The 72,089-nt window shown below is 41.0% G+C and overlaps 1 gene segment (V, D, J or C); it reads right to left on the bottom strand.

The window, feature by feature from the left end:
* Positions 1-16,549: 16,549 nt before the first annotated feature.
* Positions 16,550-48,776, bottom strand: LOC140492686 (Ig heavy chain C region, membrane-bound form-like). The segment is given in 9 exon segments: positions 16,550-16,720; positions 16,860-16,987; positions 20,698-21,027; positions 21,483-21,791; positions 27,521-27,859; positions 30,934-31,239; positions 41,440-41,483; positions 42,338-42,638; positions 48,728-48,776. Coding segments are annotated over 9 exon segments (1,815 nt in total).
* Positions 48,777-72,089: the final 23,313 nt, after the last annotated feature.

Here is a 72,089-nt window from a genome sequence, read left to right on the forward strand (position 1 = left end):
ATTAACAAGATTACAAGACTGGGATTCAAGGTATACTGCTTTGTCAGTACCCCCTCATTAGCTTCACCATTACAAGGCTAAAATCGGGAGCATTGGAATTTTCACTGCTCACCTGGTGATTGGTTTATTTGCAATAATAGTCAAGAAGCTCAATATGATCAAAGAGAGAGCATTTTGATTGACTGGCAAAAGAACTAATGAACCAAATTTCCACTCCCTTCACCATCACTGAGCTATGATGTTGGGCTACCTAGCACTTACACTCTACGGAATGAACTGCAGCAACTTATTAGCCTCACACCGAAAGGACCTTTCCTGTCTATAATCTCTATTTCTGAACAGAACAACGATCAGCAAAAAGTCTGTTACACCAGACTCTGACTTTGTATGGATATCTCTGTTCTGTTATTATCGCTATGGCAAAATAATGTGATTTATTAAATTTGCAGTCATTAACTAACTTAAGAAAACTAATCGATCAGGCTTGGAATATTGAATCGCAAGTCTGCGATTTTTTTTTGGTTAAATTGCTTTGGACTTAATTCTGAATAAGTTTACTGATAGCAAATTACTTAATTTGTGCTCTTCGATGAATTGCAGTTCTGGAAACATTGTCAGTGCAAACAGTGAGGAAAATGGGAATGTAGGTTCTCCTGGATCAAGTGAAGTAATTGCAAAGTAAGTTTAGTTTCATGCATGACTGACCAAGTCATTATTTCAGAATATGACAAACCATTAGGAAATAACTGGTGAGCTGGTAGTCTGTGCAATGTTACACAATGATCAGTGGTAACAACTCGTATGCAATGATTTGATGAGCTCTCAAAGAGGAACTTGCCTGTGTTCACTCCCGAGTCCTTTTACTATGTGATACTACAAAACATCTCCGTATGAAAATCGTAGATTCCTTTTGACGACCTCAGTTGAAGCTGCCTCCACCACTACACTATTAGGCAGAACAGTCCAGTTTCCGAACTATGCTGTTTTTTTTTAAAAAAAGATTCCTTGTAACCGTTGTTTTATTTTGCTGATCATCTTAAATCGGTGTCCTTTTCTTCTCAAGCCTTTTTAAAATAGAATCCGTACAGTATGGAAACAGGTCACTTGGCCCAACAAGTCCACACCAACCCTCCACAGAGTAACCAATCCAAATGTATTCTCCTCCCCTTTTACTCTACTCTAACCAAATCCCTCATAATTTTAAACACTTTTAAAATGTCTTCTTCATCTTCTGTTCTCCATAAAGAGCAGCCCGAGCTTCTTCAAACTATCCACATAGTTCTCCAGTTGCTCATCTCTGCTACCATTTTTGTGTATCTTTTGTGCACCTTCTCTGATCCCTTCCTGAAGCGTGCTGCATAAATACTAAACATGTGGGAAAAGCAGGACTGTTTATAACTATTTGTCATAATTTCCTTATTTTGCATTTGACGGTCCTATTTCTAATATTCAGAATCCTAATTATATCTTCAATCTGCACTGCCAACTTCATAATTTGTGTGCATGCACACAATATGCATAAAATGCATTAAATATTAGACCAGGATCATTTAAGAAAGCATTGATCATTGTATCAAAAGATTTTAGCTTGTGTTTAAAATGAACAAGGAACAATCCAGAATACTTTTGAGTTGGAGGAGGGCTGAGTTCAATGTGGCAAGAGAGCATTTGTGCAAGGACATTTGAGCACAAATCTAGGCAATGTTCAGCTTCAGCTGTACAGTACAGCTTAACATTTCCACAAGCAGGAAATGGTGGCAAAAACAGTCCTCTAATTCACTGCATGATATTGCAATGGATATGGATTATTGTTAACCCCAGTGAGGACAATGCTAAATATAGACTGTTCAGAGGGGAAAGAAAGAGTAAGGGAGACTGGCAGCTAACTTTAAAAGGGAATCCAAAAGTCATGATTAGTCACAAACAGTGAAAGGGTAGCAAAGGAATGAGTGGGGCCAATTATCATTAATCTTCTGTTTAAACGTCATAGGGGCAGGGGCCTGGCTGAGATATTATGAAGACAATGTTGATGTCCAGTTCATGGTGAAACAAAATGTAGTTGAGACTTGGATGAGATGAAGTTTGACAGAATTTTAGAAAGGCTAAAATAAAACAAAATTTTAGATGCTGGAAATCTGAAACAAAAAAGAAACTACTGGAGAATCAAAGCAGGTCCGAGTCCTGTGACCTATTGAGCATATCCAGCTCTTTCTTTTTCAATGAGAAAGGCTGATCATCATTGAGTGTTGTAACTGATAACAGCTAAATTGGAGACACCTGAGGATACAGAGGAAAGTAACATTGAAGCTGCAGTGGGAATATCCACAACAACCGAATCCTGTTCAAATAGAGGCATGGAATCAGAGACAGGAGAATCACAACATTTAAAATACTTTTGTTCAAAATTGTCTGTATACATCCAGCAACCAGATTCATCTTAGTGGTGGGAAAGTTTCTAATGAAGTGTAATCACAGCTCAAGCAACAATACTGGGAGATCATATGGACTAAATTTATATGCTGACTAAATATCTAATATGTAACCTGTTTACCTAAATCAACTGATGAAGGCTCATAATTCTGAATCTTCAGTTTCCTTGGATATTTAATCCAGTTTAGAAATGTAGAAAATAGGGCAGGAGCAGGCCACGCAATCCTTCGAGCCTGCTCTGTCATTCATCACGATCATGCTGATTGGAGTATGACCTTGTTTCATTAAATTAGTTGATCAAGGCTTGAAATGCAGCATTGTGAGACTTCTGCTTTTTTAATGTCTGGCAATAAATTATAGACCCAGACACAATTTTAGTTTGCTTTTAATTTTGTGGTTATTGATCAATTGCAATTTAACAGACAGAGCATTCAAAAAAAATTATAGACTCAATTCTACAGAAAAAAAAGTGACAAAAAAGTAAGTTTGATTTGTCATATGGCTAAGTTGTATTTTTAATGTGGAATCTAACACCATGAGAGAAATTGCTGGAGAGTCAGAATATCCTGCAAAATAATATAGAGACTTTCTCATGAAGACATGCCCCGAAAACCAGTCTACATTGTTTGTCCTTGAATTTTTCAAAAAAACTTTCAAGGATTATGATCAATATGTATGGTTGTCTCAGATACATTACTGGCAAATGTTGTAACGCCAATACCAAACTCAAGGTCTCTTTCTCAACTTTAAATGTTCCTAGTAGAAATTGAGGACGGCAGAGTCTGGAGATTAGAGATGAAAAATGTGTTGCTGCAAAAGCACAGCAGGTCAGGCAGCATCCAAGGAGCAGGGGAATCGACGTTTCAGGCATAAGCAATAGTCAGTAATTTCTATCAGTGTCCACCGTTACAGCTACAAAAATCCTCTAATATCTCTCCTCAATGGGTCAGTCTTCCCCTTTGAATGTGGGCAGTGAGCACTCAGCTCTATCTTTTGTTTGGCAGCAAATGGCTACCTTGCTTCCAGCCTGCTCTCAACAAGAGGTTAACTTGCACTGTCAAAGTGTGGCAATACAGAGAACAATCCTCCCCATACATGACCCATGCTATGATCACAAGAGAGGGGCTTATGCCCGAAACATTGACTCTCCTGCTCCTTGGATGTTGCCTAACCTGTCAAATATTCCTGTTGATGAATGTTTAGCTTCCTAAGAAATAACTGATAAGTCTTTTTATCTTCTTGATGCTTTCTGTAAGAGTATAGCACCAACACTTCTATCACTTGCATCGATAACTTCATTGAATAGCTTTGGGTTATTAGTGGTCGCTAATATTGGGGCAGTAGTTAACACAAACTTTCAGGCTGACAAATGCCTTCTGACAGTTTTCCATCCATTGAAACTTCCTGTATTTCTACGCAATTCAGTGAGTGAAGCAGCCATACTGCTAAGACTCCCTACAACTTTTTGATAAAACCCACTTGTAGTACTACCAAATGCAGAACAACCTCTGATATACGAACGTCAATTATCCAAATTTCAGATTATCCGAACAAGATCTCAAGGTCCTTTGTTTGCAATCTGATCAGTTATCCGAGCAATGTGTTATCTGAACAATTAGTTATCGGAACAATTAGTTATCCCCACCTGTCTAATGTGGATAATCAAGATTGTTTTGTCGTCGTACTGCTCTTTTGGTCGATGAGGACACCTGTCCATGTTCAATAACATGGTCCAGGAGAGTGATTTGTGTTTTCTTGAGTTCGCTGTCAGCCAGGTTTATCACCAAGCCTGCCTCTCAAAGTGAAGTGAATAATTTTGAGAAATTCTGCAAGTTTTCCATCCATGTGTGACTGAAAACCAGGTCATCAATGTGTACCACGCAATTGGGAAACGAAGAAATTGCGTCATTGGTTAGTCTTTAAAATGTAGCTGGCATATTCTTCATACCACATGACATGGCTGTAAACTGTAGAGTGCATTTTGGTGTCACGAAAGCCGAAATTGTCTTCACCTTTTTGAATAGAAGTAGCTGAAGGGATCCTTTGAGTAAGTCGTACAGAGAAATATAAATTGCTAGTCCCATCTTCTCAATATGGTCTTCCAAACTTGATTTAGGACATGTATCAGATTTAGTTACTGCATGGATTATGCATAGGTCCTCACATAATCATTGGATATTATCTGGCTTTGGTACCACTGATGTCGGTGAGCTCTATTCACGACGACAGATTTTGATTATATTGTTTTTCAGCAAGTGTTCAGTCTCTTTCTGAACCTGTGCCAACCTTCAAAGGTTAAATCTGTAGGATGTTATTTGATTGGAACAGCATTTCCTCAATCAATATTATGTGTAGTGAGATTAGTAATTCCCAGCTTATTCCCACATATCTCCCCATGTGATTAAACTATTTATTTTGGGTCATTTCGATTTTCATCTGGAAGGGAACTCAGCAGTTTATCCCAGTTTCCCAGAACTTCCTCATTGTTCAATTTAATTTGAGGAGACCAATTAACAATCATCTGAAAATATTTCGTCACTCTGTGTTGTAACCAGTACCACATTCTCTTTTGTTTTCCTATCAAAATAGCTTTTGAACAAAACACATCACTTCAAGCCACAGAATGGTCACAGAATAGGTGGAGCAGTAAGACATTCAGCCCCTTAAGCATGCACTGCTGTTCAAAATGACGATGGCTGATTATTCAACTCAGTACCCTGTTCCATCATTCTTTCTGTAAGCTTTGATCCCTTTAACCAGAAAAAAAACACTATTACGTTTTGGACTCACTCAATTTCTATGACAGTGAATTCCAAAGAGTCACCACTGTCAGGGTGAAGAAAGGTTTCCTCATCTCAGTCCAAAATGCCCGAGCCAGTATCCTTAGAGCGTGAGCCCTGGTTCTGGACTCCCCAGCCGTGGAGAACATCCTTCCTGATTATCTAATTCTGGACATAAACACTGACTTGTGCTACATCTTGTGATCTTAGTCTGGGTCAATATGGGGAGGGTTGTTCTCTGTATTGCCACAATTTGACAGTGCAAGTTAACCTCTTGCTGATAGCAGGCTGGAAGCAAGGTAGCCATTTGTTGCTAAGGAAGAGATAGGACTGAGTGCTCACTGCCCATAATCAAAAGGGAAGAATGACCTATTGAGGAGAGATATTAGAGGACTTTTTGTAGCTGTAACGGTGGACAGAGATAGAAATTACTGACTCCCGTAGAACACACAGGGAATCAGCAAAGTGCTGATTCCTAATTACACATGATGCACTTTCCAAATGACTTGAAGAAGTTCTCCTTTATTTAAAATTAAAATGCCCATCGATGTATGATGCACTTCTGGAGTAGGTGGGACAGGAAGATAAGCCGACTCAGTCTAACCTGGGAACTTAAGCTACTGATCGAGGGTAGGGAGACTACCATTCGACGATAAGAGGCCTGTTTGGCATCTCATACAGAATCGATGCAATTGCCCTGAATTGCTTCATTAATCCCTGGGGATGTAAGTAATAAGCCACTTGTCAGAGTGTTGTGTTTTGCTCAGGTGTCACTGAGTAGTGTGCTGATCTTTAAGTCGGAACGTTCAGGGTTCAAGATCTACCCTCGGGGTTAGAATAGACTAATTGATACTGCCACAGCAGTGCTGTCCTGAGATAATCCGACACATCAGACGTATATGAGGATTAAACCAAAGCCACTCTGCCCGCTAAAGGGACCCTTATTATTTTGATCTAACGTGAGGAGATTATACTTGGTGTCCCGGCCAATATTTATTGCTCAATCCCGATGAGCAGATGATCCAGTCATCATCTCCTTCCTGGTTTTCTCATGGCACACAAATTAAATATCACTTTTCTGACATGTGACTACATGATCAAAAGTACTTCGGTTGTTGTATAGAATATCTCTGATTGAAAATTGATTTGTCAGAATCTGGATGTATTGTTACTCAACTTTGCTGTTCATTTTTTGTTCTCTTCACTCTATGCTGTAAGAAAAAACTCCTTTCCAACTTCGACCAAAGGAGAATGAGACAAAGCTCAGTGCTATAATATTTCACTTTGTACTAACATCTGGATGAAACTAATATACCATTCAATGCAAATATAAAACGAATTGAACCAGTTTTAAACATTTAAAACAAATTATATATTTCACCAAAGGAGTGTATTGAAATATTTCAATAGTTCTCATTGTGTCAAGTACCAGCAAACAGTGGAGTCTATTCCAATCTATTTTATCTTGTCTGAAGAATAGGCTGAGGAAAACAGCAGTGCATTATGGGCTCCTTCAATTTGAGAATGAGGAAAGGAGTACAGCGTGGATCAGTGATTAACAGCAGGAAAAATACTCTCCAGGTTAGAATAGATGTGCAGTGGAATATACTAAAATGATAGAATGAGAGAAGCTGAAGTGGGATATTGTCAGCTGAATGTTTTATAAGCGTGTTCAAATCGGGTCAGTCAGGATCTTATTGAATGGTGGAGCAGGCTCGAAGGGCCAAGTGACCTATCCTCGTTCATTGTTCATACCTCGAAACAATTTGTTAGTTACTCAAGTGGAAGTATTAAACACACATTTTAAACTGTTACATGGGTATAATGCTGATATTTCTATCTATGACTCCCTGGGTTTGATAACATGTAGTTGACAGTGGCCCCAGGGGTTCTGCACTTGTTTCAGAGGTCTGGAAGTAGATGTATAGGATACTCTGAGATTGAATTAAGATGTTATATAAATGCACAACTTTTCTACTGTCTTCCTGCGCGGGTAGAGAGCGTTTTGCTCTTCATCAAACCTGTGCATCATTTGACTTCAATCTGCTTTTCTTTTTTGCATTATTGTGTGGAGTTTATTCTCTTAAGTCAATAGCCTGGGTTTTTCCCAAAATTTAAGAGGTTTTTACTCACATTGGTGAGTTTCTGTATCCCATGAGGTAGATTCATTGCAATCAGTAATGGAAAATATAGCAGATCAAATATAATGTTGTGAACTGTTATTAGGTCATTTAACAGGGATAACTATGTGCTGTTCTATGTACCTCAGGATTTAAAAGCCTTTTCAGTGGGGCCCCTGCAGATTTACCCAAGGCGCTATACTGGTGAACTCACTGAGACTGAAACCTTTATAATCTGGGACAATGATGAAATGCACACTGTCTGGAACTGCAACTTATCAGAAAAACTAGGAAACAGGGAGAGATTGGGACGGAAGCTCAGAACACAGAGGCACTGTAAACCCAAGCACCCATTGACACAGCTTCTCAAGATGAGTTATGATGTCGTTCTGCACTATTCGGTTCTGATCTCTGATCAGAATCAATGCTTCTCTGTCAAACCTATGTGGTTTGTGGAAACAAATAATGTCTGCTAGGAGGCAACTACAAAGCTCTCCTGCAATAATGTGACACAGAATCAAGTGAAATTTGGAGTATCCCCTTTTGGGGCTTCTTGCATCCTTTCAAGTGGCAGCTGAATTTGTTGATCAGGTATCAGTTACTATTGAATTGGATGAAATCTTGTTAGTGGTTCAATTATTTACATTTCCCTATCTCTGAGGTTTGCCCCATTTCTTTATTAAAGAGCAAATGGGTGTGAGATCTCTTTAGTGCTGTCCATAGGAGAGCCGTGCTCCTGCCACTGTGCAACTGCATATTGATATCTGCCTTTAAAAACAATCTGAATCTATGGTCACATACTGGTGTCGGAACTGAGTAGGGCTCATAATAGAATGACCAACTCGACAACTGCTACAAACCAATGTGGGCTAGATTTTCCAACTGTCATTATCACAAGGGTGCTTTTGGTGCCACATTCACTATTCAGAATAACAATTGGTTTTTCTGCTCGTGCAGAATTTCTCTCTATTTCATTAAATAATAGTGTACTGTGTGTGGTTTGTTTCTATTTATTTCTGTTCCTCAATGACTTTGAAATTCTTACTGTAAAAGGATCAAAGGCAAAGTAATGCCATTCTTCTCTCTCCAGAAGTACATTGTTGCTGGTTTTCCTCTGAGGCCAGTGCAGAACTCTACCAGTTCATTGTAGGCCTGATACATTAGAGTTAAGTTTCACCTCTGCCAGCTGGTACAACGTGGAAATTTGAGTATTGATGAAAACAAAGATTTTTTTTTAAATTTAAGTCTTTAGTATTGTACTTATCAGGACACGGTCAAGAATACCAATGGGAAGGGAGAAGACATTTAATCTGTCTGGGTAATGAGTGCTGATTGGTAAAGGCATGGAGAATGGACCAGGTGATGATTGGCAGTTAACTGCCAATGCTGGTTGTGATTCGACTAAATTGGTGATGGCCATTCTCTGATTCATTTGGCAAGGCAATACCTTGACCACTCAGGCAACCTGCCAATTGAAAACTTAATAAATTTTAGCTGTTAACTGTCCGTCCCCCTCTGACAAGCCCATTTCCATTGGGGCCATCTCGATCAATCATTGTGCACTTTCCAAAGCAGCAGATCTCTTTTCCTGTTCAGTGTAAACTGTTGTTTCCCTTTACATCAAAATCCTTGCAGCTATGCTGATGCATGCAAGACTAAAAAATAAAGTATGTCCTATCTTACAGCAATACCCAATTTCTGTATTTGCAAACAACTGTTTGAAAATGGGAACTTTTTGCTGATGGAGGATCCAACATCCGGCTGATATGATTAAAATGGAGGAGAAAGTGAGGACTGCAGATTCTGGCAATGTGTTGCTGGAAAAGCACAGCAGGTCAGGCAGCATCCAAGGAACAGGAGAATCGACGTTTCGGGCGTAAGCCCTTCTGAAGACGGGCTTATATCCGAAACGTCGATTCCCATGTTGAAAGTGGAATCTAGTTTTCGAATTTGAAAAAATTTAACCCCCTGACCAGCCCACTTTGTACATGCAGATCCTCTTTGAATATTGTATCAGTCTGGCTGTTGAAAGACAGCTTTGGAAAGTTGTTTATTTATGGTAACTTCAATTTAATGAATTGCTAAACCGGTGGAAAGTACATTCTATTGCATTTACGAAACTAAGACATCTTGTGAAATCAGGAGATGTGCACAATGCAAATGAACATCCCATTTACTGCTGGCCTGGACAAGACTGGTAAATTTAAACTGGCGCTTATAGAGAAAAGACTGAGAACTTAACTGGCTCATTATCATCTAATGTATTGAGTTTAAACTTATGTATGTCTGTAAATTCTTCAAGGCCTTGCTCCATGCTGTCTCTTGTACTTTTTATATACACACTCTGTTCTTTTGGTTCTCTGATTGCTAAATATCTTTTTGTCCACGAGTATGGTCAAGTCCCCTTAATTAGCTGTACCCTACTGATAAACTTCCTCAGATGCCCTCTTTACTCATTCTCTCTTTGAAAGCTTACTTAAAAGGCAGTTTCATGTTTCTGGTCATTGGTCCAAACTCTACTGATACATGCCAACAACCTTCTCCTGTTTGGCTTTCCGTGCATCCTTTTCCAGTTTGGAAGGTCGAACTCAAATGCTGAATATAGGGTTAAAGACAGGATTCTTGGCAGTGTGGAGGAACAGAGGGATCTGGGTGTGCAAGTACATAGATCCCTCAAAGTTGCCACCCAAATGGATAGGGTTGTTAAGAAAGCATATGATGTTTAGACTTTCATTTACAGGGAAATCGAGTTTGAGAGCCGCGAGGTTTTGCAACAGCTCTACATGTTCCTGGTGAGACCACGATTGGAATATTGTGTCCAGTTCTGGTCACCCTCCTATAAGAAGTATATACAGGCTTTGGAGAGGGTGCAAAGAAGGCTTACCAGGATGCTGACTGGAGTGGAGGGATTGCCTTATGAAGAAAGTTTGAATAAGCTTAGACTTTTCTCTCGGGAGAGAAGGAGGAAGCGAGGAGACCTGATTGAGGTGTCCAAAACAATGAGAGGAATAGATAAAATCAAAGCTAGAGAATTTTCCGCAGGGCAGGATTGACAGGTACGAGGGGGTCATAGTTTTAAGATATTAGGAGAAAGGTATAGGGGAGACGTTAGAGTAGGTTCTTTACACAGAGAGGTGTGAATGCATGGAATACATTGCCGGCAGTGGTGGCGGAAGCAGAGTCATTAGGGACATTTAAGTGACTGCTGGACATGCACATGGTTAGCAGTGAGTTGAGGGATGTGTAGGTTGTTTTAAATTTTACATTAGGATTAAAACTCGGCACACTGTCGTGGGTCAGAGGGCCTGTTCTGCCCTGTACTTTTCTATGTTCTACGTTAAAGTATCTCATAAATGTGAGTAATAATGTCCACTTTTGGCAGATTTAATTGGAATGTATCTAACAAACCTTTAGCAAAACTAAATCAGCAAACAGCTTCAAACTGTGCGCACATCCATCACATAACATTGCTGCTCCTCATTAACTCTTCAAATACACTGCTCCATTCCAAATAGCGGACCATCCCGTTCCCATTCGTAGAAATTAGTTTCTGATGGATGGAAGCGGTTGTTTCTGTACTTCTGCCATTTTTATTGAACTCATCGCAAGCTACACTTTAGAATTTGACAGTCAGGCCAAGACTGTTTGTGTTAAGCTTTATCAATTTAGACCAGTTTTCCAGCTCTTCATGTTCTTGAATATTGGAATGTGACTGGGGTCTATCAGGCCTCAAGGGACAGGCAGCAAGGTCATTAGGTGGATAATACGGTGGAAGATGACAAGGGAAGGAAGGAGTTTCAGTGGCTCTCATAATTCCACCTCCGTAGTATTTTATTGATCCCAAATTAGGGAAAGGATGACCACTCAGGTGCTCAATGTAGAGTCTGTTCCCGCCAGTACTGGTAGTTTATTAGCAGTAGGTGGGTCCTCTATTGCGTGGGAGACCTCCTCCTGCATCCTAGAGACACGCCTGCAGGATGTCCCTCCTAATGAAGTACCTCATGGCTCACAACAGGGTATCCCATCTGCATACTGGAGCAGTCTCCTGTCCATGGTAGCGATCATTACGGGAACTGGAAATCAGAGTATGTGAGTGAAAGAAGCCGTGAGGGCTACAGTGTTCACAACATTCCCAGGACCAGGTTGGCCAATAATAAGTCATTAAGATCCCCCAATTGGTGCATGAACAATGGGTTACTCCTACTCCTAGTAAGAGTATTGTGATTAATGCTTTTTAGTGCTATTAAGCAAATAGTGAAGTGTGGCCATGTGATAAAATCATTTACATTCACTGCTGAATACTCGAGACATTTTTGTGAGAAACTTTATATTTTTTTCTAGCTATTCTAAATACACTTTTTGTTTCATACAATGGTGATTTTCTACATAGGGTTACAGAGGAAAAACAGACCATTTGGCACAATCAGTCCATGCCAGTGCTTATGTTCCACTCAAGGTGTTTCACATCTTTCCTCATCTAAATCACCCATTGTAATTCTCTATTCCCATCCCTTCCAAGTGCTCACCTAGTTTCCTTGAAATACGTCTAAACTATTGATTTCAATTATTCCGTCTGGTCACATATTCCCCGTTCTCATCATTGTTTCAGTGAAGAGGTTTCTTCTGAATTCCCTTTTGGATTTCTTGAGGTACTGCCTTATATTGACAGCCTCTAGTCATGTTCTATCCCAAAGTGTAATGTTTTCTCTGTATCTTCTCCTTCAAAACCTTTCATAATTTTAGAACTGTCAGCCTTCTTTTCAAGAGAGAAGTGAACAGCACAACAATTCTTCCTTGATATGCACAGCCAGAAACTTGTGCAGCATTTTTATAAATCTTCTCTTCACTCTTTCTCATACATTCTATAATATGACAACTGGAACTGCAGGCAATACTCTTAATTATTGTCAACCAAATTTTTACAGGGACCCTACTTTCAAATCTATCCCTTTAGAGATAAGACTTAGAGCTTTGTTTGCATTTTTATGGCCTTTGGAACCTGTGGTGAAATTGTTAGTGACTGATGTAATTGTCTGAAATCCCTTTGTTTGTCTCCCTCACTTAGACATGCATCTTTGAATAAATGACCTGCACATTATTCCTACCAAGATGTAACACCTTACGTTTATCTGTGTGGATCTTCATTTGCTAATTATTTGAACATACCGTAAATTAATTAATGATCGCTTGCAACCTCTTGTAGTCCTCAGAATTGGCTACATTTCAACATTCCTTTCCAATTTGGTATCATTGAATTGCTAATTTTTTTGTCGTAATTAGATACAATATTTAATTTGCAGTTTTACTTTATTTTGTTTTGAATTTTTAGAGAGGTGCAGTAATCCACACGTTAACTATAACAACTAAATGTAGAATGACAGATAGTCGAAAATTATTACAAACACAGGACTAATTAATAGACTCTATTAACTGCAAGGTCAAAACAGGGAATTATTTTTTACGTGAATGATATGGTGAGATTATCCGTAGTGCAATAACTTTTTCTGCATTTTTTTTGTTGCAGTTTATTTCCTCAGGTCTTTCTGTGCTACTGGTATGAAATTGAAAAGGCACCTATCCTCCATTTTAAGCTAAATGATAATTTTAAAAAACAGCATTTATATAAAATGTAACATTTTTTATGAAGCCATCCCTCTAGGCTTATACATATTCACAGCCATGTAGAGTTATATAGGGAGAGGCTGAATAGGCTGGGGCTGATTTCTATGGAGCGTTGGAGACTGAGGCGTGACTTTATAAATGTTTATAAAATCATCAGAGGCATGGATACGGTGAATAGACAAAGTTTTTTTCCCTGAGGTGGGTGGAGTCTCACCTAAACCTATACTCGTGAGTTTAGTGTGAGAGGGGAAAAAGTTGAAAGTACCTAAGGAGTAACATGTTCATGCAGAGGATGGTGTGTATAGAATGAACTGCCAGAGGAAGCGGTGGAGGCTGGTGCAATTTCAACATACAAAAGGCATCTGAGTGTGTATACGAATAGGAAGGGTTTAGAGGGATATAGGCCAAGTACTGGCAAATGGGACTAGATTAGTTTAGAATATCTGGTCAGCATGGGCAAGTGAGACTGAAAGACCTGTTTACAAGTTGTAAATCTCTATGAGTCTATGATCTACCCCTTTGCTCTTAATGTACTAGTCGAATCTCTTTGGATTATCTTCAACATTATCTCCCAAGGCTATCTCATTTTCCTTTCTTGCCCTCCTCATTTCCCTCTTTAGAATGTCCCTGCATCTCTTGTACTCTTCGAGATTCACTTGATCTCATTTATCTATATCTAATATATGATTCATTCTTAATCTGAACCAGACACTCAATATCTTTATTCCTTCAGTGTTCCCTCCTCTTACCAGCCTTATCTTCACACTAACAGGAACATCACGCCTCCGAACTCTCGTTATCTCACTTCTGAAAGCTTCACTCTTGCCAGCCGTCCCTTGAGCTGCAAACAGTCTACTCCAATCAACCCTTGAAAGTTTTTGTCTCATACTATCAAAATTTGCCCTAGTCCAATTAAGAATTTTAACTTATATATAATGCCAATCCTTTCCATGGATATTTTACAACTAATCGAATTATGACCCCGGCCACAAAAAGCTCCCCTACTAACCATTCAGTCACTTGCCCTGCCTTGTATTACAAGAGTAGGTCAGGTTGGCTTCTTCTGTGATAGTTACATCTGCATTTTAATGAAGAAAATTGACTTTAGCACTTACTAAATTCCTCACCATCCAAGCTCGTAAGACCATGGCTGACCCACTGTATGTTTGGAAGTTTAAAATTTGCGATTGTTATAATCCTATTATTTTTACATATAAATAAGATCTTTCAACATATTTGTTACTCAATTTCACTCTGACTACTGGGGGGACTATTACAATTGCATCAAAGTAATCATGCCCTTCTTATTTATGAGTTCCATCCACATAGCTTCACTGGACCATTCCTCAGAAATACCTTGTGTTAGAACAGCACTTATATTTCACCATAAGAAAAATTGACTCCAATCTCCTTCTAACTCTTCCTATTTCTGCCGTACCTTTGATGGTGGGAGGCGCTTTGAACATAAATTATTCAATTTACTGGTGATGGTTCGTAGCTGAAAATAAAGATACCATGGATGATTTGGGTGATGGGAAATAAAAGGTTACATTGTGTGGAAGGAAAATTCTGGATATAAACAAGAATTTTACAAACCGATCTCCATTCTGTCTGCCCAGGTCTTGCCTACACTGCTGTACCTCCAGAGGACTTTCCTTTTATTTTGATGAGTTCAAGTTAATCTCAGCCGCTGTTTTGTACTTGTCAACCATTTGTTAACGGGGGTTTGCCGTTTCAGAATGTAGGTTGCCTTATCGTGTACGTTCTCAGAGTTCAGTGTTTGGGGTCCTTGTTGGTTGACCCTGTGCTTTGGTATATAATGCAAAATTACAGAAAAATATTAATAGCAATTTAAGGTAAAATGTTAGGATATTGGAAGAACTGCTAAGGGCATCAAGTTTGACAGAGGGCTTGTGGGAAAGGACATGGAAAGCAGCAGGGTTTCCAAAACTTCTCATCTCTGCCTTCCCTGATCGAAATCAACCTGTGATTTATCATTTTTGAGGATTGTTATTCATTAATATCGGTGTGTCAGATAGATCTCAGTCTCAGGGAGGTGTGACGTGCTTCTTTGTTTTGTGATGAACTCAGAGGAACTTACAATAGTAAGGGTGTAAACCCAAAGGGGTGAAGGAACAGAGGATCCCCCGTGTGTATGTGCACAAATCAGGGAATGTACCATGGCACATGGACAGAAGAGCAAATAATCCCGACTTCATCAATAACGCTGCAGAGAACAAACACAAAGCAATGATATTAAACTCAAATAAAACAGTCTCTTGTCTCACCTGGAATGTTGCATCTTGTTTCCGGTGCCACGTTTTTGAAAAGATGCGAATTTATGAGATTGAGTGCGTGACTGATTCACAACACTATTCCCAGGATGATACACCTCACCAACTCTGAGAAATTGGGACTGTTCTCCTCTGCTGATAGTTTCCAGACTCTGTGAACATTTGCTCTGATTGGTTCTCAATTCCGTCTTGCGTCACATAGATCCCAATGGCTGAATATTTCAAGTACTCATGAGTTCGGCCTTGCCTGATCAACATCGACCTCTGATTTATTATTTGTGAGGGTTGCTGTTCAGTAATATCCCTGTTTCAGATAGATCTCAGTCTCATTCCCTGGGATTTGACAGGTGTGGTGTGTCAAATAGACCCCAGGAATTGTGCTCCATGAGATTTAGGTGTGAGAAAAACTCCAGTCCTGAGAATCCGCCCTTGGATTGTGCACATGTTGTGTCTGAATACCTGACTGAACGTTGACATTTTTGGCTGATGAATGTTTCGTTGGGCACTTTAGGTGGCGATGTCTGCATTACTAACCCAGGCTGTCCCCACATGAGGAGTACTTTTAGTTTAGACGGTGTAGAGTAAAGTTTCAAACTCCTTTGCCTGCCTTTTATAGGCTTCTGGTGGAGCAAAGCTCCTCATTTGTATCATTAGATGACCCGAGGTCGTGACACTTTGTGCATAAGAGGAAATGTTCTCTAATCATTCTGCCCCTGGAGTGTTCCATCAGGTATATCGTGTGATAGATGTATTCACATTAGTGGGCTGCATGGTAGCGCAGCATTAAACTAAATGACTGGATGAAACACAACCAAACAGAACAAGTGAAAGCATTTGGCTGGGAAAGGAGTAGGATGTGGGAAAATTACTGACTGGCCTTGAAGAAAGAATTAAATAATACAAGGTTAGTGCATATTCATTCGAGATTTATTAACCATTTCAGAAAGCATTTTTATCCAAAAAGTTGATGTAAAAGCTAACAGAAGTGAATATAATGGCTGGATGCCACATTGGGATGAGAGCACATGCGCTGTGAGCTGGGAATTTTCTGTCCATCAGTAACAGTCACAAGAAAGGGAATACAAAGGCTCATCAGAAAGGGTTACATCAGTAACAGTCACAAGAAAGGGAGTACTAAGGCTCATCAGAAAGGGTTACATCAGTAACAGTCACAAGAAAGGGAATACAAAGGCTCATCAGAAAGGGTAGGCAACCATTCTGAGTAAGGAACTAATAAAAGCAAAACAAATGGGCTTCAAACAACTGGGAAGGTACAAATTCTTCCAACCACACCTATCTCAAAGATATCAAAGTAAAAAGGAAAATCCATCAATAATTGTCTCAGTTACACGCTGATAAACTGAAGTAATCTCACTGTTAGAGTCAGCAACAGGACAGATTGTAGATTGGGAATTCAGAGACCTTGATAAGCAGATCAGGAAAATCAAGGGGGTCCACAATTCATTCACTTAACCTGGAAAAGAGAGATAAAGCAATGATGCAGATATTTATGATCAGACACTTTCAGACTTAATGTTTATTCAATGGCACACTTAGAGATTTCACAAAACATATTGGGCTGCTTGGCATGAGAAAGATGTGATTATTCTCACCTTCACCAGAGTGACGGCAGCGCTGTAGAAAATACTCAGGAAGAACAAGGTGATGAATGTGAAAGCAGTTGTCCAGATGTTGCTGTTATCATCCTCATAGTCTTCAATCCAAGTGCGATCTATTGAATCTATGAATATAAAGCCGAGAGAATGCATTTAGATTGTTTATTGATACAAATCGATCTATCTGCATCCAAGTCATGTAATTAGAGACCATTACATCTTCATAAAGCAGTCAGGTATTTCTCAAATGTGACTCTTATCTGTATCTGTTAGGGCATTATTGACTCTCAGCAATAAATTACAAAGACTAACTGCACATGTTCTTTCTTCATTGTCCATGTCAGAACGTTTTAAATTATTTTTCTTTCAATCTATTATTAAAGGATATTATTATTTGAGGAATGCTGATAACTAATGATTATTTTAATTGAATCATTATATTTTAAATATAGGCTGTGACAGCACTTTAGTTGAAAATTGTGGCCATCACTGAATAAAAGTTCAAATGTGATTCTCATCTTTATGTTTTGGTGACCAATTGCTTGGCAAATCATGAATATAAGTGACATCACAGTCAGGACATTGCTTCATATTTTTGTTTGTCGGATCTGTACATTTAGGAATAAGTGTTTGTATATGTGTCCCTTAATTTATTTGATCTACTGCTTGGTGTGTTTGGTTTTCCTTTAATGTTTTTGCAGATGATACAAAGATAGGTGGAGTTGTGGACAGTGAGGAGGGCTGTTGTCGGCTGCAGAGGGACTTAGATATGATGCAGAGCTGGGCTGAGGAGTGGCAGATGGAGTTCAACCCTGCCAAGTGTGAGGTTGTCCATTTTGGAAGAACAAATAAGAATGCGGAATACAGGGTTAATGGTAGGGTTCTTGGTCAGGTGGAGGAACAGAGGGATCTTGGGGTCTATGTACATAGATCTTTGAAGGTTGCCACTCAGGTGGATAGAGTTTGTAAGAAGGCCTATGGAGTATTATCGTTCATTAGCAGAGGGATTGAATTCAAGAGTCGTGAGGTGATGTTGCAGCTGTACAGGACTTTGGTTAGGCCACATTTGGAATACTGTGTGCAGTTCTGGTCGCCTCACTTTAGGAAAGATGTGGAAGCTTTGGAGAGGGTGCAGAGAAGATTTACCAGGATATTGCCTGGAATGGAGAGTAGGTCGTACGAGGATAGGTTGAGAGTTCTCGGCCTTTTCTCGTTGGAACGGCGAAGGATGAGGGGTGACTTGATAGAGGTTTATAAGATGATCAGAGGAATAGATAGAGTAGACAGTCAGAAACTTTTTTCCCCGGGTACAACAGAGTGTTACAAGGGGACATAAATTTAAGGTGAAGGGTGGAAGGTATAGGGGAGATGTCAGGGGTGGGTTCTTTACCCAGAGAGTGGTGGGGGCATGGAATGCGCTGCCCGAGAGAGTGGTAGAGTCAGATTCATTGGCGACCTTTAAGCGGCATTTGGATAGGTACATGGATGGGTGCTTAATCTAGGATAGAAGTTCGGCACAACATCGTGGGCCGAAGGGCCTGTTCTGTGCTGTATTGTTCTATGTTCTATGTTCTTTGTTTGTGTATGTGGTTATGAGAGTCTCTTACTTCACTCTTGCCCATGTTGGAGTCTGTGCATGAATAAACATATTCCTGTTCCTTTACTGCTGGTGTGCTCATGTGTTTGTGTACCTAAATTTTGGTCTTTTCACATTGTGTAAGCATCATCACGCTAATATGCCACTTCGTTGCTGCCCCTATGCTTATCTTGCAAAGTCTTTGTGAGTGTTCACTTTTCATTAGTGCTATCTAAAATGTGTGCTTATGTGTCCGTTTCAGATCCTACCTACATTAGGTTATTTTCATGTTTATGCTTAATAAATGTTAGCGTGCAATGTTATGCTTTGATGGATGTTTATATTTATATGATGATGTTTGCTTGTGTGACAATCTTTTCCAAACCATCTCCTGAGAAGCTTGTTTGTGTTACTGTTTGTGGATGCTTGCTGATGCTTGTGCCCATTATCCTTATTTAATAAACACCCCTCTATTTGTTGATCTATGCACTTGTGTGTCTGCATGTGAGACTCTGAATTTGTATGTACGTGTGATATTGTATCCATGCTGATCAATGTGGTTTAAAAATAACTAATTAAGTTGCCTCTGTCATTGTATGTTTGTGATTCTGAAAATGGGAAAATTATGATATTAATATTTATCTCTGTGCACTTATGTGCCTGTGTGAGTTGACAATTGGGAGGACATTTTTCGGAATTTGTATCTGTGTTCATGCGTGTATGTCTGTACGCATTATGCTGTATGAATGTAAATGTATTTGTGTGTTACCGTGTGTGTATGTTTCTCATGGTTATGTGTGAGTACCCCTGTTCATTTGTGCAAATGATTTTCATTCGGTGTATGTGAGTTTTTGTATGAGTTTAGAGAGTGTTCAAGTGCCATTTGCATGTGTGGGTATGTGTGAGTATGCATGTGTGACATCTTATCTATGTGCACATTTGAGTGTGCACATAAATATGTGTCTTTAGGTGAGAGCTCGTATATGTGTCATTACGAGTGTATTTGTGATCATCTCTCTGTATCTGTTCTTATACCAGACTGCAATTTTTATTATTCTAATTTATTGTTCGAATTTTAATGGATTGCCCATAATTAGATCTGACCTTGGTGTTGTAGGAAACATTTCCCATCGTCATGGAGAGATAAGTGTTTTATGAGCAACACTTCTTTTGCAATTATAGAATTTCTGTCTCTGAGAGAAAAGTCTTGAGTTCAAATCCCCACTGCCCCAGAGATAACATTTCTGAATATATTTATTAGAAAATGTCTACTTGTGTTCTGTATGTGAAACAAAATGATATCAGGTATTCGAATACCAGAATTGATCCCATGTGCTCCAGAAAACTGAGACAAACCTATGGAATACAAACCAGGACGATGCAAACACCAATTTTGGATTATGGGAATCAATGTTAATCATTTGTTAACAGAGCCAAGCGTGTCCAACATGCTTCAAAGGTATTATTTTGCATGGAAATGTTAAATCTTTGGACAGTAAGCAAGAAGCTGACTGTTCCTGTTAGTAACTGGGTTACATTACAGAGGACATCTTCCATGAAAACTCTTCACAGGGAGCAAGAGGACAGACCATTCATCGTTCCCCTCCCCTCTGCTTCACAACAACTTATCTGTTGATTCTCTTTGGTGTGAAAGTGAAGATACATTCTGTCAACTCATGCGCTGGTGCAAGATCCCTGGCAGTTCCCCAGAAACAAAGGTTACATTCAAACTGTTCTGCACTATTTACGATTGGTATGTTCCAATCAAATTTAATTTTAACGTGTCTTAAATTTACTTTTTCAATTGGTGCAATGTGGCAGTTTAAAATTGACATGAATTTTGTAAGAGTGTCCAATCGGGGGAATCAAGAACACCAAGTTCATAACTCGTGCTCTACCCTTGACATAAAATGGACATTGTCAGATTTTGTCACAGAGGGATTTAGGATGGATAAGGTATTTGGCGGAATCATGCAATGAGTGAGCTTTACTCTGTCTCTGACCCAGGGTGTATCTGAGCAGAGAACATTAACTGCACAAGACACTTGTCCTAGACCTGTTAAAAATCCACTTTAACTACACAGATGGAATGGAAGTCAGGGTGGGAAACAATTAATTCAGTATTTAACTCACAACTGGAGGGGAAAAAAACACTTCTATTACTTCTGTTGAAATATTAAATGCAACTTTGAGATTTTTATTGACATGAATTAACAGTGTCCATCAGTGCAAGCGAAATATTTACAAAACTCGGTTTACCGCTGGATTTATCGACTGTTCTGTTGATGATCTTCAGTGGAATCGCTTCATGCCCCACCACACAGGAGTAAGAAGCACCGCTGGCCCACTCCTCCGCTGTAATGGATAACAGGCTGTACATGAAGAAGGAGATGTTGTCACTCTCCGCCATCACCACAGTGTTCTTGTAGTTACTGGGATTCACCGGCTTGTCATTGTTTGTCCACTTGACGAAGATCTCTCGGGGGGAGAAACCTCTCACTAAACAGGTGAGGGAGAGAAACCTCTGAGCGGAGATTTCTTCTGTTGGTGGCAGGAGGACCGACACTGATGGCTCCAGCGGATTAATCACTGCAGAATATTTGAGACAAATATAAATCAACCAAAAAAATCCTCAACCAATATTACAATTTCACTAAATATTAAAATATACCATGTTTAATTTGGGATTTATTCAATTCCGTTGACGAAAGGAGCAGAATGGTACACATTCTGTCCAGTAAAAAAAGTAGAGTTTAATGTGAAAGTTGCCTCCATGTTTTCAGACCACAACAAGGACATTCTGTCCAACTTTCATTGATGATGGTGACGTCAAAACCCAGGCTTCTTCCCACTTTATCTGACTTAATCAGAATACAAAATCCTTTGGTCCATCTTTTTCTTAATCAGCTACCTAACTATCCTGCCTTCAGATGCACCATTAATACTCCCAATGGTGTTTGTTCATTACCAATCAAAGCCTGACATTGATGTAACTGGATCTGGATTACACATGGGATCCTTTGTGTTTTAATCTCACCGCTCACCTTTCTCCTTGTGGATGGAGTCTCGCCGCGGAGTCGGTAGATTCTGATGGAACACTACACATTCAAAAGTAACACCACTCAGCCAGGCTTCAGTAGAAATGTCTAATTTGCTGATCACGCTGTCGGGATTCTGTCCAGGCTGGTCAGCAATCTCTGTTTTCAGAGGCTTCTCTTCTTGTTTCCAGGTCACGTTGACTCCAGAAGGAAAATTGGACACGACGCAGGTTAACGTCACCGTCGCCTCCAGTAAGACTTGTTCTACTGGCGGTGGGAGGATTTTAACGGTGTTAGGGTGGCACTTGGTATCTTCTATGAAACAAAAATCAAAGTCAATGAAAAATGCCTCTTTATGATACAAACCGCCAATCTTTAGATTACTTCTTCACAGGGTGAAGACACTTGCAGGAAGTGCACCCATCTCCAGCTCCTCCAAGACCGTGTTAGGGAACTGGAGCTGGAGTTGGATGAACTTCGGATCATTCGGGAGGCAGAGGGGGTCATAGATCGGAGCTATAGGGAAGTAGTGACTCCAAAGATGGCAGATAGATGGGTGACAGTGAGGGGGACTGGGAGGAAGCAGCCAGTGCAGGGACCCCCTGTGGTCGTTCCCCTCAAGAACAAGTATACCGTTTTGGATACTTGTGGGGGGGACGACTTACCAGGGGTAAGTAACGGGGCTCAGGCTTCTGGCACGGAGTCTGTCCCCGCTACTCAGAAGGGAAGGGTGGAGAAGAGCAGAGCAATAGTAATTGGGGACTCGATAGTTCGGGGCACAAATAGGCGGTTTTGTGGGAACGAGAGAGACTCACGTTTGGTATGTTGCCTCCCAGGTGCAAGGGTACGTGATGTCTCTGATCGTGTTTTCCGGGTCCTTAAGGGGGAGGGGGAGCAGCCTGAAGTCGTGGTCCATATTGGCACCAATGACATAGGTAGGAGGAGTGCTGAGGATGTTGGACAGGCTTTTAGGGAGCTAGGTTGGAAGCTCAGAGTTAGAACGAACAGAGTTGTTGTCTCTGGTTTGTTACCCGTGCCACGTGATAGAGAGTCGAGGAATAGGGAGAGAGAAGAGTTAAATGCGTGGCTACAGGGATGGTGCAGGAGGGAGGGATTTCGGTACTTGGATAACTGGGGTTCTTTCTGGGGAAGGTGGGACCTCTATAAACAGGATGGTCTGCACCTGAACCTGAGGGGCACCAGTATCCTTGGGGGGGAGGTTTGCTAGTGCTCTTGGGGGGGGTGGGTTAAACTAACTCTGCAGGGGCATGGGAACCCAGACTGTAGCTTTAGGGTGCAGGACCTGGAGTGTAGGGAGGTTAGGAATATGGCATCAATCTTAAAGGAGGGTGCCTGTAAACAGAAGAGTGGCTTGAAGTGTGTGTACTTTAATGCCAGAAGTATACGAAATAAGGTAGGTGAACTCGCAGCGTGGGTTGGTACCTGGGACTTCGATGTTGTGTCTATTACGGAGACATGGCTAAATCAGGGACAGGATTGGCTGTTGCAGGTTCCAGGGTTTAAATGTTTTAGTAGGGTCAGAGGTGGGGGCAAAAGGGGGGGGGTGTGGCTTTGCTTGTCAAAGATAGTATTATAGCGGTGGAAAGGAAGATGGACGAAGATTTGCCATCTGAGGTAGTTTGGGTTCAGGTTAGGAATAGGAGAGGTGAGGTCACCCTGTTAGGAGTCTTTTACAGGCCTCCTAATAGTCCTAGAATCGTTGAAGAAAGGATTGCGAAGATGATTCAGGAGAAGAGTGACAGTAATAGGGTGATTGTTATGGGAGACTTTAACTTTCCTGATATTGATTGGGAAAGCTATAGCTCAAGTTCGTTAGATGGGTCAGTGTTTGTGCAATGTGTGCAGGAGAGTTTCCTGACACAATATGTAGATAAGCCAACAAGAGGTGAGGCCATACTGGATTTGGTTCTGGGTAACGAACCAGGCCAGGTATTAGAACTAGAGGTAGGTGAGCACTTTGGGGACAGTGACCACAATTCGATGATTTTTACTCTAGTGATGGAGAGGGATAAGTGTGTACTACAGGGCAAGAGTTATAGCTGGGGGCAGGGAAATTATGATGCGTTGAGGCATGACTTAGGATGTGTGGATTGGAAAAGTAGATTCCAAGGCAAGAGCGTAATTGATATGTGGAACTTGTTCAAGGAGCAACTATTGAGTGTCCTTGATAAGTACGTACCTATCAGGCAGGGAGGAAAGGGTCGTGTGAGGGAGCCGTGGTTTAATAAGGAGTTGGAATCCCTTGTTAAATGGAAGAGGGCGGCCTTTGTAAAGATGAGGCGTGAAGGTTCAATAGGGGCAATTGAGAGTTATAAGGTAGCCCGGAAGGACCTGAAGAGAGAGCTAAGAGCAGCAAGGAGGGGACATGAAAGGTCCTTAGTTGGTAGGATTAGGGAAAACCCTAAGGCTTTCTCTAGGTATGTTAGGAATAAAAGAATGACTAGGGAAGGAATAGGTCCAATCAAGGATAGTAATGGGAAGTTGCGTGTGAAGGCTGAAGAGATTGGGGAGGCGCTGAATGAATACTTTTCGTCAGTATTCACTCAGGAACAGGACATTGTTGTCGATATAAATACTGAGGCACGAATAAGTAGAATGGATGGCTTTGAGATATGTAGAGAAGAGGTGTTGGAAATTCTGGCAAGTGTGAAAATAGATAAGTTCCCTGGGCCTGATGGTATTTATCCTAGGATTCTCTGGGAAGCAAGGGAGGAGATGGCAGAGCCATTGGCCTTGATTTTTGTGTCCTCTTTGTCGACAGGAGTAGTGCCAGAGGACTGGAGGCTAGCAAACGTGGTTCCCTGGTTCAAGAAGGGGAGTAGGGATAATCCTAGTAACTATAGGCCAGTGAGTCTCACTTCTGTTGTGGGCAAAGTCTTAGAGAGAATTGTAAGGGATAGGATTTATGCACATCTGGATAAGAATGATGTGATCAAGGATAGTCAGCATGGTTTTGTGAAGGGCAGGTCGTGCCTCACAAACCTTATTGAATTCTTTGAGAAGGTGACTAAGGAGGTAGATGAGGGGAAAGCGGTAGATGTGGTATATATGGATTTTAGTAAGGCATTTGATAAGGTCCCCCATGGTAGGCTACTGCAGAAAATACAGAGATATGGCATTGAGGGTGAGTTGGAGGTTTGGATTAGGAATTGGCTCTCTGGAAGAAGACAGAGGGTAGTAGTTGATGGCAAAGGTTCATCTTGGAGTGCTGTCACTAGCGGTGTTCCGCAAGGATCTGTTTTGGGACCATTGCTGTTTGTCATTTTTATAAATGACCTGGAGGAAGGGTTAGAAGGTTGGGTGAGCAAGTTTGCGGATGATACGAAAGTCGGAGGAGTTGTAGACAGTGAGGAAGGATATGGCAGGTTACAGCGGGATATAGAGAAGCTGCAGAGCTGGGCAGAAAGGTGGCAAATGGAGTTCAATGTAGCTAAGTGTGAAGTGATTCACTTTGGTAAGAGTAATAAAAAGATGGATTACTGGGCTAATGGTAGACTACTTGGTAGTGTGGAAAAGCAGAGGGATCTTGGTGTCCATGTACACAGATCTCTGAAAGTTGCCACCCAGGTAAATAGTGCAGTGAAGAAGGCATATGGCGTACTGGCTTTTATTGGTAGAGGAATTGAGTTCCGGAGTCCTGAGGTCATGCTGCAGTTGTATAAGACTCTGGTGCGGCCGCATCTGGAATATTGTGTGCAGTTTTGGTCGCCATACTATAGGAAGGATGTGGAGGCACTGGAACGGGTGCAGAGGAAGTTTACCAGGATGTTGCCTGTTATGTTAGGAAAATCCTATGAGGAAAGGCTGAGGCACTTGGGGTTGTTTTCATTGGAGAAAAGAAGGTTTAGGGGTGATTTGATAGAGGTGTACAAGATGATTAGGGGGTTAGATCGGGTTGACAGTGAGAACCTTTTTCCACGTATGGAGTCAGCTATTACAAGTGGGCATAGCTTTAAATTAAGGGGGGGTAGATATAGGACCGATGTTAGGGGTAGGTTCTTCACTCAGCGAGTCGTAAGTTCATGGAATGCCCTGCCAGTAGCAGTAGTGGACTCTCCCTCTTTATGGGTATTTAAGCGGGCATTGGATAGGTATATGGAGGATAGTGGGTTAGTGTAGGTTAGGTGGGCTTTGATCGGCGCAACATCGAGGGCTGAAGGGCCTGTACTGCGCTGTATTCTTCTATGTTCTATGTTCTACCACCTTCAAAATGGCAACTCCAACTATTGTTGAAACGATGCTTACTGTTGTTGATGTATTTTGATTTGTGAAAGCATTTGTGATTACCTATAACATACCCTGTGTAATTACTCCTAAAGAACACTGGCCTTGTAACAAGTGAAACCTGATAAATAATAAAATAATCGAAGATACCATCATGTAACCCATGGAATTACCTTTCTTTCAGAGTCTGTCTCTCACTTACAACCATCTATTGATACTTGTGACAAGAGTAATCTCAATATAATGAGTTCATTTCCATGTTCATAACCCATAGGTGCAAATGCTGCTGGTCATGCTGACTGCCAAATCCTACATTTTAGACAAATTATAATAAATAATAATTATTCTCTTTGCAGAGTTCTAAAGTGTTACAGGAGTGGTGAACAGCCATGGAAATTCTGTTCATTATATTTAACGTGATCAAAAATACTTTGCGTTATTGGTGTGATGTCATTCTCTAATTTATGCCATTGTTCCTCGTGAGCTGTGTTTGGAGTAGATCGGAAAACAAGACATTGAGTACAGCATTGGATATCGAAAAGGACACCCATCTCCTTAAGTCTTTACCTCCATTCAGTTTGTTCATAACTGGTCTGTACTTTCACTTTATTTACTAAGGTGCGTTTTATAATTTCTTCATAGAGCAGGGGAGAAAAAAACAAACAAAAGCGTCTTAAATTAATCTACAAACGCGATGGAAATGTGCACTAATTTTATAGACATCCACTACTCACTATGTAAACATCGCTACCCCAAACCAGGCTAAATCAGCCTGTCTCGAGTTCCTCGTTCATTCATCCCTATTGGACCGTTCTTACCAGAATTTATTCTCCTGCCTCATCCACTAATTACAGAGACCATCTTAAAGAAGCTCAGTGAGATCACGTTTATCCCAGTTGATGTGATACCCAATTGGTCTGTGGTCTGATCCCATAAATGAAGTTAAAGAGCTTAGTACCAGATAAAAATCGATGTTGTACAATGTCCAAGGCAGGGAATGAAGCATTGAAAGCATTTTGATTTATTTTCAAGTAAGGGTCACTGCATATTTTAACCACGTCTTTTTGAGACCACAACATCAAAAGATAGAGGATCAGAATAAGGCTGTACGGCCAATCCAGAGTTTAGATCAGAATGATGCTGGAAAAGCACAACAGGTCAGGCAGCATCCGACGAGCAGGAAAATCGACGTTTCGGGCTAAAGCCATTCTACTGTCTTCTCTAAACAAGAGCCGATCTATCTCTGGCTTGAATACACACAATGGCCTGGCCTCCACAGCCCTCTGCAGCAACAAGTTCCACAGCCTCATCACTTTCTGGCTGAAGAAATTTCTCCTCACATCTCAGTTCTAAACGGTGCCCCTTTGACCCTGAGACTGTGCCCTTGGGTCCTAGTCTGGACTACCAGTCAAAACATCTATTCCACGTTCACCCGACCTCAGTCTCTCAGTATTTTCTATGTTTCAATCAGATATCTCTCCAATATCCCCCTCCACCCCCAAACTTATCCTTGAAGCAGCCCTCTGAACGCCTCTCCCAGCATGGTCAGGCAATAAACTATTTAACAAAGCTCACTGTCTATATATCTATCTTCAACAGAGAGGAAACATGTTTTTCTGACTTGCCAAAATGTTGAGTCATGAGCAATGCTAATGTAACACTCAAACTGAAATGCGATATGTGGCATGTTGCGAAACGACAAGCTGTACCGTACTGTTTACTACGCCTGATAAATGAGCGTGTTTGATTCACATCTGAGTTCCGAATGATTTGTAGCTCTCTCAGTGTGTGTCTCTTACCCTGGAGTGCGGTGATGTTTTTACTTTGAATGTTCTCTCCATGAGTGACCTGGCAGGTATAGACTGAGCTGTTGAACCATTCACCATAAGGGACCATCAGCCGACTCGTCACCGAGAAGTTCCCGTTTGCCTCACACACGGGAGACGTGAAGAAGCCAGAATCCAAGGGTCGGCCATTTTTCAACCAAATCACGGAGATTGACTTCGGATGGAAATCGATGATTGAACAGACGACGGTTGCAAACTTGCTGCTTGCGATTTCTTCACTGGAGCTCACAGTTAGGAGAAGAGTTGGTGGGAGAATACCTAGATCATTAGGAAACACATCGCATAAATTATCTGATGAATTTCAGAACAAATACAATCAGTTCTCATATATCAAGGTTTCTTGTGGTTAATGGATACAAGAATCATTATTGTGCAGAGTGCTGGAGAAGCTGGGATCCACACAGAAAGATCAGCAGGACAATGTGAAAGGCTAAAATTATAGGACACTGCAAGGGAGTCAAGGAGGCAGAGAAACTATAGGCCGGTAACATCAGAAGGGAGATAGCAACGTTGGATGGTATTCGTTTTAATGACAGAGTCTGATGAACAAGGCAGATGAATTACCGGCATAAATGAGGAAATGATGCGGTTGCTATCACAGAGACATATTGAGAGCGGGGCAGGAGTGGGCTATTCAACATTCCAGGATTTATTGCCTTCAGGCGAGACAGGGGAAGATGGAAAAGGATGGGAGCGGGGGTGTGGGGTACAGAATGTTGCTTCTGTTGCAATTCTGACAAGAGTATTTTAGGCTGTAAAGAGAAATGAAATCATGGATACCTCCTCGAACAAAAGGCAAATGGATAGTACTTCAAAACCAAAATACAGCAAACATAACTACTGGGAGAGCACGATAGACCTTACTATAGGTCCAAAAGACCAAGTGCAGATACATGGGCAAATTTCAGAGAAATGTAAATTAAATAGGGGAATGAGAAAAGAGGTTATTAACTTCCTCAACATAGGCTTGGATATTCATTTTGTCAAACATTTAGAGGGAGCAGAATTCTGAAAATGCCCCCAGGAGAATATTTTAACAAAGTATGTGTTTAATACTGAGAATTTTAATCCAAACCTTGCAATAGCGGGGTGAACCTGGACTTAACTTTAGGGAATGAAGTCGACCCAGTGGGTAAAACCTCAATGGTGGAGCACTTTGCAGACAGTGATCGTAAATCAGTTGGATTTCAGATTGTACTGCAAAGGAATAGAAATTGGCCCAAAGTTCTGGAAAGGGGAAGGACAATTTTAGTAAGATCAGGTAATGACTTGACCAGAGTGGACTGGAAGCTGACACTTATTGGTAAATCTGAGTCAGAGCAGTGTGACACATTTAAGAGAGAGATAAGAAAATCACAGGGAGGACATTTCCCAGGAAGCCACTGAGTGGGACCAAGAATGCAGTGTGCTCTGGACACCAAAGGGCATGGAGGGTGAGATAAAGAGAAACAAGGGAGGCTTCCAGTCTAAACTGAAATCTCAAAACAATAGGAATTAGTATGGAGTATAGAACATGCAAGGGGGAGTTTGAAAGACAGAGGAATTAGAAGAGCAAAAGGGACCATGAGAAAATAATAACAGTCAAAATAAAGGAAAATATTTTTAGAAGTTACAGGCTCATTCATAATAAAAGAATTATTCTGGAAACAGTAATTCCCATTAAGTGTATTATTGGAGTGGAACTGGAGGATTAGGTTGTGGTCAAAACAAAACGAACGTGTTGTGCCAGTGTTCACTAGTAAGAGGGACAATATGGGGACAGAAAACATGGAGGGGTGTTGTGATGTAGTTTTCAGAAATTAGGACACATGATGTGATGTTCTGTGTTGTCTTGCTGAATGAAAAGTGGTTATATTTCCAGGGCAGATGAAAAGTATACCGAGCTGTTGAACGATGCAAAGGATGAAATAGTTGGGTCGCTGACAATAATTTCTGGCCACAGAGGTTGTGCCAAGTGAGTGTAGATCAGCCAACGTTGCACTGTCATGCAGGACGAAGGAAGGTATAAATAATGAAAACACAGTTCTGTCAAGCTCATCTCAGTGGTAGGGAAACTATTGAGAAGTGAAATTAGTCTTCATTTGGAAGATAAATCAACAATTTTCAGCACGATTTTATTGTGAGGAAGTCATGTGTAAGAATTTGATAGTAGTTTTCAGAGAGATAACTCGATGTCCAGATGATTGAAATAATCAGAGCCAATGGGATCGGAGTTAATTTGTCAGATTGGATCGAGAACTGGCTGAGTGGTGGGAGCAGGGGATAATAGTCATCGGGTGTCTGCGTGACTGGAAATCTATGTCTCCTGGTGCTCTGGAGGGATTGGTTTGATTTCCTTGTTATTTCTCTTACATTACAATGATTAAGACTCAAATTTAGTAGGATTAACCAGTGAATTCACAGATGAAATGAAAACTGTCATGTTGGTAATCATGAGCACAATGGCTTTAGATTGCAGGAGGATATAAAAGGGTTTGTTGTATGTGAAGTGAAGTTGCAAATGGAAATTATTCTGAATAAATGTAAGGTGATGTAATTTGGCAGAAGAATCTGTGAGATATGACGTTTTGAATGGTGGAACCCTGGAAAGGCCTGAGGATCTTTGGTGCATGTACCCACCGATACCCTATAGTACTGTGTCATCTGGATAAAGAGGCTAAGAAGGTGAGAGGATATTTTCTTTTATGAGCCGAGACATTGACAATGAAGAGTAGGGAGATGAAACTGGAACTTAATAGAACACTGGTTAGGCCATACTGAAGCGTTGTGTGCATGTTATCGAAGGAATGTGATTACACTGAAGGCAGTATTGATGAGATTTGCCAGGATCTTGCCTGGGTTGGAGGGTTTTAGTTATGAAACTAGTTTAGATAGACAGGGGTTTTCCTTGGAGCAGAGGAGAATTAGGGAGAAGATTATCATGATGTCTAGAATTATTTTAGGCACAGACAGGGTAAACTGGTTGAAACCTTTCCCCTTGATGGATTGATCAATGGCTCAGGGGCACAGGGTGAAGGTAAGGCCAGGAGCTTCCAAGTGGATCTCAGGGGAAAACAAAATCAAACAGAGGGTGGTGTTAGCCTGGAGCTCAGCACTTATAAGTCATGTAGAGACTGAGCCCCTCATAATACGTATGAAGTACTGCGATGCATCCTTGCAAGGGCAAGTCAAACAAGGCAATGGATCATGTGCTGGCACATGAGACTGGAATAGTTAGGTGGCTGTGATTGGTAGGCGTGAACTGGATGGATCAAAGGGCCTTTTTCCTGTGCTGTATTAGGTGATTCTGTGAAAACGGTTATAAATAATGCCTTCTTCATATTAATCCCAGATGCTCTGTTTATCTCAGTTCCCACAACACGTACCTGGACATGGGATTTCTTTGCTCTTGTGTGACCCACTGTGTTGAACCTCACAGTAGATTTTGCTGGTGCAATCTGCCGCTGACCCGGGCAGGGTTAACTGGCTGCTCAGGGTGTAGGTTCCCTTCTTGTTTCTCACTGATGGATAAGTCTTAAATCCAGTCGTGATTAACTCCCCACCTTTCTTCCAGGTTACCTTGGTGACGTCAGGGGAATAGTCCATCGCCAAACAACCAAAGGTCGCAGAACTGGTGTCGTGGTCCTGACAGGAGGAGACCAGGCCATAAAGCGTGGGGGGAGATGGTGTCTCTACAATAGAATGACCAATTGAGCATGTTAGTTTCTGTCCATTTGACCTTATCAGTTACTCAAATGTATCCTCAGCTGTAAACGTTTGCCAGTATGCTCCCACTGAGTCTACAGCATAACTAGAGTTTATTTTTGTTTAATACCAGTTGCTGATCATGATCATTGGTTCCTTCTTTAGAAACATGCCCTCGACCTTGACCATTGCCATATAATTTAGGAAGAAGAACATCCTGATCCCACCCCAGTAACTTTGAAGATCTCACCAACTGACACTTTTACTGGATTGCTGTGAAGAGCAGAGAAGTTTCACAAAATGCAAACTAAGGAAATGCAGATTCATTGAAATTCTACACTGTGTGCAAACAGGCCATTTGGCCCAACAAGTCCACACTCACCCTCTGAAAAGTAGCCCATTCAGACCTATTCCCCTACCCTATTATGCTACAGTTAACCCTGACTAATGCACCTAACCTCCCAATCACTGAACACAACATTTGCAATTCCCCCAGCTTGCACATCTTTGGACTGTGGGAGGAAACGCACACAGACATGGGGAGAAAGTGCCAACTCCACGCAGACAGTCACCCGAGGCTGGAATGGAACCCGAGTCCCTAGCACTGTGAGGCAGCAGTGCTAACCACGGAACCAGCGTGCTGCCCCACTAGGTACCGTGCTGCTGGGAAATACCCAACCGCTGGCAGTACCCTCGGAGAGAAATCAGAGTGAATCATAGAACATAGAACATTACAGTGCAATACAGGCCCTTTGGCCCTCGATGTTGCGCCACCCTGTCATACTAATCTGAAGCCCATCCCACCTACACTATTCCATGTATGTCTGTATCCCTAGGTAAAAACAATGCCTACAGATGCTGGAAACCAGATTCTGGATTAGTGGTGCTGGAAGAGCACAGCAGTTCAGGCAGCATCCAAGCCTGTCCAATGATGACTTAATCTTGGCGAATCTACTACCGTTGCAGGCAAAGCATTCCATTCCCTTACTACTCAATGAGTAAAGAAACTAACTCTGACATCTGTCTTATACATATCTCCCCTCACTTTAAAGTTGTGTCCCCGCGTGTTTGCTGTCCCCATACTTGGAAATCAGGTCCAGTGAGCCTTCCTCACTTATCAATGCAAGGCAGAATGTTCTCTCTGGGAGGAAGGTCACTGCAGCAGCAGCACAGGCAGGAGCTGAGCACTGGGACTGGGAGGAGGGCTGTCACGGCTGAACTCATGCCAATTGTCTGGAAGTTGAAACATCTAATTTACAATTATCTGAATTCTGGAGGCCTCTGAAAAATGGAGGACCATTAAGGTTCAGAGACTTTGGAGTGTTACAGCTGAGTATTTACGTAAATATGATTTGAGTAATGAACTGGTAATCTTTAACTTTAATAACTATCAAATTGACACGCAGTTCACCACCAAACCTCATCTTTCAGACTAACCACTGCACTTACTTTGTCTAGACCTAAATTTCCACTCACATTGACAAACCCTACCCATTCATGCCCGGAACACACAACCCCTATCACACAAAACACATCCAAGGCAATCCATATTGGTAGTATAGCTGAGAAGAGAGATCTCGGTGTCCATGTACATAGATCCCTAAAAGTTGCCAGCCAGTTTGATAAGAGTTATTTAGAAGGCATACTTTGTGTTGGCTTTCATCGATAGAGGGACTGAGTTTCAGAACCACGAGATTAGGCTGCAGCTGGACAAAACTCTGGTGGGGCCTTACTTAGGAGTATTGTGTACTGTTCTGGTCACCACATTAAAGAGAGAATGTGGAAGCTTTGGAAGAGTTCAGAGGAGGTTTACCAGGACATTGTTTGGTATGGCGGGAAGGTTTAATGAGGAAAGGATGAGGGTCTTGAGGCTGTGTTTGTTTGAGAGAAGAAGGTTGAGAGGTGACTTAATTGAGACATAAAAGATAAACAGAGGGTGGACAGTGAAAGTCTTTTTCCTTGAATAGTGATGGCTAGCAGGACAGGACATAGATGACAGATGTCAGAGGTTGTTTCTTTACTCAGAGAGGAGTAGGGGCATGGAGCGCACTGCCTGCAACAATAGTACACTCGCCAACTTTAAGGGCATTTAAAAGGTCATTGGATAAACATGGATGAAAATGGAAAAGGGTCGGATAGATAGGCTTCAGATTGGTTCCACAGGTCAGCGCAACATCGAGGGCTGAAGGGCCTGTACTGCACTGTAATGTTCTGTATTCTATATTCCAGATGGACATATGATCTCAATTCCTTTCACTCATTTACACTCCTGCCGCCCTGCACCTGGCCCATGGTGAATCTGGCCCTGACTGGACCTGGCACCATCATTTTCACAACCTCTGACAAAAGCCCACTACCCAAGACATGACCTCAGCCCTTGATCACTGACCTTACATCTTAACCAAGTCAACCTGAGCACATTGCATCCGAGCTCCTTTCGCATCTGTGCTTTACAACCTACCATTTTGCCAGACTCCGAGCTTTGCATTTTGACAACACGTCCACCTGTCACTTCATTACAATGACCTTCCACCCGAAACATCCTGGCACTCTGCCCACCTCTTCACTAACCAGCCTGGCATCCTGCCCACCTCTCCATAAACCTGTCTGGCAAAGACAGACCTCCTGCATTTCAGCTCAAACTACCCGTCACCTTTAAGCACAATTTGAACAAATAATCCTGTGACCATTACCATTTACCTTGATGCCACCTTGCCAGACAGAGTGCAAGCAAGCTTACCCAGCAGCCAGCCAACACCTCACAGCCTACCAGCCCAAACTCTCCCACATGCCCAATCTAGCCCCTCACTTGCTCACCACCTTCCAACTTTGAGCCTACTCCACCATAAAGTCAGTGAGTCATAAAGTCGTACAGCACAGAAACAATTCCTTTGGTCCAGCTCATCCATGCTGACCAGAGTTCCCAAATTAAACTAATTCCACTTGCCTGCCTTTGGCCCATATCCATCCAGACCTATCCTGTTCCTGTAGCTGTTCAAATGTCTTCTAAATGTTGGACCTATCTCTGCATTTACCACTTCCTCTGGACAGTTACAACATGAAGCCCTAACTCCTGCACTCAGTGCTCTGACCAATGAAGGTACATGTGCAAAACACCTTCAACACACTAGGTACTTGAGACAACGCTTTCAAGAATCTATGAGTCTGAACCCTCAGGTTCCTCAGTGTTCAACATCACTACCCAGTGCCGTACCATTAACTCTGTAAGATTCTATGAGTCTGGACCCTCAGGGCCCTGTGTTTAAACATCACTATCCAGTGCCCTACCATTAACTCTGTAAGATTCTATGAGTCTGGACCCTCAAGGCCCTGTGTTTAAACATCACTATCCAGTGCCTTACCATTAACTCTAAGTTGTGACCTGATTTATCTTCTCAAAAAGCAACACGTCGTATTCATTTAAATTAAACTCCATCTGCGACTCCTCAGCCCATTGGCCCAGCTGAAGAAGATGTCATTGTACGTTTAGATAACTTTCACTGCCAATTATACCACCAATGTTGGCATTACATGCAAACTTACAAACCATGTCCCATTCAAAGTTTTCATGGCTTTCAACCAATATTGTAGCCTGTTTCCCTTTCTCCCACATATCTGTAGCATTTTTTTAAGGATTGAAGGAATCTATCTCCTTATTGAAATCATTTAATTTTTTGTCCTCAATCAATTTCTGTGGTGGAGAATTCCAAAGGTTCACCATTCTTTTGCTGAATAGTAAACAATTAGGTTCAATGCTATCGAGTGTTGGGAAGATTGGTGAGCAGCAAGATTCATGATGATCCCATGAATGGAATAGCCTTCTCGAGGGGTCGAGGTGCCTTCTTCAGCTTCCATTTTGCATGCTGTCATGTCCCTTCGGCAGCATGTTCCAAAATTGTGATCCTTGAAGATAAGGGCGCACATGTATGTAAATGCTTCTCCTGAAAGCTTTCCTCCAAATCAGACTTCAACTTGACTCTCAACTATTTCCCTGCCCGTTTCCTTTTCCTCAATCACAGCCATGGGACTCACTTCCTACCAGCGCTGTGAATGTGCTAATACCACACAAACTTCAGCAATTCAAATAGACTGATGATAACTGGTTTCTCAAGGCGATATAAAAAGTCTGACACTTCCACACCGGTCTAGAGATTCAAACAACCACTGGAAGAATTGTAAATTAATTGAGGCACTTGTGTGTCTATACAAGATGACATTTTTTCCTTTTGTGTGATGTGACTGTGTTTTCACTGAAGGAACAGAGCTATGTCTTAATCATATAATAGGAATCAAGCATCCCTCATTTTTAGCAAGGCAATCACACATTATATTTCTTTATTCCAGGGAAGTATAGTGTTAAATTAATGAAATATGATGATTGGGATGTTTCAATTGGAAATAGTCAGAGATTTTAAGTTTACTTTCATGAGCAATTAATTCCAGCCTCATTGTTTCACAGTACTCACAGCAATGTCTTTCAGAAATGGTGTCTCCCTTTGTTTACTGAATCAGTAAATCTGGGATAGTTTTTGCTTGTTAATCAAAGGTGTTAAAGAGTTTTAGCCAAAGGGAGACCTGCGGATTTAGCTCACAGACGCTCTATGATCTAAGTAAGTGGTGGAACAGCTTGAGGGGCTGAGTGCCCTCCTCTTGCTCCTACCTTCATTGCTCCTACATTGTGTCATTCATTAAGCTAGCACTGGCGGTGAACACTTTTTATTAAAATATTTCAACAAATTACTTGTTTCACACATGCTTTAAAAAAATTCTGTTGATTATTTGGAACGAGATCATTGACATTTTCTATTTGAGTGATCAAAATAACTTCCACCCAATTACAGCAGCCACTGCAATCTGGAGTGGGTTGTTACTTCATAATAGTTTTTTGTGAAACTCCAGCTCGAGATCAGGGAGCTCAAATTCAATGATTCTCTGATATTTAATATCTCTGAACGTTCGCAATTTGTTCAAATGCATCTTTTCTCTGAAGAACGTGTTTAATCGAACAGAACTTTTTTCAATGAAACAACAAACTTTAAATGCTAGAAAACCAAAATAAAAGACAGAAATTTCTGAAGAAACTCAGCAGGTCCTGTGGAGAGAAGGCAAGGTTAACCTTTCGCATCCAGAGACCCCCTCTTCACCAAATTGTTTTCATGTTTTTGGCACAAGAGCTCACACCTGTTGAGATAAACAGTGATTACGTTGGCTTGACTCCTGTTGGAAAAAGGATTCTTAGCAGAGGTACTGGATGTTCGGAGATAGCAATTGAAGACCAACTGAAAAGCTATCTCCATCTGCTGCAAGTGTTGGATTCAGCGGAACGCCCACCGTAATGAACAATCAAATTCAGCGACAGCACTGGTTTAATATAAAGTGAGCACTTACTCCATTAACACCATCTAGCGATGCCCAAACGCTTGTGAACAAATATTGATCTGGAAAAGGCTGCTAACTGCCAAAATTTTGTTTAATATCTAAGAGACACAAGTCAGGACAGCGATTGAATACATTTCACTGGCCTCTGTGAGTGGAATTCCAACAAACACCCAAACATCTCAATCTGCTTTCTTGCACTGAAGTAACCTGATAAGAGATGGTGTTACATACCTCTCTAACAGGTTGTAAGTGAACACAGGCCACCTGGCACAGAATCAGGAACACTATACAACATCACAACAGACCTGAACACAATGAGCTCGACACTATCACAGAGAACAAAGCCCACCTGTTCTGACAGTACATAAACCATGTTAGTTATTAACACCTTCCAACAACCAGGGATTGTTCCAGAATGTTTGTACAATGAAAGTAACATTTCAACATTTATCCAAGAATATTTTGACAGCAGCTCCAAATTGTTCAAACTCTATGGGAATTACAGAGGAATAAAACTAGGAATTGCATTGCCATCAATTCACTGTCACTGGATTCCAACCTCGAACTCCCTTCCTCTTTCCCCCTGTGAATGTTGCTGCACCAGACCGTCTACTTAGTTTGAAAAAGATTAAAATGTTTTGAAGTGTAATATGACCGTTGCCAGTGACATTAAAAGCTGATAATAGGTTTTCAAATAAAAAGATGCAAAAAAATTCTGATTCTACATTGTGCCACTAAATATGTCCTGCATAACTGAGGCATAAAAGAATATATACAGCATATTTCCATCTGCCTCGCTCAATCAAATATCTCTTGTTGCCAACAACCAATTTCAAAACTCTTGCTAACTGCCTTTTGTTCCTGAAACGTTCGTTCTGCTTAGAACAACATAGTCAGGGCTCTCAATTCTGAGGCACCTAATCGAATATTGTATTTCTGGCCTATAAAAGTGGTTTTGAAGCACGAGATGAAATTGAACTGTCTGAGATTCAGGGATCCGAACTGGATAACTTACAAATGGCCAGGACCGTTGACAAGTTAGTCAGAGATAGCACTGAAACAAACTGTACAACAGACTTAATCCTAGAGGATACATTGCTCAACTCCTCACGTCACTGTAATTGACCATTCATCCGAGGAACTAACCAGTGGATTAATGTGAACAAGAATGTGTTCACAATGAACATAAATAACCACTGAGTTAATAAACTTAATAAGTCACTGTATTTAACAAAATTATTGAGGTGGGAAATATCACCAATTAAAGCACAGATCTGGAGGAAATGAATTATTCTCTAAATTATTTTTACATATTCTTAAAACGTTCCTTGAACTGTGGAGATTTTGCATGCACTGCATCAAGTCAATACTGCATTCCAGTGTGGAAAGCATTTCTGTTGAAGGAATCAGGGCAAGGTCATTTTCTTGTTAACTGCTTTTAATGAACGAAAATGTTTAAAAAGGTATGAATTGAAAACATGCTTCTGTCTGGAGTTGCCCGCTTTAACAGATGTCTAAGTAAATGTGGGCACTGCTGCCTCACAGATCCAGGTACCCAGGCTCGGTTCCAGCCTCGGGTGACTGCCTATGCGGAGTTTACACAATCTCCCCTGTGTCTGTGTGGAGTTCCTCCCACAATCCAAAGATGTGCATGTCAGGTGAACTGGTCATGCTATATTGTCCATAGTGTTAGGTGCATTAGTCAGGGGTAAATATAGGGTAGGGGAATGGGTCTGGGTGGGTTCCTCTTCAAACGGTCGGTGTGGACTTGTTGGGCCAAATGGCCCGATACATACTGCAGGAAATCTAATCCAAATGATTGTCACACTTAACTAATGCGAGCAGTTTCCTTCCGATCACTACATTGCAATAAATCGGTCAAGTATTAATTAAAATAAATATTACTCTATTTTCAGTGTCTGAATAAACAATGTGAACTGTTATCCTCTAGTTCATGTCTTCTGCAAATTTGTGAACTCTGCATACGTCTGAACACATCGATGTAAAATGAATTCTCTGCGTTTGCAGCAAGTATTCCCATGGTTTTAAGAGTAGAGTTCCTACCGTATGGAAACAAGCCATTTGGCTCAACAATTCCACACTGACCCTCTGAACAGTAAGTAGCCCACCCAGACCCATTCCCCCGAATTTATATTTACCCCTGACTAATGCACCCTAACCTAGACATCCCTGAACACTATGGCTGTGCTAAATTACACAATCACCTGACTTGCCCATCTTTTGGATTGTGGTAGGAAACCAGAGCGCCCGAAGGAAACCCACGCAGACACAAGGAGAATGTGCAAACTCCACACAGGCAGTCACCCGAGGGTGGAATCGAATTTGGGACCCTGGAGCTGTGAGGCAGCAGTGCCAACCACTGAGCCACCATGCTGCCCTGCGAGTTCATGGGTGGATTATTTTAATTAATTCAAAATTTGGCCTTGGTCACATAATTCACTATAGCAGTTGTTTCCGAAAGAATGACTCTTCAGTTGATGTTTTGTTGTAAAATGTAACTATTTGTTTAAAATGCACAGATTGGGAACACCTAAAGCACTGTGCAGATTAAATAATTCAGTTAATGTCTTATTTTTATCCTGCAAATCCAGATTAATCAGGGACATAACAATGAATTAACTCAAGTTACGTGTGAAACTGATCAAAGCAATGAAACTGATCTGTTCTTCATAGAATTGAGCAGAATTTCCAAATGGTCTTTGCCAATGATCTTTTCCAGCCAGAAAAAATATGTATGTAGTGTACAGCGGAATTGAAAGGTGTTTCTTGATCAATTATAACACAGTCATGGCATTTTTGCTCAAGAGCAAGGACTATTAGAACATTAGACTTTTGAAATGCTATTTCTATTTCTCTATGACTTGTAAACTGTTTAAAGACAGACCTTGTGATTGAACTAGATAGTGGAGTTCTAAATTTGGATTGTAAAGCATGGATTAGATTAATACTTAATTATTTATTTGAAGTAAAAATGGCGCCCGAAGGTATCTGTTTTCCCTTCATTTCTAAAACCTTTGCAATTTGCCTTTCACTTAATAGTAGGCTTTATGAAATTTCAACTCGCATGCTGACTGCATTGAATGAGGAACCTGAAGCGGTTCACTGTCACCAACCGTGTAAACATTGCAAAAACAATTAATGAAACCAGAAACGGTTTCCCAAATATAACACATTTAATATTACCCAAGCACAGTCCCTGTTCAACAGAGCAATAATCACCAGATCACAACACGGTGTGTTTGCAGCAGAACCAGCTCTGCAAACATTTTCAACAGAACCAAGAACATGATGTAACCTCACATAAAAATAACAAATTGAAGTCTAACAAAGCTGCTCAGAATCCAGCAAAACTAATGATTATATTGAATTGAAATAACAAGTCAAAACAACAACCTTGTTTGTGAGAGGACTTAACACTTAAAGCTGTAACGTTTCTGGCAACAGTTCAATTTATTTCCAACCTGCACACCCTTCTTGATCATGACAATCTTGTGCAAAGTACAGTAGAGCGGTTGAAGGCATATATTGATTAATCAATTCATGGTCAAAACAAAATTACTTGAATGGACAAATATTACCACATTATAATTTTAAGTTAGTTTCAATTACATAATCTGATCAATTCTGTAGTTTCAGATTTTAGTCCCAAATTTTATTTTGAATGAGGCTACTCAAAACAAAATTCAGCTAGTTTACAATTAGTACTGAGTTTTTTTAAAAAAAGTCAATATAATAAAAACTCGTTTTTTTCATTTCTCACACTTCCGGGTTTCTTCCTTAAGTTGGTATTCAGTTACAAATGGATGTAATGTTTTCAATCAAGCAGAGAAAAATGTGTCATATAAGTTTAACAAATGCAGAAATGATTAATGAAAAGCAAAAGAACTTCATAAATATTGGTAATGAACAGTAATCCAGAGAGTCAATCTCCTCACCAGAAAGAAAACACCAATTACAGAAAGCATGAAAACGCTGATCAATTTCACAAACTGAATAAGAATTCAATCAACTCAATTCAACAGAATCAAGGAAAATAAAATCAGAATCCAATCAACTCAAAACAACAGATTTAAATGAAAGATAATCAGAATCCAACCAATTCAATTCAACAGAATCAAATAAAACAATTTCAAAAGCCAATCAACACAATTCAACAAAACCGAGTAAAATCAAAGTCAGAATACAATTAACACATTTCAAACTGAATCAACTAAAGCAAAGCCAAACTCCAAGCAACTCAATTCAACAAAATCATGTAAAACAAACTCAGATCTAATGCAATATAGCACCGCAAGAAAATTGTATGAGTTTCTAACCTGCTTGTCATCAACAAAAATAACAAAATAAATGAGAAAATATAATCATGGTAAGAACATATATTCAAGAAATGAATAATGATATTTTAGCATATTTTAATCATGTTTGGTAATATCTTGAACATCTTTGAATTCTTAGCGTTTGTTGTTGATAATAAAACTCACAGTCAGGGGGTCACTAACATTAAACATTATTTATAGCTGACAGATTAAGAGACATTAGGTGTTTCAAGTAACCCAGCCACACAGAATGCCCATCTGATCAAAAAAAGAGATACACTGAGCAACTGACTCTATCATCACCATTTTAACTATTTGCTGAGCCTTAACTGAAGTGTATAATCAGTGTGAACAAAAATCAATCCGACCCAAACCAAACTCAGCACAGCATCTGAGTTTCAATTAATTCAGAAATTAGTCACATGAATAGAAAGTTTTTAAAAAGTCACTAGGAAAGTTCAAAGTTCTTACCTGAAGTCACTGTCACCATGGTCCCTTGGCCCCAGTATTCAAGATAGTCACAGTGTTACATTCTCTGGACTGGGTCACACAATAACTAGCTCTGCATAAAACAAATCAAAAATCTACCATCATTTTAAATTTTCAGAACCACAGGCAAAATAAAGTCACGATAAATCTTCATCACATAATTGCACTTGTGAATTCTGATCATTCTTGATAAACTTTAATACTGTTTTATCCTTCACAGAGTAACACATGAGCTGATTCTCAAAATTCCCAACGGTGTATTGATAATTACCCAACACTTTTACAAATTAAATAATGATACTGGCATTAAACCGCACAGAACTAATACTGCAGTGCAAGTTAAGGCAGTTTGTAGAAGTAATCACTGACTAGTTTCAAACAGTGGAGGCTGAATAGGTTTTTGTATTGATCATAATTGCAGTGTCACCCCAGTTGTACCCACTGTAGTATCACAATGATGTAGAACAGTACACTCATTCTCTGTTCTTTACTCTAGGTCTCAATTTTCATTTGAAAGAGCCATTTAGTACTGATCATGTTTAGAATTAATGCCATAGTTGACATAACAATTAGCAGTGATTTCCTGAGCTGTCAGATATATTAAAACTAACATTTTATCCGAGCATTTAATTGATGGAAGTGTTAGCAGTACATATGACATGTCCAAAACATTGTCCCATTGTGTCACCAGTTTGCTAGTTTAAATGGTACATTTCCTCTTTGATAGTTTTGTAAGAGGCAGCCTGAGGTCTGCTTCAGATCGCAGTTGGTATAATTGCATTTAAAACTCGTACTGACCGTCAGTTTATGATGGAATTGACAAAATGTTCCGTCGAGCTGTTTTTGAACGGGTCCAGCCTGGTTCCTCTTGCTGTGGTCTCTTGCACAGTAATAGATGGCGGTGTCTTCGATCTTCAGGTTCTCCATGTCCAACGCGAAAATGTTGTTTGAATTGTCTTTGGACGCAGTAAATCGATTCTTAATCGCTGGTGCATAGTTACTGCTGGATGAACTATAGTAGCTAACCAGCCACTCCAGACCCTGTCCGGGAACCTGTCGGACCCAGTACATGCCGTAGCTGCTAAGATCGAAGCCGCTGGTTTTACAGGTCAGTTTCAGGCTGCCTCCGGGACGGCCAGTTTCTGCCTCTGGCTGGGTCAAAACAACCTCCGACTGGACACCTTTAGAAAAGAAAACAAATAAACCATGAGCATTAATACAGATTAAATGATGGCTGAGTCTTTTACATTCCTGCGGTAGACTAACATTGAGACAGTGACAAAGACAAGACTTGAACAAAAAACACTCACATGATAAGAAAGTAAGGAATAAACTGAGAAAAATTGTAGACGCAATCATTCTGATAACTTGTGGGAAGCGGTTCTGTCAAGATCTTTCGAAACAGGGCCGATCCAGGAGTGTTGAATTACGGTCTAGTGCCCAGGATTTATATGGCCATCGGAAAGGGCAGGTTTACAGCTTCCGCCTCTTGGTTTCCTGCTGGAGGCTCAGACTGGATCCTGGTCTCAGCCCGAACACATGGGATCATGTATTTACGAGGTTACGCTGAAACATGGACATATACACATCTTGGGATATTTATTTTGCTGAATAGCTTCGTTGGGAGTGTTTTTATTTAAATGGTGGAAGTAAAATTGAGTAGCTTCAGGTCTGTTTCACATGATAGTTGCAAGTATTTTGTTTAAAAAAAAACAAATTCATTTGGATGTTAGCTCCCTTTATTTCTACATTCATTCACAAGCAGATAAAACTAAAATCAAAGTTCAAACATATTACCAGCTAGTAAAACAATTGAGCTTGTTTTCCCAAGATACTGCCAGTCTCTGTCCCACTACAAAATAATATGTAATTCATACTAAACATTTCAAAATTCAATTTAGACCACTGAACACAGAGCGTGTCCAAAGTGATTATATTTAGAATATTCAATTAGAAGTTAACTCCCTTTAATTCTACATTCCACCACAAGCAGATAAAGCTAAAAAGAACTTCAATAATAGTATTAACCAACAAAATTAGTGACTTTATTTTTGCTGTCACTCAAAGTCTCTCTCCCTCTCACTTTACAAAATAAGATACCATTTCTAATCTGCGTTTCTAAATTCAGTTTAGGCAACATAATATGGAGCATGTCTAAAGTGATTATGTTCAGAAGGTGAGTGTGTGTCACTAAACAGTTTGGACCCGGAGATTAGAAGCACCTCCTTACATTGCAGAATGTCTCTCCCTGCATCTTTTTTTTCAAATTGCTCCGACCCTAAAATGCATAATAAAGGAAAGCTGTGTGCCTGAGAAACAAAAAGTGAGTTGGCAGTGATACATAACACCGAGGTAAACTTTTGAAAGAGCATCTAATGAACAGTCCATAGATCCATATCTAACAGTCTGGGTACATCAGGAATGTTTGGTTAAATTAGAGAGTATTACAATAATCATTACCACGGATGTAGGTTATAAACAGTACATGTCTCTGCTCACTGATAGCTCTGAAAGGGGCAGATAACTCATGAAAATCAGTAAAATTTCGCTGTTACACTCAGTTTTAATGAGATGCATGAATCCGAGAATGGTGTAACAAGTGTTGTGAGTTTGAACCAATTCAATGTTGCTAATTTACTTTGAGATGATAACAAATATTACTGCAATGTGGGATTTTGGATCTATTAACTTCATATTCAGGAGCTTTAAAGATACTCAATAACAGGCTGAACTAACCAGAACGTCACTGCCTTCAATGTCCTGTTTTCTGACAGTCACACAGTGAATGCTGTATTTAGTGACTTTCCTTTTTAAAGAAGAAATGCCAAGTGAAATGTATCCATTGTGAGTAAGTGGGAAAATATCGTTTGTTTGGTAGGATTTTACTTTAGTTTATTCATTTTCCCTTTAATAGGCCAGATACAATAGTTGGCAGCAATTAAACTGACTGCAGAAAAGGTCCTTGAGTTCCCAGTTTCATTTACTGGAAGCAGGTGGAGTTTCTGCAGTGGATCAAAGATATTTTGTCTCACTGTTGACCAGTTGGTGGAAAGCAAACTGCAAACCATAACCACCGCCTCCTCAGAAACAAATCGACTCAGCAACAATGCTGGAGGAAAGTTTATTTTTCAGTTATGTAACTTGGAGAACTAGTCCCTCCTCTCATTGAAGGAAATATTCGCAGAGTCTCAGACACAACCCTAACATCAACAGTTCATTCGAGGATCACTACAGCACTGTTTAATATTGAGAAAAATTGAGAAATAGTCAGAGTCATGTAGTGATACAGCATGATTACAGACCCTTCGGTCCAACCAGTCCATGCCAGTCATAATCCCAAACTAAACTAATCCCACCTGTGTGCACTTGGCCCATATCCTTCCAAACATTTGATATTCATTTACTTATCCAAATGTCTTCTGAAGGTTGTAAGATCATCCCACACAAAAACCATTCTCTGTGTAAAAAGTTGTCTCTGATATGTTTTTTTTTAATTTTTCTCCTCTCATTGTAAAAACATGTTCCCTATTGTTGAAATCTCCCACCATAGGGAAAATTCGCCAATGCCTTAGTCAAAAATTGAAAACAATCCCAGCTCCAAACATTTCCAAAATATCACTATGGATCTTCCTCGAGTCCAAAAAAGATTGTCCCCTTTGATCAATGATTTGTAAAATTTACTCGTGTATCTACTGTGATAGACGTTTTCAAATAACTTCTTAAATGCAAATGGTTTACATCAATCGGATTAAAGTAACATTTCGTGCACTACCCCACACACATAAAAAAAACTAGTTTGTTAACATGATTTGCTCTGAGGAAGTCTATGATGGATTCTTTTATCAAACAAAATCATTTCCACTGTTGTGAGCGCTCGTCTATCTTCTGTGCAATGGTGTGAATTTTAAGTTGTGTCTGACTGCAGATGAAACTGACTGATCTGGGTAAAAGTATAGTTTGTGCCTTTCACATTGTTGATGTATATTGCTGACTTTAGTTGAATAAAGAGGTGTTGTCCCAGGCATCGTCTGGCACCATTAATTAGACCATTAATTTCCACATCACTAGCCAGATTATCAGGTGGAGTTTATTGATATGTGATATTTTTGAAACGAAAGCTTTGTACATTTCCAGTATGAATCATGTCAATTAGAGCCATTCACCTTTCCACTCATGGCTTGATAAACTTATATGAGGTCGCCCCCCCCGAACTCTCACCCTCCAGTGATAAAGGTTCCAGTCTATCTGGATTACCAACGTTGGTTCTGTTCCCTCACATTCTGCTGTTTAAGATCCTCCTGTCACCCCAGGTCCACAGACAGTGTCCATTGATACCAGTTCAAAGAAATGAAAGGAACTTGTCCCACCATATTTTTCAATTTTCTTTGGCTTCAAACACCATCAAAAATAAATGTTTGTATCATTGCTGATTTATGGGAGAATGCCGTGTACACAATATCTGCTGAAATACCTACCATACCATCCTGAATCTGGTTCGCAGGTTCATCTGTTGCTCACAAACGCAACCAGACATCAGGGAACAATGAACATCACCCACACCCAACCCTCCACCATTCCCCTCTGTACTTTGCACTTTGTGAAATCCGTGTTGTCGATAATCAGTTAAAAGAAAGTTTTTTTTTTAAACTTTCTTAATTCATGTTGCTGATCTTGGCTGAGTAAAGGTATGTTGCTGTCAGCATTTCTGGGGAACATGTCTGCATTTTTTTCATGTCAGTTTACAATGATATTAAGTCAAGAATTGTCAAAATGTCCTGAGAAACAACGTTTAGAATTGGGCCTATTAGCTCCTCAGGGCTGTACCAACTGTTTGAATATTGATACAGTTCTGCCCCTACTTTTTCCCCAGAAGCCAGGATTTACAGCATTGGAGATCATATCTATGTTGATAATGGATTAGACCCTACACAATATTCCCGAATGTTTACAGTGCTATCACCTGCAGGGTTATGGACAACATGCTATAAATTGGGTGTTGGCTGGAAGGCTCTGTCTTCACGTGATACAGGTGCGATGGGCGAAGTGATCTCTCTCTGTCATGAAAACTTTCTACTACTCTAAATTCATCTTTCCTACTTTGTCTCGTTCAAAGACTCTTCATACCAGAAATATTCCAAGCATTCATTTCAATGAGAACAATACACTCCACCTGATAGTCTAGCTCGTGATTTGGAAATTAATGGTCTAATTAATGGTGCCAGACGATGCCTGGGACAACATCACTTTATTCAACTAAAGTCAGCAATATACATTAACAATGTGAAAGGCGCAAACTGTACTTATACCCAGATCAGCCAGTGTCATCTGCAGTCAGACACAAAATTCAGACCATTGCACAGAAGACAGGCGAGCCCTCACAACATTGGAAATGATTTTGTTTGATAAAACAGTCCATCATAGACTTGCTTAGAGCAACTCGTGAATATTGCTTGATTTCTTTTTGTGTGGGGTAACACATGAAATGTTACTGTATTCAGACTGATGGGAACCATTTGCACTTCAGGTTATTTGAAAACGTCCTTCATAACAGATATGGGAGTAAATTTTAGAAATCCTTGATCAAAGGGACAATTTTTTTTGGATTCAAGGAAGATCCATAGTGATACTTTGGAAATGTTTGGAGCTGTGATTGCTTATATTTTAAACTAAGATATTGGCATACAGTGCACAACTTCACAATTTGCTGTAACATTAAATTCGCAACCACTGTGAACCTGGAAGGCGATGGTTCAGAATTTAACAAGGACCTAACAAGGTTCGTGAATGGACCAACGAATGATTCATGAAATTTAACAAATGCATTTCTGAAATGATTAATTTAGCTAGAATGAATGTAGAGACACAAATTCACATCTCTGTTTGCATTTCAATATACTATAAATCACTTTTCTATTATATCCTAAAATACTTGCGTCTTCGTTCATATTTAATAAACTGTATCTTGTTCCGAAGTTAAGATAGTTTCTTTATTTACTTCACTCAAGACTGTATGCTGTATTCTTGCCTCAGTATTGACCAAACTCGGTTTGGTGCCAGCTTATATCACTTGAGCTGCTTTTTCAGGAAGTGAATCTCTCCACCTGTTATGGCAAAATAATCTGTCCATGCTTAGTTCAAAATAAATCCTGTTAATATATACCCAAATTCAGACTCGGTTATTTCGTATTTCTTCATTGGAAATGAACAGAATATGACAGATCTGTTCTTGGTGGAGTGGGAGAGGAAGTTAAAGTGTTCAGCCACGGGGCCGTGGAGTTGGTCGGCATGGGTGTCCCAGAGATGTTCTCTGAAATGATCAGCAAGTTAGTGTCCTGTCTCCCTGATGTAGAGGAGACCACATCAGGTGGAACAGACACAGCAGATGACATTTGTGGAAGTATAGATACATTTCTCTGGATCATTTGGGGCCTTGTCGGAGGTGAGGGGGAGATGTGGGCGCAGATTTTGCACTTCCTGTAGTAGCAAGGGAAGGTGATAGGGGTGGGGAGTGGGCTGGTGGAGGGGCATGGACCTAATGAGGGAGTCGCGGAGGGAATGGTGCCACCGGAATGCGGATAGGCGTAGGGAGCGAAATATACCCGAGTGATGGGGTCTGTTTACAGGCGGTGGAAGCAGCGGAGGATAATATGATGTATGCAAGGTCGGTGCATTGGAAGTTGAGGACCAGGAGGGCTCCCTGTTGAGATTGGAGGAATGGGGTTCAAGGGCATCGTCGACCACGTGGGAGGGGAAATTGCAATTTTTGAAAAAAGAGGTTATCTGGGATGTTTTATGGTGGAACTGGTCCTCCTGGGAGCAGGTGCGGTGGAGGCACAGGAAGTTACAATAAAGGGATGGCATTTTTCCAGGAGGTCGGGTGGGAGGAGTGTAGTCCAGGTAGCTGTGGGAGTCAGAAGGCTTGTAGTAAATGTTTAGTTGGTCACTGGAGATAGAGGTGGAGAGGTCTAGGAAAGGGAGGGAGGTGTCCGAGATGGTCCCTCTGAAGTTTAGGTCAGGGTGGAAGGTCTTATTAAAGTTGATGAACTGTTCAACCTCCTAGTGGTAGCATGAGGTGGCATTGATACAGTCATCAATGTAGCGGTGGTAAAGGTGGGCAATGGTACCAGTGTAGCTGTGGAAGATTGACTGTTCCACATATCTGACGAAGAGGCAGGCATAGCTGGGGTCCATACAAGTGTCCATGGCCACCCCTTTGGTTTGGAGGAAGTGGGAGGATTGAAAGGAAATGTAGTTGAGGTTGAGCATGTACTGCTTGGGTTGGCGTGACAGGAAGAAACGGAGATCTTCGAGGCTGACATCATTGCGTTTTGATATGTGCAGGGCCTGGACATTCTGTTCATTCTGGGGCTTATCAATTGCTTGCAGTTATTATGGAACTGCAAGTGCAATGGCTGGGAACTCAGAGAAACCAATGATTAGGTCTTCTGCTTGAAGCAAATTTTGACCAGAACAGTTAAACACCACAATGCTCGCTGTAGGAAATGCCAGTGCTGCAACTTTTAATAATATTTGAAACTTTGTTAAAAACAGGGATTTTTTAGTCATAGTTTCTGAAATAATCAAGAAAATAATTAACCGTTAGAACAAGCTCTTTCAAAGAGAGAGGATTTGCAAAGTTTGAAACCATACAGTGCTGTGGTTTATTTGAATTCAATGTCGGTCAGAGTTAGATACTGACAAGGTGATCTCTCCATATATTGATTCTGTTAATCTGACACACCGACATACCTGTCTGTACAAAACTGTATTATTTGTTTAGTTGATCAAAATTTAGGCATGTATTCGGCTGGGGAGGTGATGGATACCGAAGGCAGAATCAAAAACTGGGAACATTAAATCTGAAGACAGAGTAACAAGGAGTACAAGATCAAAGACATGAAAAGGTGCATATCGATATGTTCCAGACGTTAGTGAATCGAATGAGCTTGTTAGATGGTCGAGAGACTCGTCCAATGACGTCCTGGAATCAGACCATGAAACAGAGATCGAAATGTCGATTTGCAGATGTCACTTCAATGTGATCGCTTCACACTCTGTGTCCTGACATAGGCCACATTGGCAGATGTTTCCGCCAGATTGCATCCCCTGGGTTTATTTTCTGATCAGGAGTGAGATGTGTGGCTGGCTGCTGGCACATAGAAACAGGAAGTTGCACGCCAGCTGAGAATGATACATCAGGCGCTACTTTCCGTATTATCAGCACAAACTTTCTTCCTACCTCTGAGGGTGAACACACACTGACAGGGTCAAGAACAAACGGAAAGATTGCTGTTGGTCTCAACATTGTATTCAATTCCATTCCCATTTTCCAGAATGAAACAGAAGAGACACAAGATTATTTCAGCTAGAGTAAATTATCCGTCAGAGAGATAGGAAGAGTTAACATCGGGTGAAAGGAGCTAAATGACAATATGTAGTTTCGCTCATAAACCTATGTTTAAAAGTAGAAAGCTTGAGGGAAGTTAATAAGTAAATCGAAGAGACAGCATTCATTAAAAGTTGGAAAAGTAAAGTTTAAGCAATAAAATTCAGCATGGTAACTCTTCTTATCTCTCTGACAGATAATTTACTCTAGCTGAAATAATTTTGTGTCTCTTCTGTTTCATTCTGGAAAATGGGAATGGAATTAAATACAATGTTGAGACCTACTGCAATCTGTCCGTTTGTTTTTGACACTGTGGAAGTGATATCATATCGGAAGTGGTTGATTCTGTTTTGTGGAGAGGCAATGAGATGTGACATCGGGTGTAAAAAGTGAATGTAATGCTTCTTGACTTCTATCAGGTTTTTGACCAGATCTTGCATCTTCAATAAGGTAAGGGTTCATGGGATCTGGTGCAGTTTGGTAAATGCATCAAAGGTTTATTTGTTGGCAGAAGGTAATGTTCGAAGGTAGTCATTATGAAGACATCTTGTGTCCAGTGGCTTATTATATGACTTGGTGCTGGATCCTTTGATGTTTGCAGCGTATATGAAAGGTCTAGTCAAGAATGGAGCAATTTTGATCAGTAAGTTAAAAGATGAGGTGAAAAACGTTTGGTTTTGCAATTAATGAGGAGGAAAGCCAGTATGACATCAATGACCTTGCCTGTCGGAGAGAAGAATTGAAAACAGAACATTATATCCTAAAGTCTGTGAAGTAAAGCATTTTCAAGACTAACAATTTAAGCGAATATATGATGTATTGTTGGAATCTACAAAATACAAAGGATAAGCGATCTTCAGGAATCCTGAAGAAGGGCTCATGCCCGAAACGTCGATTCTCCTGCTCATTGGATGCTGCCTGACCTGCTGCACTTTTCCAGCAACACATTTTCAGCTCTGATCTCCAGCATCTGCAGTCCTCACTTTCTCCTCGATATTGTGGCTAGACCATTAACTCAGGAAGCTGGGGTCTGAGCCCACAGTGCTGCCACATCGAGTCGTGAATTAAGGTTGATAATTAAACAACTCATTGAAGGAATAAGCTCCACAGATATTCCCTTGCTCTGCTTTGGAAAGAACAATACATCAGTGCAAAAGGTAAGGCTGGAGCATTCACAGCAACCTTCAGCCAGATGTGCCAATTGTCTGATCCATCTCAGCATCTTCCATAGATCACCAATATTACAGATACCTGTCAGCAGAGAATTCGCTTCGCTCCACGTGAAATCAAGACACTGTTGGGCGAGTGGCACTGGTTACTGCAAATGCTATGGAGCCTGACAAAATTCTGGCAATAATACTGATGACTTGTGCTAGCCAAGCACTCCCGCTACAGCTACAACACTGGCATGGACAATGTGGAAAATAGGCCAGGCATGTCCTGGGCACAGAAAACAGGTCAAACCACCCTGGTGAATTACTGCCGCATCAGTCCATGCTCAATCATGAGTTAGGTGTAGGAAAGTGCTTTCCACAGTGCTATCAAGCAGCACTAGCTCAGCAATAACCTGCTCGTGACATAAAATGTGGGTTACGCAAGGCCTACTCCGCTCATGACTGAATTACAGACTTGATTTAAACATGGACAAAGAACTGAATTCCAGAAATGAGGGGAGAGTGACAGCCTTTCACATTAAAGTCACATTCGACAGAGTGTGATATTATGGAGCCGAGCAAAACTAGATTCAATGGGTATCAGTTGACAACCTCCCTGCTGCCTGCAGTCAAACCTCCCACATTGGAAGATGGCTCTGCTTGTTAGAGGTCAGTCGTCTCAGCCAAAGCAAATCTCTGTTGGAGTTCCTAAAGAAAGTGTTCTTGGCCCAATCATGTTCAGCTGCTTCAGCAATGCCTTCCCTCCATCAGAAGGTCAGAAGTGAAATCTGCATTGATCTAGCACCTTTTCTGTGACTCCTCAGTCCACATTCAAACGCAACAAAATCTGGACAATATCCAGACTTGAGCTGACAAGTGACAAATAGCATTCACACCACAAAACTGCGAGACAATGACCATTGACAATAGGAGTGAATCTAACCAAAACCCCTTGACATTCAATAGTGTTACCTTCACTGAATCCCTCACCATTGGCATCCTGGGTTTTATTGTTCATTAGAAATTGAGCTGGACACTCCATATAAATACAATGGTTGTAACAACAGGACAGAGGTGAGGAATACTGCAGCGAGTAACTCATCCTTCTGACTTGCAAAGCCAATTGACTATTTAAGAGACAGAAGTCAGGAGAGTAATAGCACAGCTCGCCCCTTGATTGGATAGGAGCAACTTCAATTGCACTCAAGAAGTTAGGCATTGTCCAGGACAAAGCATCCCACTTGATCAGCAGCACATCCACAAGTGTCCATTGCCTCCATATCTGATGCTTAGTACCAGCCGTATGCTGAAAAATGAGTTGCTGGAAAAGCGCAGCAGGTTAGGCAGCATCCAAGGAGCAGGAGAATCAACGTTTCGGGCAAAAGCCCTTCTTCAGGCATACCTGCCGTATGCACTATCTAAAATACTGCACAGCAGAAACTTAGCCACTTTCTTAGACAGTACCTTCCCACTACCACTTGCATCTCGAAGGACAAGAATAGCAGATACTTGGGAACAGTACCACTTTAAGCTCCTCTCTAAACCACTCCTGACATGGAAATATATCATCGATCCTTTACTGTAACTGGGTCAAAATCTGGAACTCCCTTCCTCAGGCCATTTTGGAACATGTTATTTCAGAAAGGCAGCTTTCTGCCATCTTCTGAAGGACACCTACAGACAACTGAAAGCAACCACCGTGTTCCATGAGTCAATAAAAAAAATCATTGAAGCTAACATGACAGTTTGAGAAAGTGGTTGAGGAGGCATTATGGGTATGTAATAAGCAATCGAAAGGTTTGGAGCAAAGTTCCAGAATCAATCTCTACCATGGTAGCTTCAATTAATGAAAGAGTATGAAATGAAAATGCTGAGGTAATGAATGATAATCACAGACCTACCAAAGTTTTGAAACATGTTACATGGTTCAGTATTGTCTTTCAGAGGAGGAGGTGTGACTTTCCTACCTGGCCTGCCTACCTGTTCAACAAAAAGTTCCTTTCCTGTGCCGAACCTGACTAAGAAAGTGAGGACTGCAGGTGCTGGAGATCAGAGTTGAGAGTGTAGTGCTGGAAAAGCACGGCAGGTCAGGCAGCATCCAAGGAGCAGGAGAATCAACGTTTCAGGCATAACAGCTTCATCAGGTATCTTAATGAAGGCCTCATGCCTGAAACGCCGATTCTCCTGTTCCGGATGCTGCCTGACCTGCTGTACTTTTCCAGCACTACAGTCTCGACTGAGAAGCCATTTAGTTGTAATAAAGCTTAAGAAAGATCAACCATAATTAGCCGAGTAAGATGGCAGGCCTTCAAAAAGGTAGCTGATGACCACCTTCTTGGGATATGTGACTAACATTTTCATAAGTCATTGCAGAATTCAAAAATGCAAATTATGGTGAGTCAGGCTGTTCAGACAGAGTCCGGTACACATTTAAGATTGATGATTGGATGCAAAGTCTCCTGTGGTGTTGCTGTGAACAGCAAGAGAGTTCTTGCCAGTATTGCACTCCAACTTTTGTTCATGAAGTAAAGTGTCAGATTTATTGCATTTCTGTGCTTTCTGTGCATTTCCCACATTAGGATCACAGTGGTGATATCATGAGACCAGTATTCTCGAACTCCAGTTTGATGTTGAATGGCCAGGGTTTGGAATACCATCGTTTGCCCAGGGTGAAATTTGAATTTAAAGAAATCCTGGAATCGGAAAGAAAGCCAAATGGTGACCATGTAGCCCGAGTCAATGGAAAAATACATAAACAGCTGCTGCACAAATGCCAATGCATCTGTCACCTTTCCATGGTCTGGCCGACATGAGATTCCAGACCCACTGGGAAGTAATTGACTGTGTTCTGAAGTGGCTTTAGCAAGTTATTCAATGGACAATTGGGGATAGGGACTCATCGCTGACCCTAAACAGAAAATAATACGTGTAACAAAACCTCACAACAACTATATCAATTAAATGTAATTGTTGCGGCAGTTCCTGATATTCATGTAAAGTATTTCACGTGAATGTTCTAACACACACTTTGAGTGATGTTGCACCGTCTAAACGGACTACAATATAAATCATTGGTCATTCAGAGTAGATCCAGTTCAACATTGAAGTTTAAATGCAGAATTTTCAGCACTGAATTTTTAACCAAAATAAAAGTTTTCAATAAATAAAATCTGTTGCAATTCGTCTTCATAAATTTGTATTCACTTCTACAAATGGTCAATATTCTTAAAATATACTTGTTTCTATTTGAATCTTACCAACAAATCACTTTGTTCATCTGGCTTTGCTGTCATCACCACTTCCTTGAAGCCAATTAAGCATTTATGTAAATAAACACAGAAATAGGATTCTCAGAATAGATTACAGAACCACAAAACCCGAATTTATATTTCCCCACAAGCACAGCACACGAATTGTGGAAAAAATGCAAATAACTCAATGGATTCCAATACTAATTGATGTTAGGACTTTTTAATACATAAGTTGTATGGTTGTTGAATGACAGAGATATCAGTTGTCATGTTTAGTCAAAAGTCTATAATTCAGAGATACATTGGCACAGCTAATATTTCTGTCTCTAATTTTCTCTCTTCCCCTCCTGCCTTCTCCCCTTTTTTTCTTTATATCTGATGCCGTGTTTTGCCTCTCCACAATCGGAAGATATTTTCCTTAATAACCTGAAGCCAACACCTCACCAACATATTCTCTCAGCCAAATTCATCCATTTCATTAGAGATTAGATTACTTACAGTGTGGAAACAGGCTCTTCGGCCAAACAAGTCCACACCGCCCCGCCGAAGCGTAACCCACCCATACCCCTACATCTACATTTACCCCTTACCTAACACTATGGGCATTTTAGCATGGCCAATTCACCTGGCCTGCACATCTTTGGACTGTGGGAGGAAACCGGAGCACCCGGAGGAAACCCACGCAGACACGGGGAGAACGTGCAAACTCCACACAGTCAGTCGCCTGAGGCCTGAGAGAGATTTGAGTCAAGATTTTCTCAAAAATCTATCTGAGTATTGAGTGATCTGGAAATGCTTGAAGGAATGAGGCTGCAAGACTGTGATAGCGTTTTCATTGTATCTCAGCAGTATTATTCTTGGCTGAGGAATGTTTAATGGTTCAGGGCAATGCTTATTTAGACTATAATTAACCTTTACTGCACATCTCATGGAATGTTTAATATTGTAGAGGTCGATTTATTCTGTATCGACTCTGTGTTGTACCTACTCTGGGAGGGTTTTTTTTAGGGAATCCTGGACGCAGCTCTACTCTATGTCTAAACCAAAATATATTTGACATGATTGCATTGGACAGCAGAATATAGAGGGAGATTTACCCAGCCCATTACATGAGCTGTACAATCACAGAAAACATTTGATGTAGCCGTGTAAAGGGGCTTGGACTCCTACCCACTGTCTTTCTGATCTTGAAATGCTTGATACCAGAATAAAAAGAGAACAACACTATGCATCGAAACTTTGTTATACAAGTAGATTATCATCTACAGGCACATACGCAAATCATCTATGAACAACCCTTGCAGTGTTTAATGGATGAGTGCTGAGAGAGCTTTAATATGCAATACGTGTCTATTCCATGCAACACATGCCGACAGTGTGTTTGATATGGTAGTTTAAATGTAGTTTTGATTTGTCTTTAACCTTTTCTGTGACAGTCGTGGTTGTGTTTGACAAATATTCAGCAGAACTGGAGGACTCCATGACTATAAATGCAGTCACTGCATTCGAGGCAGAATGCAATGCCATCAAACAGGGAGAAAGATGATCCCTGATTTTTTTCATGATGAGGAGAGATTGAAGCAGCTGGGCTTCAAACATGAAATTTAAATGAGGCCGATATAATTCTGAAAAGAGTAACTTCGAGCAAAGGTCAATGATAGGGAACCAGAAGCAGCTTGTTCAGCTAATGGAGTTTGGTCTTCCAATCAATGACATCATGGCTGAACTGATAATCCTCACCTTCACTTCCCAGTGTTTTAACTGTAAGCATTGATTCAATTACCAAATCAAAATCTGTCCATTTCAGCCTTCGAAATACTGAATGACCCAATCTCGACAGTCTTCTGTGGAAATGAATTCCACAGATTCACAACATTCTGGGAGACAAAATTCTCTTCTGCCTGAAATTTGTGACCTCTAATTCAGAGATTCTACTCCCTGGTCCGAAACTCTCCCACAAGAGGAAACAACATTTCTGCATTTACGCCATCAAGTTTCCTGAAAATAATAGATGTTTCAGAATGTTACCACTGAATCTTCTATTTTCCAATGAGTATAGACCCAAGCGATTCAATCTCTACTCTCAAGACAGTCCCTGCATCTTCAGGATCAGTCGACTCAACCTCGTGTGGATTGTCTCACATTCCAGTGTACCTTTTCTTTGTGACAGGAATCCAAAGAACAATTCACAGTATTCCAGCTGTGGTAAGAATAGTGGTTTTTTTCAGTTTTAACAAAGATTATAGTCATACAGATATCCAGCAAAGAAACAGACCCTTCGGTCCAACTGCACTGACCAATCCCAATCGGACTGAGTACCACTTGCCAAACATTTGGCCTATCTTCCTCTAAATGTACCTGTTCATACACCCATCCAGGTGCCTTTTAAATGCAGTAATCAATGCCCCGCATGATTTTATAGGTCTTGGCCAGGCCACTCCTCAGCCTCCTTTCCTCTCACTGCAGGGAAAAGAAAAGCCCCAGCCTATTCAGCCTCACCTTATACCTTAAACACTCCAGTTCCAGCATCATTCTTGGAAATCTTTTCTACACCCTCTCAAGTTTCACAAAATCCTTCATAGAAATAGTCAGCCAGATTTGTCTGTAATAATTCTAAATGTGGCCACACAAACGTTCTGTAGAGCGGAGACATGATATCTCGACTCCTACACTTAATGTTATGACCGATGAAGGAAAGCATGCCAAACACCATCTTCCCCACCCTGTCTCCCTGCAACTCCACTTTCAAGGAATGATTCATCTGCACCCTTAGGTTTCTTTGCTCAGCAAAACTCCAAGGCCCAGCCATTAATTGTATAAGTCCTGCCCTGGTTTGCCTTACAAAAATGCAACACCTACATTTATTTAATGAAGCATGGGTTCATGAAAGGCAAGTCATCTTTAACTGATTTATTGGAATTCTTTGAGGTTATAACGAGCGTGGTAGACATTGGGGAACTGGTGAACGTGGTGTATCTGGATTTCCAAAAGGCATTCAGCAAGGTGCTGCACAAAAGGCTGCTGCATAAGATAAAGATGCACAGTGTTACGGGCAATGCATTAGCATGGACAGAAGAATGGTTAACTACCAGAACGCAAAAATTGGGGATAATTGGGTGTTTTTCTGGTTGACAATCAGTGGCTAGTGATGTGTCTCAGGGATCAGTGTTGAGACAGCAATTATTTACAATTGTTGGGACTGCAATTGTTTACAATTCAGATAGATTGCTTCAAGTTAGAGACCCAAGTGTAGAGTGTTGTAATTCACAGAAGCCACTTAAATGAGTGATAGGGCAAAGTGTGCAGAAGGATATAGACAGGCTAAGTGAGTGGGTAAGGGTCTGGCAGATGGAGTACAAAGTTAGTAAACGTGGAGGTCATCCGTTTTGTTAGGAACAATAACAAAATGGACTACTTTAAAATGGTGAAAAGTTACAGAATGCTGCTGTGCAGGGGGTGCCTGGGTGTTCTTGCGCATGAAACACAAAAGTATGGTTTGCAAGTACAGCAACTAATTAGGAAGACAAATGGAAGAATGTCCTTCTTTGCCAGTGGATAGAGTTTAAAATTAGGAGCTGCAGCTGTATAGGGCGCTGGTGTGGCCACACCTGGAGTACTCTGTACACTCTTGAGATGGCACTGGGGTGGGGTTTGCTGAGGAGGTTGACTGTGTTGATTCTGGAAATGAGGGGGTGGGCTTACGAGGAGAGATTGAGCAGACTGGGATTATACTCATTGGAATTCAGAAGAATGGGGGACCGGGTTTGTAAAATTACAAATGGGATAGATAAGACAGAAGCAGGGAGACTCAAAGTTTGGGAGAAGATTTGTAGCTCGGGTGCTCGTTGTTGTGGTTCTGTTTGCCGAGCTGGGAATTTGTGTTGCAAACGTTTCATCCCCTGTCTTGGTGACATCCTCAGTGCTTGGGAGCCTCCTGTGAAGCGCTTCTGTGACGTTGTCTCCGGTATTTATATTGATTTGTATCTGCTGCTTCCGGTTGTCAGTTCCAGCTGTTCGTTGCAGTGGTCGGTATATTGGGTCCAGGTGGATGTGTTTGTTGATTAAATCTGTGGATGAGTGCAATGCCTCTAGGAATTCCCTGGCTGTTCTCTGTTTGGCTTGTCCTATAATAGTAGTGTTGCCCCAGTCGAATTCATGTTGCTTGTCATCTGCATGTGTGGCTACTAAGGATAGCAGGTCAAGCCAACGTCTTCACCCAAAGGGTTGTGAATCTCTGGAATCCCCTGCCTCGTGAAGCAGCTGAGTCTAACCTGTTGAATGTTTTAAAGGTGAAGATAGATTTGTGAAGAGTAAAGGAATGAAGGGTTATAGTGAGAGGGTGGGTAAGTGGAGTCTCAGTCCATTGAAAGATGATCCACGATATTATTGAAAGGCAGAGCTGACTCATGGAGTCAGATGGCCTCCTCCTGATTGTATTTCTTATGTTCGGATGTTGTTATGTTCTAACAGGCCTCCAATTCCAACAGTAATGCTCTCTGACCACTAAATAAAAACTGAAAGAACTGTGGATGGTGTGTATCAGAAACAAAAGCAGAAACTGCTGGAAATACTCAGAAGGTCTGGCAGCATCTCTGGGGTGAAAGGCTCACCAGTTTATGGTTCCCTGGCTTTTCCATACAACTTTCTTCAATAATGCTGCCCCATTAGTCACTCTCCAGTCTTCTGGCATCTCACCTATGATTATCAACAATACAAATATCTCAGCAAGGCGTCCAGGAATCTCTTCGCTAGCTTCCCACTAAGTTCTGGGAAACATCTAATCAGGTCTCCAGGATTTATTTCCATTTTTCTACTTTAGACCTCCAACACCTCCTTTTCTGTAAAATGAACTCATTTTAAGATCACATTATTTATTTCCCAAGTTTCTTAGCTTCCATGCTCCTGTCTACTGTAAATATTGATGCAAAATATTTGCTTAGTGTTTCAGCCATCCCCTGTGGTTCCATGCATGGAAAGCCATGTTGATCTTTAAGGCCTGTATTCTCTCCTTAGTTATTCTTTTAACCTTAAAATAATTTTGGAATCTTTTCGGATTCTCCTTAATTCTATTTGCCATAGCAATTTTATGTCCCATTTTTCCCTCATGATTTGGGCGGCACGGTGGCACAGTGGTTAGCACTGCTGCCTCACAGCACCAGAGACCAGGGTTCAATTCCCGCCTCAGGCGACTGACTGTGTGGAGTTTGCACATTCTCCCCGTGTCTGCGTGGGTTTCCTCCGGGTGCTCCGGTTTCCTCCCACAATCTAAAGTTGTGCAGGTCAGGTGAATTGGCCATGCTAAATTACCCATAGTGTAAGGTAAGGGGTAGATGTTGGGGTATGGGTGGGTTGCGCTTCGGCGGGGCGGTGTGGACTTGTTGGGCCGAAGGGCCTGTTTCCACACTGTAAGTAATCTAATCTAATTTCCTGTTTAAGTATACTCTGACTGCCCTTATACCCTTCTCAGGATGCACTCAATCCCAGCTGTCTATATCTGATGAATGCCCCCTTCTTTTTCTGGACAGGAGTTGCAATTTCCCTCATCATTGAGCTTTCCCCATGCCTTGCCCTTCACACAAACAGAAACATACCATCACTGAACTCTCATCGTCTCATTCTTAAAGGCCTCCCACTTGTCAGCCGTCCCTTTACCTGTGAATAACGTCCCCCAACCAACTTCTCAAAGTCTAATACCATTGAAACTGGCCACACTCTAATTTGAAACTTTCATTTTAAAATCAATTCTATCCTTTCTCATCATTATTATTAAACCAATAGAATTATGATCACTTTCCCTGAAGCATGCCCCTATGGACACCTCTGCCACTTGCCCTGTCTTGGTTCCCAACAGAAGGTCAAGTATTGCGAACTGTCTAGTATGCATCCACATATTGAATAACAACATTTTCTTGTGCACACTTAACCAATTTCTCCACATTCCAAGATCTTAACGCTACCCCAAACTCTGTTTGGAAAGTTAAAATTCACGACCATTATCCGTTTTTTCTTACAGATAGCATAATCGCTTGTAAATTTCCCATTAGCTATTAGGAGGTACATTTTACAATCCCAGCAAGGTCATCACCTCTTTCTTATTTTTATGTTTCATCCATATAACTTCACTGGGCAGTCTCCAAGACATATCCTCTCTACATCAAGCTGTAATGTTCTTTCTAACCAAAAACACCACTCCATCTCCTCTCTTGCTCCTCTGTCTATACATTCTATAGCATCTATATCGTGGAACATTAAGCTGCCAGTCCTGTTCATCCCTGAGCCACATTTCTGTAATGGTAATGATATCCTTGTCCCACATTCCCATCTATGCCCTATGTTCATCTGTCTCACATGTTAGGCCTCTTGCATCAAAGTAAATGCAGTTTCGCAGCCTTCCCTCGCTCTTGCCAAACTGTTATCTGCCTTGACCCATAGAACTGCTCACCATATCTCACCTCAAACATTTCTCTTTTCTCACGATCTTGTTGGTTCCCACCATCCCACTTACTGGTTTAAAACCTTCAGCATACTGCTAGCAAATTTCCCCACAAGAATATCTGTCCCCTTCCAATTCAGGTCCCTCTTGTACAGGTCATTTCTATCCCTGAAGAGATCCCAATTATTGAAAAATGGGAATCCTAACCCCTGCACCAGCTCCTCAGCTACACATTAGCTGCTGTATCTAACTGTTCCTAATCTCAATATTCCATTAGTTTTTAAACAAACCCCAACATGACATTTGCCATCTTTATTGACAGTTGAAATTAAAAGCTAACTTATTGTGGTTCGGAGATGCAGACTTCCTGTAGATTTCTGAATTCAATCTCTATCTTGCCTGTTAAAATGCATAACTTCACGGTTTATGTCTGTTCTCATTTATTTCATACACATTACATTATTATGCCAAGCTCCTTGTTCACTCTCTTGTCCTATCTGTATCCCTCCGCAAACTTCTTTTTGTGTCATATTCACCACTTGTCTCTGCTCCAATTTTTGAGTCATTCGCAAACTTGCCTACAATATATTCACTTTCCTCATCTAAGTCATCAAAATACTTTGTAATATTTTTTTGTCCCCAGAACAGACTTATGTGGTACTCCACAGGTTGACATCCTGTAAAATAAAACACTTAATCAAACTTTTCTGATTGGGATTTCAAAAACCCTCTCTCCATGTTAATACAGTCCCTCCAAAGCCAAGGCTCCTTTCTTATTCAGTAATCTTATGCATGGGTGCTATCAAACACCTTCAGAAAATCAAAACATATCACAATCACGGTTTCCTCCATTTTCTCCAAGAATTCCGATACTTTTATCAGGCAAGATTTCCATTTTGTAATGCCATTCTCAGTTTTCTGAAATAACATCCCTTTTTAAAGACTCCACCATTTTTTTCAATAAATGATGTTAAACTACGTAGCCTCAGTCAATATTTGTGTGCCTTAACTTTTTATGAGTGAAGGTGTTGGGTGAAGGATCAACCCTTCACTTCCAACTGCTGGAGAAGCACTGTCATTGCATCTACTGTGAAAATCTCAACAAAATATAAATGTAAATCTCAACAAAAGTAAATGTTCATTTACTAAGAAAGCAATTCCACAAATGTTCTAGCTCATCACCTTCTGCTGGCAGTCCCAGATTTTACGAAGTAATTCATTGAAAGTCGACAAGGCTAATTAGCATCAAACCAAGATCAATATTTGAGCAAAAATATCTCAATTCCTGGTCACGTATTTTTGTTCATCTCTTTTTAGGACATTAGCTTCGACAATGTGGAATCTGTGTGGGTGGAGCTGTGAAATACCAAGGGACAAAAAACATTAGTGGGTGTCATACAGAGACCCCCAGAGTGCAGTGGTCATGTTGGAATAGTCTTAAACAGGAAATTAGCCAAGCATGTGATATGGAGACATCAGTGATCATTGGTGATTTTAACCTGCATCTAGATTGGACAAATCAAATTAGCCACAAAGTCTAAGAAGGGGAATTCCTGGAGTACATATGGGATGGTTTTCTTAACCAACATGTGGATGAACCAACTAGAGAGCAGGACATCTTAGACTGGGTACTGTGTAATGAGAAGGGAATCATTGCCAATCCAGCTGCGTGAGACTCCTTGGGGATGAGTGACCATGACATGATACAACTTTTTTATCAAGATGGAATGTGAGCCAGCTGATTTGGAGTCTAGGGTGCTGAATTTTAATAAAGGAAACAATGAAGATATATAAGGCATGAGTTGGCATTGATAGATTAGTGGAAGTTGCTTAAAGGAGTGACAGTAGATATGCCTTGGCAAATACTCAAGGAAATCATGGGGGATCTGCAACAACTATTTATTCCTGTCTGGTACAAAAGCAAAATTGGTAACAGGGCCAATCCATGGCTTATAAAGGAAATTAGATAGTATCCATTTGAAGGAAGAAGCATAGAGATTGGCCAAAAAAAAAAGGTCTGATGTTTGAGAGCAGTTTTGAATTCAGCAAAGAAGGGCCAAGGGGTTGATGAAGATGGGGAAAACACAGTACAAAAGGAAGTTAGCTTACAGCGAACATGGAGACTGACACGACAAGGTTCTACAGTATGTGAAGAGAAAGAGATTGATGAAGATCCCTACAGATGGAAATTGGGGAAATGTATAACAAAGGACAACGAAACAGCTGAACAATTGTATACATACTTTAGTTCTGTCTTCACAAAAAACGACAGTTTTACAGGAGGTTGGTGAGGCTGCAGTTGGAGCATATGTTCTGTTTTGGTCATCTTGCTCGAGGAAGGAAGTTATTAAACTGGGAAAAGTGCAGAAGAAATTTATACGGATGTTGCTCACACTCAGTGGTCTGAGTTACAAGGAGAGGCTGAACAAGCTCGAACTTCTTTTCTTGGCAGTCTCGCAGACTGAGAGGGGTCCTTGTACAAAATTATGAGAGGCATACACGCAGTCCTTTTTGCCAGGGTTGGGGAATCGAGGATTGGATGGCATTAGTTTAAGGTTAGAGGGGAAAAGTACAAATGGGAACCTGAGGGGCAATTTGATTACACAGAGGCTGGCACGCATATGCAATGAGCTGCCAGCGGAAGTGGTTGGGGTGGGTACGTTAACAACATTTAACGGCATTTTGACAAATACATGGATAGGAAAGGGTTAGAAGGGTGTGGACTAAATGCAGGGAAATGGGGCTAGCATGGGTGGACATTTTGGTCAGTATGGACCAGTTTGGGCTAAACGGCCTCTTTCTGTGCTGTAGGACTCTCTGGCTCGAAGATACAAATCAAGTACCAGAAATCCTGGAGAATGCAAGATTTAGTGAGAGGGAAGAACTGAAGGAGGTCAATATTAATAGAGAAATGCTGCTGGGAAATTAAGGGGATTGAACCTGATAAATCCTCAGGGCCTGATAAATCTATATCCCACAGTACTTAAGGAAATGGTTCTAGAAATAGTGGATGCTTTGGTTGTCAGGATTCATTAGATTTTGGTACAGCCCTTGCAGATTGGAGGGCAGCTACTGCCACTTCAATACTCAGAAAGAGAGATACAGAGAAACCAAGGAATTATAGACCAGTGGGCTTCAGATCAGTAGTGGGGAATATTATCAAATCCTTTATCAAGTACTTTATGGCCAAGCATTGAGAAAGCTGTGGCAAGATCAAACAGAGTCAGAATGGATTTATGGAGGGGAAATCATGCTTGTCAAATCTATTGGAATTTTGTGAAGATGTAACTATCAGAGTCGACAAAGGGGAACTGGTCAATATGGTATATTTGGGTTTTAAGAAAGTTTTTGACAATGTCCCACTTAAGACATCACTGTACAGTATTAAAGCGCATGGGATTGGGGTAGGTGTACTGAGATAGAGAGAAAACAGATTGGTCGAGAGGAAACCGAGTAGGGCTTAAGGGGTCCGTTTCAAATTGGCAGCCAGTAGCTCGTGGGGTGCCACAGGGAGCTCAGCTATTAACAATTATTTTAATGATTTGGATGAGGGAATAAAATGCAATATCTCAAGGTTTGCAGATGATACCAAGTTGGGTAGGAGGGTGAACTGTGACGAGGATGCAGAGCCCCAATGGCATGGTCTGGACAGATTGGGTGAGCAGGCAAATCAATGGCAGATGCAGTTATTTTGGATAAATGTCAGGTTATTCACTTTGGAGACAAAAGTAAGGTGGTGGATTACTACCTGACTGGCTGTAAATATCCTTGTGCACCAGTCGCTGAAGGTAAGCATGTGAGTGCAGCAGGCAGTAAAGAAGGCAAATGCTATATTGGCCTTCATTGTGAGATGCTTCAAGTACAGGAGCAGGGATGTGTTGTTACGGTTATACAGAGCCTTGGTGAGGCCACACCTCAAACACTGTGTGCAGTTTTGGTTTCATTTACTGAGGAAGGGTGTTCTTGCTTGGAAAGAAATTCGAGGATAGATTGTCCAGCTGAGGATTGTGTTCACTGGAGTTTAAACGAATGGGAGGGGATCTCATTCTAACAGGACGAGACAGGGTAGATACAGGGAGGATGCTCTGGACGGTGGGTGTGTCTCAAATCAGGGGACACAGACTGAGGATTTGGGGTGGATCATTTAGGACAGAGATGAGGGAGACATTTCTTCACCCAAAGAGTGATGAGCCTGTGGAATTCATTATCACAGGAATTAGTTGATGCCAAGACATTAAATGTATTAAAGATGCGGCTCAATATAGCATTTAAGGCAAATAGGTTCAAAGGGGAGTAAACAAGATGAGGTTGTTGAGTTGGACGATAAGCCATGATCATGATAATGACAGAGCAGGCTCAAAGGGCTGAATGGCCTCCTCCTGCTCCTATCTTCTATGTTCAAGAGGATATTGCCCTGAGAAAACCATGGACAGTATTAGTACTTCCCCATTTAACTCAAAATATCACTCATCATCCCACCTGAAAAATAATATGGAGACATAACCACTCAAATTTCAATGACACATCACCTCCCAAGTGTCAAGATGTGATGATTGAAGTGCAGTTTTGCTCAGTCTTAACACAAGATGTCATTTTGTTCTGTGATTGTGTGTGTGTCTGCAATTCTGTGTGTGTGTGCGTGTGTGTGTGTCTGTGTGGTGGTGTGCACGCATGTGTCTGTGTGCGTGTGTCTGTGTATGTATGTGTCTGTCTCTGTGTGGTTGTATGTGTGTGTGAGAGTGTCTGTGTGTGTCTCTGTGTGGGGATGTGTGCGTATCTGTGTCTGTTTGTGTCTCTGTGTAGGTGTATGTCTGTGTGTGTGGTATCTGGCTATGTGCGTGTGTATGTGTGCATGTACATTTCTGTGTCTGTAGCCATGTGAAGCACATCATATTTCCTTGAACGTACTTTCTTTGTCAGAGGCCACCAGAATGCTCTAGTTGCTGGAAGGTGCTCGGTTGTGTTTCAGATTTTGTGCCTCCATGCAATGTAACTTTGCTGCTTGATGAAAAGACTGATTCATAAGAGACAGCTTCTATCACCAATTTCTCACTAACAATTACAGAGTGTCATGATTATCTTTAGTTTTAGCATCTAAGGTCACCCTGACAGCACATACCAAACCAATGGAAATCTTCCCATTCATTTCTCTCAGCCAATAGGGACTCTCTCCATGTATAGTCGATGTTCAGGGCTGTCATACCATTCTTCAGCATTCCTAAAGCGGACCCTTTGGTCCATCACTAGCTGCCTGGCTGTAGGAATCTCACCACGCAGGAAGTAAGTTCACATGTCACATGCTTCTATTCTGTCAACATGCTCAAGATACACTTGTTGGATGATGTAGGGACTCTCCATTTGAGAGGACACAGAATTCAAGAATTTGTCATGTCACCTCCAAATCTCAGCATTCTAACGGGGATACCTTCACCCACATCTCAATTCAACCCAACAAACGCTGCATGTCTCCATACCTTTTCACTCCTCCCTCTGCATGTTCCAGGACCACAAAACTCCTTGCAAGGGCATCCGTACCTCTCAGATTATTCCAGACCAGACAACCAAGGGAAAGGGAGTAAGAAAGGACTGCAGCTCAGAGTCAAAAAGCGTGGCGCTGAAAAAGCACAGTGGGTCAGACAGTATATCCAAGAAGAAGAGTCAACGTTTGGGGCATAAGCTTTTCATGGAGTATCCTGCCTGAAACATTGACTTTTCGGTCAGAAGTGAAGACTATTGTTGGGACAAGGTCTGCTGTTAGAATTGGGCAGTGAAAAGTTAGTTGTCACTCGAATAGAATGCGATAATACAACATTCTTGTGGATGGATTATCTCATGCTCTAAACAAAATACAATGAAAATCATTGTTATGTGAATCATGTAAAAATTGGAGAACATTAACAAATTGATAACAAAGTCACAAAGCCACCAGTTGACACAGGAGAAGAAAACAAAGAGTACAGATAAGCAAGTTCAAGCAGTAATATCAGACCATATTTGATTGAATGACTGAGACAAAACAAGAACAGATGACGAACAAATGGATATTTTCAGTTCAGAGAAATTAACTGAGCTACAACGGAAAGATGAAACACTGAAGCAATATATTGAAAGGCCAACACAGAAGTAGAATCTGAAAGCATTCCCAAATGTTACTAACTTAAAATTGATGTCTTGATGAGGAAATGGAGGCGATCACATATTCAGGCAGATGGGAAACTGGCACAAATTCATTACCAGGGGCTTTTCGAAAGGAGGTGTGGCATGGAGCACCTGAGCTACCTGTAGGTCATTGAGGTGGTGATAAAACTCACCAAAATACAAGAACATTTTTATTGGCCGAGACTGCATTAAATGGAGTTTAAAGTTGATAGAAAGGTCATACATGTCATGCACCTGGAAAACTCAGGCAGAAATAAAACCAGCACCTTAATACCCATCCCTGCATTTGAGGAACCTTTTACAATTCTTTGATGAGGTGACAAGGTTAGACCAGGGAAACCCAGTGGATGTGGTCTATCTAGACTTCCAAAAGGCCTTTGATAAGGTGCCACACGGGAGGCTGCTGAGCAAGGTGAGGGCCCATGGTGTTCGAGGTGAGCTACTGGGATGGATTGAGGATTGGCTGTCTGACAGAAGGCAGAGAGTTGGGATTAAAGGTTCTTTTTTGGAATGGCAGCCGATGACAAACGGTGTCCCGCAGGGTTCAGTGTTGGGGCCACAGCTGTTCACATTATATATTAATGATCTGGATGAAGGGACTGGGCGCATTCTAGCGAAGTTTGCTGATGAAACAAAGTTAGGTGGACAGGCAGGTAGTACTGAGGAAGTGGGGAGGCTGCAGAAGGATCTAGACTGTTTGGAAGAGTGGTCCAGGAAATGGCTGATGGAATTCAATGTGAACAAATACGAGGTCTTGCACTTTGGAAAAAAGAATACAAGCATGGACTACTTTCTAAACGGTGAGAAAATTCGTAAAGCCAAAGTACAGAGGGATCTGGGTGTGCTAGTTGACGATTCTCTAAAGGTAAACATGCAGGTTGAGTCCGTGATTAAGAAAGCAAATGCAATGTTGTCAATTATCTCAAGAGGGTTAGAATATAAAAGCACTGTTATGCTGCTGAGACTTTATAAGGCTCGGGTTAGGCCCCATTTGGAGTACTGTGTCCAGTTTTGATCCCCACACCTCAGGAAGGACATACTAGCACTGGAGCATGTCCAGCGGAGATTCACATGGATGATCCCTGGAATGTTAGGTCTAACATATGAGGAATGGCGGAGGATCCTGGGATTGTATTCATTGGAGTTTAGAAGATTAAGGGGAGATCTAATAGAAACTTACAAGATAATACATGGCTTGAGGAGGGTGGACGCGAGGAAATTGTTTCCGTTAGGTGAGGAGACGAGGACCCGTGGACACAGCCTTAGAATTAGAGGGGGTAAATTCAGAACAGAAATGCGGAGACATTTCTTCAGCCAGAGAATTGTGGGCCTGTGGAATTCATTGCCGCAGAGTGCAGTGGAGGCTGGGACGCTAAATGTCTTCAAGGCAGTGATTGATAGATTCTTGACGTCACAAGGAATTAAGGGCTACGGGGAGAATGTGGTTAAGTGGAGTTGAAATACCCATCAGCCATCATTGAATGGCGGAGTGGACTCGATGGGCCGAATGGCCTTACTTCCGCTCCTATGTCTTATGGACTTACGGTCTTACAAGGTTCTTAACTGATTCAGTAGGTCCCCTACATAAAATAAAAAGTGGGAGTCAGTATTTGTTAACAATAATAGATGAGTCCATTAGATTTGCAGAGGCTATTCCATTTGTGCAATACCACTGCTAGAAGGATTGTAGAAGAGTTACCCCAGTGTTTAACTCAATAACGACTACCCACAGAGATACAACCAGATGAACGATCATATTTTACATCAAATTTATGGCAAGGAGTGTTAGAAAGGTGGCATCAAACTTCAAAGATCATTAGCAAATTTAGAGAAGACCATATTGTGGGCTTATGTTCAAAATAATCCAACCAACTGGATAAAGGAATTCCATTTGCACATCTTGCCAATAGGGATGTACTAAATAAATCTGCCTCATTCACTCCATTTGAATGAGTGTTGGGGCATGAGCTGAGAGGACCACTGAAATTAAATAAGGAGAAATTAGTGAGTCAGAGTTCAGCTACATATTTGAACTGTGTATCAAATTTTAGGGAATGATTAAATTGAGCGGGGTGTTGGCTAGATGGCATTTAAAAGTAGCACAGCACGTGATGAAGCAGGAAGCAGACAAGAGATCGAAAATTTGCAATTTTTTGAACATGGATAAAGTGTTAGCGTTACTTCCACTTGAACAAATAAAAGCAAGATTTAGTGGAACTTATCAAAATGAAAGAAAATTGAGTGAGATTAATTATTTGATAAGGACTGCAGATAGAGAGCAATCTCAGAGTGTCATGTGCATATCCTCAAATGATAATTTGATACTGTGACAAAGCAGTTACTTTAACAAGGTTAGGTTGTCATTCGGTCTTTTTTCTTCTGGAGGTCATAAAAACACAGGTTCGGAAAGGTCTGAGTTTGGAAGGGTTCTAGGGCCAAGTTGACAATAGCTAACAGATACTGCCACAGGGAGAATGCTTTCAAGTTTAAAAAAACAAACACTTGTATATTGAAAGGGAGTGGCCAGTTCTCCCAGGTCAGCTTCTCTCTGGTTTGGCTTTTTTAGCAGTCGTGTGAAGAAAGACTGCTGGACCCAAAGAAGCAGGTCCAGGCTGGTAATCTCTCTCAGGTGTCTATCCTGTGATAACTTGTGTTTGATATGACCTTTTGTGCCAATGCTTGTGGGGATGTTGCAAGTACCTTGGAACAGATACACTGTTAGGTTTTAGGATAGGATAAGTTATTCGGTATTCTGTTTCTGTTCTTTGCGTTTCATTCAGTAATCTTTTAAATAAATCCTGTTTGGTTTACAATGAGGTGGTTTAACCAGCTGATTCCCTCCTTGAATATCCACTGTACACCTTCTCAAAACAACTAGCAAAGATAGGGTCTGGGCTACCTTCTTGAAATATTTTAAGGGGTTTGGTCTGGTCCATAACAATCGAGAAGGAAAGTAAAAGGAGAGTGTGTGACTGGAATCAACTCGCGTGACGAAGTGAGTTCACAGGATTCTGAACTGGACTTTCCTCAAATTAAAATGGACAATGAGGACGTTCTCCAAATTTGGTATAAATTATTGAGGTACCTTCCACCGGAAATCAAAGTGACCTGAAAGAGTTATTTCTATTGCATGGTGAGATATGTGGGAACAAGCTGGGAAGTACTAATTTAATTATGCATGATATAGATATAAGAAATGCTGTTCCAATTAAGCAATATCCTTATAGATTTACGCCAAAGAAAGTTGGTATAGGTTCAAAGACAACTTGAATGCATGTTCCAAAACAACAGTATCAAAGTGAGTTGCAGGAATTGGAGCTCAGTCATAGTAATGGTGCCACAACCAGATGATTACGTGCAGCCGATTGCAAAGTTAATGCACTTGCAGCATCTGATTTATATCCAATCCGACATTGAGAAAACTGTCTTGAAAAGGTAGAACAAGCAACTTAGATTTGTAATTTGGACTTGTTCAGAGGATACAGACAGGGACCTTTATCCGAAGAAGTGAAGATAATTTCGGCTTTTGTAACAATGAATGGATGTTACCAACTTAAAGTCATAGCGTCATAGAGAAGTACAGCATGGAAACTGACCTTTCGGTCCAATCCGTCCATGCCGACCAGATATCCCAACCTAAACTGGTCCCAGCTGCCAGCGCCAGCCCATATCCCTCAGTAATCTTTTAAATAAGGTGGCTTACAATGAGGTGACTTAACCAGCTGATTCTCTCCTTGAATATCATATATCAATCCAGATGCCTTTGAAATGTTGCACCACTTCCTCTGGCAGCTCATTCCATACATGTACCACACTCTGTGTGAAAATGTTGCCCCTTAGGTATCTTTAATATCCTTCCTCTCTCACCCTTTAACTATGCCCTCTAGTTCTTGACTCTAACCCCAGGGAAAATACTTTGTCTATTTATCCTATCAATGCCACTCATAATTTTGTAAAATTCTTTAAGGTCACCCCTCAGCCTCCGATGTTCCAGGGAAAACAGCCCCAAGCGTATTCAGCCTTTCCCTGTGGCTCAAATCCTCCAACCCTGGCAACATCCTTGTAAATCTTTTCTGAACATTTTCAAGGTTCACAACATCTTTCCGAAAGGAAGGAGACCAGAATTGCACACAATATTCCAACAGTGGCCTAACCATTGTCCTGGACAGCCGCAACATGACCTCCAAACTCCTGTAATCAATACTCTGACCAATAAAGGAAAGCATACCAAACACCACCTTCACTATCCTACCTATCTGCGACTCCATTTTCAAGGAGCTATGATCCTGCACTCCAAGGTCTCTTTGTTCAGTAATACTCCCTCGGACCTTACCATTTAGTGGACAAGTCCTGCTCAGATGTGCTTTCCCAAAATGCAGGACCTCACATTTATCTGAATTAAACTGCATCTGCCACTTCTCAGCGCATTGGCCCATATTCTGTTGTAATCTGAGGTAACCCTCTTCGCTGTCCACGACACCTCAAATTTTGGTGTCAACTGCAAACTTACTAACTGTATCTCTTATGCTCGCATCCAATTCATTTAAGTCATGCAATTTGGTTTAGAAAATGCGCCAGCCACATTTGAAAGGCTAGCTAATAAAGTAATTTCTGGGTTATACAATTGTATGGTGTACATCGACAACCTTGTGATCTTTTATTCACACACGGAAGGAACATTTGCAGTATTTATTGGAAGTATTCAATTGACTTTGGGAGGCAGGCTGGTGATAAACCTGGCTAAGTGTGAATTCGCCAAAGTCCGAGTCATGTCCCTTGGCCATGTTGTCAGGCATGGGCAGGTGGCCCCGACAATGCCATTGACAACCACAGCAGGACTATGATTCCTGGGAATGAAAAGGTTTACCAGAAGTTTGTACTAAATTATAGTAGTGTGGTTGCTCCACTGATTGACTAATTGAAGAAGTGCAGGAAATTTCAGTGGACAGTAGAATGTCAGAAGGCATTTGCCAACCTGAAAGCTGTGTTAACCATTGCCCCAGTGTTAGCGACGCCGAATTGCACAAAGCTACTCAAGATGGCTTCTGATGTGAGTGATATGAGTGTTGGTGTTGTATTCTTACAAGATGACAATGAGAAGATAGAAAGCCCCACTGGGTATTTCTTCAGGAAATCGAATATTCATCAGTAATATTCCACAATTGAGAAGGAAAACCTTGAGCTTGGTGTTCTAACATTTCAACATTTGTATTGTCAGTAATGGGCCTTGGTCAATTGTCTGTACTGAT

This window comes from Chiloscyllium punctatum, chromosome 21, assembly GCF_047496795.1.
Source record: "Chiloscyllium punctatum isolate Juve2018m chromosome 21, sChiPun1.3, whole genome shotgun sequence".
NCBI lineage: Eukaryota > Metazoa > Chordata > Chondrichthyes > Orectolobiformes > Hemiscylliidae > Chiloscyllium > Chiloscyllium punctatum.